Raw genomic sequence first — 72,089 nt, 5'->3', positions numbered from 1 at the left:
GCAAAGTGTCATAGAACGAATTTGTTTTTGTGTGCACGGTAAGATTATCAAATTGCCTAATTTTGAGTGTAATAAATAACTAGCAATTACTGGTGCTTCCGATATTTATGAGAAGGGAGTCTATTGTTCACCTAGAATGTCAAGCATATGGTCAAACGCCGATTACGCTCTAAAGAAAATTGGCTAATCCGATATTTCCAAACAAGTGATGATATTACTGAGATGGGAGTTAGTTGGGATAAAATTACTAAAGATTATATTTTTAAATAAATATTTTGTTTTGTTGTATTATTAATGATGAGATGAAATTGGTGACTCTTTTTTAACCCTAATATATATTTTTTATATATGACATGTTGAATTAAATTTAATTATGTTGAATGGTTGTATAAAAAACAAGTTAACTACTTTATATTGCCAAACAATCCCCAAAGTAAAATAGTTATTTCAGTAATGCTGTATTTGGTGTGTAGGAATGGAATGGAGTGCAAGTGAGAATGAAATGGAACAACCATTCTCATTTTATTGTTTGGTTGTAAATATGAAATGTGTAGGAATAGAATGATAATAACCATTTTAGTATTCGGTTGGACCAATTTCAATTTAGAATGGAATAAATTTCAAATTGAGTTCTCAAAAATATCCTTCTTGGTAACAAATAAATTAAAGTAACAAAAAAACATTCTTCTATAATTTTTTAAAAATAAATGGTGGCGGTGGTGGTGGTGAATGGTGGTGTAGGTGGAAAGCGGTAGTGTTGTAGGTGGTGGTGGCAATGATAGAAGGCAGCGGCAATGGTGGTGGTGGAAGGCGACAGTGGTGTTGGTGGAAGGCGGTGACAGTAATGTGGTGGTGGTGGTGGAATGAGATAGTGGTGTAGGTGGTGGTGGTGGAAGCCAATGGAGGTGACTGTGGGTGGTAGAAGATGGTGACGGTGGTGGTAATGGAAAGTGATGGCGGTGGTCGTCGTGGTGATGAAAAGTGGTGGAAGGCGATGGTGGCGGTGGTGGTAGTGGTAGTGGAAGATGGCGGTAGTAGTAGTGGAAGGCGGCGGCGGCGGTAGTGGTGGAAGGCGGTGGTAGTGGTGAAAGGCGGTAGCGGTGGTGAAAGATGGTGGCGGGGACAGTGGTGGTGGAAGGCGGTGGCGGGTGGCGGTGGTGAAAGTTGATGACGGTAGTGGTGGTAGAAGGTGGTGGTGGTTGAAGGCGGTAGCGGTGGTGGTGGAAGGCGGTGGCTGTAGCGGCAAAGGAAGGCGGTGGCGGTGGTGAAAGGCGGTGTCGGTGGTGGTGGTAGAAAGTGATGGGCAGTAATGAAAGTCAGTGGCGGTGGTAGTGGTACGTGGAAGGTGGTAGTAGTGGTGAAAGATGGAGGTGGTTGTGGTGGAAAGTAGTGGTTTTTGGACTTGGAACATGAGAGTTTTTTGGGAGTTGATTTTTTAAAAAAATTTACTTGGGAATAGAATGATCATTCCATATGTTTAGTTGTGGAATGGATTCATTTTTCATTCCAATAGAATGGTCATTCCACTTTAAATTGCATACCAAATAAAGGAATAGTTGGAATGAGCATTCCAACATAATAGAAGAGTTTCAACAAATCTTTGCCAAATAAATAAAAAAAATTCATCTGACATTAAAAGATCTTCAAAAATACAATTTTCAAACGCCAACAAATAAACCAAATGGAAGTGATAGCTTATACTTATTGTTTTTTTTTACTTAAAAGTATGAGCAAAAGATATATCAAACGACACCGGGTTACTTTCAGAGAAACTAAAAACACTTTTAAATTGAAATTCTCTTTTAGATGCACTGGTAATAAAATAAAAACAAAAAAAGGCTCTTTAGTCTTTCGGTGAAGTATAACTTTTAGCTGAAGCTAAAAATTGAAAACCTTTTATAAAAGAGATAACAAATATATATAAATAGTCTATTTATTGAAAAAATAAATTTTATAAGGTTATTTAATCATGGAAAAACTATTGGAAATGAAGCTCAATATAGGCCAACTTTGAACCAACACTAAAGGGGGAACCATTAATCATTTTTGACGGGTCTATAGTTGAACGCATTCCTCTCCAAGAATAAATAAACATGGTATAATTATTTTCTTGATTTCATTTCCGGATGATTAAAGATATTAGCTCCAAGTAAAGATATGAAATCGAAATGTTTGGGAAATGTGTGTCCCACGTTGGAAGGAGGATGAAAAAATATAGAGTTAATATACTCCTAGTTTGATACGGAGTATTTGGGTTTGGGCTTTTGAGTCACTCAAGTATTGTTTTTTTAGAGGGAAGGACCTAGGCAAGCACGGGTAACCCACCACCAACCCGGCCCCACCCCGCCCATTAGGGCTTGGGCTTGTTTCTTAGAGTGATTATTCTATTTTATTAAAGAGAATAATTGCGGGATGCTATTTATGTTAAGGATATTGTATTTTATATTAGAGTTAGTCCATAAACAAGTTCTTTATTATTATTTTATTTTATCATCCGGATCCGATATGACTCAAATCCCACTTGCAACACATAACCTTTAGTAAGTCTTAGCCATTGTAGTCCGTTCTGAATTTAAAAGTTTAGTCTAATCTAGTAAGGTCAATAGAGAGAGTCGTAGCGTTGGTTCACTGCTCCATTGGTGTGGAGTAACGGAAGACAAATGTTAAAAAAATTCGTTCAATATAGAAGCGTGACGATTTTTGTCTGAAGGAGATTGAATTTGAATTTTGTACTGGACTCGTACATAATCAAGTTCTTTATTATTGTTTTATTTTATTATATTTATAAAATAATGCTTAGTATATAAATTATATATTTAATATATACTAGCATTGAAACCATACTATTTATAAATGACTACTATTTAACACGGCAATTAAAAAAATGGAATAACATGAGTTTAGTAAAAGTCAATTTTACACCTAAGTCGGTTTTAGAGTTGGGTGGTTAAATATAATAATTCATTATATCATTTTCAGTAATAAATATATTTACACCTGTGCTCTAGGTCACATAAAATAATAGTGGGAGTGAAAGGGAATTAAAAAAGGCAAAATTAAATCATACATAAGGAAAATTTTAGCGAAAGCACGCTAGAAACCTAAGAGAGAGAGAGAGAGAAATGTTTTGACTTAATGCTAGCTTGAAATATAGTCATCCTTGTCGTACCAAACAAGTATTACTTTACACAAGCACAAACAAAAGTTTTCGGATACACAATGCTCCATTGAACTGGCTCTGACACACCAGATAAATAGAAAACTGGCAAATCAAATTTGGCTTCACATGATCACTTTATTTGTATAATTTTTCACTTCATAGAGTTCCATAAACAAATGCACAGCATAGAGAACACATGCATATATATATATATATATATATTAGCTCACATATTTTTGTATATATCAACTACTATTTGATATCTACTTGTGCCCTTTGGGTGGGGTGTTGGCAAACATCCATGACACACGATAGAGAGGGCCATGTATTTTGTTCCCTGCCACCTCATTGGCTGGCACTGCATCAGATATCTCTTTTAATTCTTCTTTTGTGAGCTTCACTTTCAGGGCACCAATATTTGCCTCTAGATTCTTGATCTTCGTTGTTCCTGTAAAATACACAAGGAGAGGACATTATATATATTTCCAGAAACAAGAAAACTCAATCCAACTCTTAGAATTGAGCTCTTAAAATTTTCAGTACTTTATCTATCAGCACCGTAGCCTTCCGTTACTATCATTAAGAAATTAAAACCTCCGACCTCGAAGATATGGTTATCCAATAAAAAGAGCTCCTTGTCGTATCATAACCGTTATAGTAAAAGATCATAAATGATCTCTTGCTACCCAGTATCAACATGTCTTGCTACTGGTGAGCAAGAAATTTAAACATGATAACTATGAGATACGATTATTTTTTAATCTTGTTTACGCTTAAATCATATCCAATGATACCGGAGAGAGTTTTTTTTTACTGAACGGTGAACAAGAGATCATTAGTTAGTGAAAGATAAATCCTTATATGACAACTCAGCTACACCACAAATCAAGAGCCTCTTGTAAGCACAGGGGCCCCAAGGGTTGAACCTAGGACATCTAAAAGCCTGATATGACAACTCAACTATATAAAATGGTTCTAGTTGAACAGTTATCAACTACAAAAAATATTCTTAGACAATCAGTATTTATTTATTTAATAATTTTTTTTGTCAACACAAATCATGAGCATCTTGAACAATTCTCAGCTACCTAAAGGAAAGTTTTTTTTTTTAGATAACCATGCTCTCTTGTATGCAAGATAACCAACAAAAAATATTCTTAGACAATCATTATTTATTTATTTATTTATTTTTGTCGCCACAAATCATGAGCATCTTGAACACAATTCTCAGCTACATAATGGAAAGTTTTTTTAGATAACCATGCTCTCTTGTATGTAAGATAACCAAGGGTGCAAACTATAGTCTACAATTCTATTCTTGTGATTGGGAGCACCAAAACCGAGCACTGAAAGTGAAATCAAAGGAAATTTAGTTCGAAGTTATTCTAATTCTAATCGTGAAGTGTCAATTCGGTGCTCCCAAACATAGCTTATAATTATTAGGATATATGGATGCACCCACCTCCCGACCAATCACTTTTGTAATTCTAACAAACTTTATACACAATATTCGAATGACAATGGAGCAATATGTTGACGGACACTAATTACTCACCAGGGATAGGTACTACATCATTCCCCTGATGAAGAACCCAAGCAAGTGCGACTTGAGAAACTGTGCATCCATGCTTCTTAGCCAGCCCTTCAATTCTTTCATAAATGATCTTGTTCCGCTTAAGGTTCTGTTCTTCGAACCTTGGATGATTTTTCTGATAAAAAGTAAGGAAATTTGATCATTCATTCATTCACCAAATCCCTTTCAAATTAGCGAATTACAAATTAGAATTGTAAAGTATCAAAAAAGATTTAATGGAATTAAAATAACATGCACACAAAAATAGAAAATCATGAGTATAGTTTCATACCAGAAGACTATTTTCATTGATAGTCTCCTTAATTCCCTTCCCGCCAAAAAATCCATGACCAAGAGGGCTGAATGGAACAATCCCAATTCCAAGTTCCCTACATGCATGTAACATAAATTTCAGTTTTTTATTTATTTTTGCAACAATTGTAAGTTAACATGATCGAAATTTTTCATAGGAATTAATTTTGTATGGAATATGAAAAAATTAACCTGCAAAGCGGAATTAATTCATCCTCAATATCACGAGTCCAAAGGGAATACTCCGTTTGTATGGCAGTGATGGGATGAACTTTATGTGCCCTCCTTATTGTGTCAGGGCTAGCTTCTGATAGTCCTATGTACTTTATTTTACCCTCTTGAACCAATTTCTTGAGTTCTTCCATCTGCGATTCAAAAAAAAAACGTTCATGACTTCAAAATGCTTAAATTATGGTAACATTATTAAAAGAACAAGAAAAAGGACATCAAGAATTTTATGTCTGTTGATGGACAATAAAAATAAAAAACCTAGCTATAAAACTCACAGTGTCCTCAATAGGAACCGACTGGTCTACTCGGTGTTGATAGTAGAGATCTATGTAGTCCACATCTAGGCGCTTCAGACTACCTTCACAACAAGAGCGGACATATTCCGGATTACCTTTTATGATAACATTATCAGCTTCAACCTTAACAACTCCAAATTTTGTGGCTATTTGGATCTTTTCTCGAGGTAATTGCTTTAGTGCCTGCAAGATTCAGATTAATATATGAAAGACCATTCATTCCCCAATACAAGATAAAAAAAAATAAAAAATAAAAAAAGCGTTTCATTTTTTTCATATATATATATATATAATGTTGTTGCCAAGAAAAAGTTTTAAGCTGTCAAGTTCAACCCAAACGGGCATAGATGAATTTTATTAAATTTAAGTATTTATAGGTTGTTATACATAATACAATACCTTTCCAATCAACTTTTCATTAGCATTGTCGACGCCATAAACATCGGATGAATCAAAGAATGTGATTCCCAAGTTAAATGCATCCTTGATCATGGAAATGCCATGCTCTTCAGGCAATGGAGCATTGAGCACTCCAGTAAGCCCCATACATCCAAGCCCCAATCTTGAGACCTGCAAATAGGAGAAAAAATTTAGGATCAATTGACAACTGAATATAATAATACCTAATATAATAGAAAAACTATACCCTATAAATAAATGAGCATCACACCCACACAGTGAAGCTTTCCAAAAACGTGAAAGAGAAAAACATAAAGGTGGTTTGGTCGAAACTGAGGACTCAATGAAAGTGTTTCTGCTAAATGAGCAAAATGGATCTTTTACTCTCATACAATCATTTTAAGAGTTTTTTTTTTTTTTTTAAAAAAAAAGAGCAAACAGTACACTTATGTTTGGTTCTTTATGTTTTCAGATACTGAAAATGAAAAAAATTGGTAAGTAGCATAGTGAATTGTTTTCAGAGAATTGAATAAAAATAACTTTACACCTCTAGATCAGTCCCTCTTGTGTCCCCTCCCCCTCTCCACCCAACACGACTGATGCTACCTACATCCATCACCATAAATCCCACCCAGTACCCTTAACCTCATCCACCACAAGAACTACCATTCCGCACCACCAATCCAGCCACCAGCATTATGGTTTGAAGCATCGCGAGAGATTATTACTCCTGGCCCAATCACTAGTTGACACACAAGCAAATGTGCAAACTTTATTCAACTTTTTACCAACTAGTGATTGGCACCATATAATAATTTCTCCTACTTACCTGTGTATATTGGCAGCAGAAACATTTCAATATTTCTGCCATTGTTTTGCAAAGTCAATGAAATCATGTACTCATTAATCTTGTAAATTTTGAAACTTAAAATATGTATTAAAAAAATCCTAATTTTCCGCTCTTATATTGACTCCCATGTGAGTAGACAAGTATCCGTTTTTTTTTTTTTGTTGATTTTTAATATAATAAAGCCAAAACAATTTAATGTTTTTTTTTTTCCTAAATTTGAAAAAATTAAAAACCCAAATTTGCCATTTAGAAGAGAAATCAAATTCTTTCATGGTTTGAGTTTTCTTTTTATCTTTTTCTCCATTTATATTTGGATTTGACTGATCTCTAATAGGTTTTTTTTTTTTTTTTTTTTTTTTGCTCCAAATCATCATTTCCGAGCTAGATAGAACCTAAACTTCGGAAACAGAGAAAAACCTCATACCCTCCTAGATTTTTCTTTCCTTTCCGTTTGATCAACCCATCAAAATGAAAATAATGATGGATTGATAAATACTAATATAAAATAATAGTAAGACTCCCAAATCAACTACTTTACCAAAACAATACTGACAGAGATCATACTTTAACATTATCATTTCAGAAATATAATAATTGGTGGATCCATACCGTGAACATATTTATAAAAATAAAATAATAATTAAAAAAAACAATTAACAAAACCCAAAAACACAAAATCACACAAAATGAAGTTGTTTTTTATTGAAATAAAAAAAAAAAGAATAAAAAAAGGGGGTATTTACCTCAAGTCCCTGACTACCCAATTTCACCCTTGGGATCTCAACCTTTTGCACTCCAGCCATTTTCCTGCTTCTACCGTATAGTCTGTATGCTTGAATTCGCCCTGGGTTAAATTTAAGTTAAAACAGATATACACACGTCTATATATGTAGAGAGATATAATGGGATCTAGGGCTGACGTCAGGGCTTACTTCATGACTCGATTACGTCATTAATGACTTTCTCTTATTCTGCCAGGTGGCAAGATTTGTCGAAGATTGGCTTTTTTTGGCATCCGAGGCTTGAGTTTTGCGCGCTGTGAGCTTTTGATTGGAATGGACCTATCTCTTTTTTATCTTAACAGAATTTCGAATGAGTTTTGAATTCTTATCTTAAACTGTACTTTATTTGGCCGGTCTTGATGTAACACAAAAAATTAATTTTTTATAATAATAAAAAAATGTGACTGCCACTTGTCTCCTTTTTGTTTATCATTTGACAACAAAAACGTGCTTTCTTTGTAAAATCAATAAACTATTGCTACTTCAGGTACCAATTGACAAAAAAAACTAGCTATATATATACACTCAGTATGTTCTATTACTCCATGATGAACAGGGAATACGCTCACTTTTTAATTATAGTGTTTGATTTAATTCAACAAATATTTTTATTTGTAATAATTTACTAAACTCTTATATTTTTTTATTACCATTAAATATAATTAAAATGAAAAGACAAAAGGTTACAATTATTATTAAAAGAGTTTTAACACAAAATATAAAAATATATTTATTAATTGATATAAAAAGAGTTTGTATAAAAAAAGTGTTTATAAAAGTCTAACACAAATTACCTATTTATTTATTTATTTTTTAAAAAAATATTTATTAATTGATATAAATATAATTTAATTCAAATTAAAATTACCTAATAAAATTCAACTCAAACTCAATCACCACTTTCAAATTACCTAATAAAATTCAGATTACCTATTTATCTATTTGTTTCTAAAAAAATATATAATATTATTAAACAAGTATCTATAAAACTCTAACACAAAATATTTAAAAATGTTACCTATTTCTGAAAAAATCTATCATATTATTAAAAGAGTCTCTATAAAACTCTAACACAAAATATAAGAAAATACCTAATAAAATTCAAATTATTTCTCATTTATTTATTTACTATTAACAAATACTATTAACTTCTCGTTTATTTATTTACTTTTTCTTTTGTTTTATTTGTATTTTTCACTTTCTAATTGATGTTTAGAAGTATAGTTGATTTGTTTTATTTTTATTTTCTCTTTTTAATTAATGTTTAGAAGTGGTTGATTTGGTAAGTTTACTTTGGATTGTGATTTTTTTTTTCATTTAAATATTTTTGGTTCATTTTTAATTTATTATTATTTTGAGTCATTATTGTTATTTTTTTTCTTTACTTTTTATTTTTCAAAAGTATCATTCTTCTTTTTTCTTTAGTTTTTATTTTTAGTTTACTCTTTTTAAGTTTACTTTGGATGGTTCAAAATCTGTTATTCTTAATTTGTTGTATTGAGAAGGTTGGATTGTTAATTTTTTTATTTACTTTTTCTTTTTAAAACATAGTTTCAAAACATTATATACAGTGAGGCACAAAGTTAAAGAAATTTCAATTTTCATAACTAAAAAAAAATTTATTAGAAGTTTTTTAATAAAAGGAAGCCTAATTAAACAAGAAAATATATTTATAAAATAAATAATTTAGTTTCTCTAATTAGACAAGGAAATATATAAAAAGTTTAATAATGAATTCATATTAAAAAGTTTAATAATTGAATTCCTATTAAAAAGTTTAATTAATAATTAATGTTTTTATCTCTTTAAAATTCTAACACAAATCACCTATTTATTAAGAGTTTTTTTAATAAAAGGAAACTGAATTAGGCAAGGAAATATATGAAGAAAAAAAAATAATTTAGTTTATCTAATTAGACAAGAAAATATAAAAGAAAGTTTAATAATGAATTCCTATTAAAAAGTTTAATAATTGAATTTAATAACATTTATTTCTATATGATTTTACTTAATTTAATCAAAAAAGTAATGTTATTTTCTATTGTTACAAGTTTAATCTCTCACTAAATAAAATATAGTTCATTAAAATCAATATATTTCTTTTCAATATTATTCAAATTTTGTGTGTCGGAACTTTTATTTTTTTTTAATTTGATGTACTTATAATTTATATGAAAATTTTAATCAATAATTATATTTGAAATCGAATTCTCTCCTAACCAAAGAAAGGAATCATACTATCCTAATTACATTTTATATGTGGGAATCAAAGTACACAAAGTCACAAATTTAATTATATTTGTGATTTTTTCAAAATATTTGTCTCATACTCCATTTTTCCAGCTATTCACGATTCAACATTTATTAAATAATGGGTTTAAATTATCACACTAATATCACTCAATTGTTAAACTTATACTGTGAGAAAAAATTGTCAAAAAAAAAGTAGTTAGAACTATTTTATGCACTTAGTTACTTAATAAGTTTTACTTTTTAACTTTTACTATTTTATATTGTTGACCTATTATGATTTACAATTATGACTAATGGTTTAAAATTATGAATATTAATATTTATCTAAAATTAGTATTTATATCATAATTAATAATTATTTAAGTAAAATTTTGTAATTCCTTAAATTTTAATATTTACTCTTAGAATATTATTTGTTCATGACTCACGAATATGTAAAAAAAACAATATATTTGATTTCATTAATATTTAAAATTGTAATTACTTAAACAAGTTGCTAATTAATTATTTAAAAAAAATTTATTTTGGTAATTCTCTATAATTTTTAATTAAAATTATTTTATAATTTTTGATTACGTGCATCACATGTGGCTTTTACTAGTGAGCGTGTGTGTGCTGGGATTAGGATGAGGAGGGTTTGAGGCTGGTCTGCTCAGTTGGCTGAGCTATTGAAACAAAAAATGCATGTGGGCTGGCAGGCCAAGCCAAGGGCTGAACCTGTGCCCAAGCTCAAGAAATCCTCCTATAGGGTTGGGTTAGGGCCGAACCGTGGGCTTAGTCTCTTCATGGACCTTAATGAGGGATTGATGATTGGATTCAGATTCTGTTATGGGGTCAAAACCACGTCGTTCCCCTCAATCGCGTTCCACCTTTTGAAATTGAATTCCGTTTCCGTTAACTCCCCTCAATGGTGGTGCTCCGCCCTTTGAATTTCGTTTCCGTTAACCCTTACGCTCTGTTTGTTTTATATATATATATATATATATATTTTCGGTGTCTGGTAGTCTCAAATTCAAAAAAAAAAATTTAAGCAAAATTTTTTTTATTTTTATTTTTTTATCAAAACTTAACTAAAATAACTCACCAATTAATTCTCTGAAATTTATTTTCCGAGCCTATCAATTTGACTCTCAGTCTCCTCAACAAAAACACATGGCATCGAAAACGTCAATCAAGTACATGAAAGAGTTACATAATGACCAAAAAAACAGTCTAGAGAGAGTTTAGAGAGAAAGAGAGTACGTAGAGAGATAAAGAAATGAGCCTTTTTAATAAAGAGAGAGTTTTTAGAAAGAGAGTTTATTTACATGATTTTAATTGAATTGTTACCTGCACATAAGAAAAGCAAGTTGATAATGATATGTATATATATATATATATATATATATACTTTTCCCAAAAATCGTAGTTGCTATATCTAAATGGGCCTATCATAGTGTAGAAAACAAAGAAAAATTATGTCCTTTCCTGGTTGAGTTTCATCTAAAATTTGAGTGAGATCCTCGTGGGATTTGTTTAAGGTTGGCTAATTTTGTTAAGTTGGGAGATGATATATGTTCATTACTTTTCTAAACAAAGCGTTTAAGGGATATAACAACACAATGATTAGTTTCAACATGCTTGAGGCTGCTAGGATCAACGGGGTCAAGAGGTCTGTCAGCTTCGACTTAATCTATGTTGGTACTTTGTTGCTCTTGGAATTTACATTTTTATTGAAATTTGAGTTCTCAAGTCTGAATTTTATCTGCATTAATTGCTTTAGTTCATGATCTTATTATTGTTGCATTTACAATAAGCACAATATATTTTTACTAAAGTAGTTAGGCTCCGAATTCATCAAAAAATATATTCCTTTTTCAGCTAGAATATATATATTTTATTTTTATTTTTTGGTGTTTGGCAACGGTCTAGGTCGAGGTTGAGGTCAAGTCCATCGGGTAGATGATAAGTTTTTTTGTTAGGTTTTAATATCTTCTTTCTTCATAAAAACCAAAAAAATAAAAATAAAAATTCCTCTAAACAAACGGAGCCTTAGTAACTTGCAGCTGGCTACACGCAGGTTGTTCTATGCCTCTAGTGCTTGCATTTACTATGAATTTAAGCAACTGGAAACTAATGTGAGCTTGAAGGAATCTGATGCATGGCCTAAGGAGGTTTGATACTCTTTTGAGTCAATGACAATATAATCTAATTGTATTTTGTTTTGTAATATATTATTAATATTAGATAAATTTCATTTTATGTTTAGCCTCAAGATGCATATGGCTTGGAGAAACTGGCAACAGAAAAGTTATGCAAGCATTACAACAAAGATTTTGGAATAGAATGTCGAATTGGGAGGTTCCATAACATTTATGGTCCCTTCGGGACATGGAAAGGTAAGCTTTCAGTGATCACTTATGGTGTTATGCATATGCTTGTCTTTATTTTATTTTTGTAGATTCTATTCTTTGTTACTTTACTCTATGTGGTATAGGTGGGAGAAAAAAGACACCTGTTGCTTTTTGAAGAAAAGCTCATACATTTATGGATAAGTTTGAGATGTGGGGAGATGGACTTCAAACTTGATCTTTCACTTTCATTGATGAGTGTGTTGAAGGTGTGCTGAGGTAAGCGCTTCAATTTCCACTTTTCATGTAGGTCAAGGCAACATTTTCGGTTTTTTTTCCTCGACAACTCAACACAACCAGTGGATAGTTGAACCTTCAATCTCTCACGTGGGAGAATGAGGAGATACCACTTGAGCAAAAGTTCTCGTGGTAGCTCAAGGCAACTTATTTTGTAATTTTTACAATTATCTTAAGGTACTTGGTTAGAAGTGCATTTTCATGGATTTATCTTCTCCAGATTTACCAAAAAGTGTTAGTATCCTAGCAAGTTACTTCTGAGATTGCAAGCTACAGACCATGGTGCACGATTTTCTTAGAACACTAAGGTTGTAGTCTAAAATGTTCTCTCATTTCCTTTTCTTTAACATTAAGAAGACAGAGAACAGAAAATGAATTGAAATATAATATTATGAAGTTTCAGTTATGTTCGAACCTCTCTCCAATCATGCAATTTATTTAAGAATATTTGAAGCACATTTTAACATTCCACCTTTAGGGGCTGTATCAATTTTCTCACTTTAAGCAACAATAATATTGAACTTTTAGGGAAGCCTCCGATGCATTTCCTTTTTTCAGAAAAATATGTTCGTGGTTATTATGTTTCTGAAGATGGAAGATAGGTGTCAAAGCCCATTCCATGAGTGTCAATCTCACCTTTCTTTCATTGAAATAAATCTGTTTGTGGGCGCAGGCAAAAGTCAATGTGTATGAGCAATTTTTCGTATGATGTACGCATGATAGCACACACATGGTTGTATACCTCATTTCCTTTCCTTAATTGCATTACCATTTTGGATTAAACCTAGATTGACAAAGCCAGCCAGATCTTCTAGTTGCAGTCAGTAAAGGTTTTTCTTTTATTATATATTTCTATTAGTGATATGTCTACTATATATATTTTGGAACAAATCTGCTCTTGGATAGTATAGTACCTTATGAAATCTATTTGTGGTCTAATGCATTGATAGATTGATTCACCTTGAGATAGTTTTTTTTACATCATTTTAAAGGTCATGTCATCTCATGGCAAGTGCTCTTTGCTCGTCTTTAATTGACTTGTTACCTGCATATAAGAAAAGCAAGTTCATATATATATATTGTTCGGCTCCTAAAAACCGGGGTCCTTTCCAAGTGCGGAAAGGAGGGTGAATGTCGGGCGTGCCAGGAACTGCTGTCGTTCCAAAGTGGATATCCGAACAACTATCCAATAGGAAATTACATGGATCAATCGATTGAATGAAGGACTGGAATTACCATCTTCAAAGGTTCTTTTTGCCTTGAAAAAGGATTTTCGGACTGAACTATGGCTAATGGAAAGGAAAGCTGTATTGAAAGTGCAGGACTTCAAAGTAAAGTGCTGAAAAGTAGGAATAATAAGTACAAGACTTGAATTAAACATATTGAAATTGCATTACATGAATGTAAAGATACATGAATGTAAAGGAATTGAAGTGCTGTTGGTTGTGTGTGTTAAACAGGGTTTGCAAACTAGCTCTAAGTGTTCTATTTATAGAGCCCCTCCATGCATGAAAACTGATGTGTGGCAGCCTTGGTAGCTTCCACTTGGCCAAATTCTAGACTGCCAAGTGCCCCACGTTCTTTTAGGAATTATAACTTCTTCTTCCCATCTCCTTCTTCCTCTATCGTAGACTCTTCTTTCTTCAAACACGATTTAGACCACTTTCTTCAACAACTGCTTCGGTTAGTAGTAGTTTCATTAAGAAATTCCACCACTCTCAACCGACGCTTTCTTGTTTGGCCAAGTGTCCCACGATCTCAAGTAGTCTTCCTCTTCTGCAAAGCCTTCCTTTTATGGCGTCGTGGTCTCTGACTTTTAGTAACCTCCTCATCGTGAATAATATTTCAAATATATATATATATATATATATATATCAAAAATATAGTTGCCCACGTCTCTTAAACTTTGATAACTTCCATGGTGAGACTTTCCTTCTAAACTTTAGAATTCATGGCGCCATAAACTCCTGAATTTAAGCACCTTCTTCCCTCAGCATCCACGACTTCAGCTATTCTTTCCTTTCATGGGTTATAACTGATATATATATATATAAATATATATACATAGATATATATATCCATAAATACAGACTATTCCCCACGTCCCTTTTCTTTTGTAAACCACGTTCCCATGATTTTGGCAACTTCTATCGTAAGAATTTCCTTTTAGGTTTAGAGTTCATGGGCCATGACCTCCTAGATTTTAGGACTGTTTCATCGTGGGATTATATCCAACCCACTTCCTTTCCTTTCATAGACCACGATTTCCTGGATTTTAGGCTGAACCCTCCATATGAACTTCATGGTGTCATGGTTTGTGGTGCACTTCCCTAATTCTAGCAACCTCTCCTCAACCTTGCCTCATTAGACTTCAAGCCAGGTCACGAGGTTGACCTGGCTTGGGCAGTTGCTGATGTCTCCTAAAAATAAGGAGAAAATATTGCCTCCACGTCCCCTTTACGTGACTTGGTCAACTTTAATTTAAATGGAAAATACCCATTTAATTGGTATCCTATAAGAATAGGAACTTCCAATAAATTCATCTTTAACAAAATTAATCCACCGTGGCAAGTTTAATAAAGCTCGCCATGTGTTGAGAACCAATTGGTTGAATCTGTCTTGAATACTTACATGAGGTTGCATATATGGTAGTCTTTCCATGAAATAATCCATTTTCCAAATAAGAATACGTGGACTCTTACTTTAAAGATGGTAAGTCCTAATAGGACTCACCTCTTTCCTCTCAAAATAGAAAAACCCCACATGGTAGGATAATACTAACCTACTTGTCTTTGACTGCTACGTAAAATAGCTTTAATACTCCAACAATAACTTATTAGAGTTGCGATCCAACGTGGTAAGTTCCATTGAAACTCGCCACATGCCGCCTTTCCAATGGGCCAAAAATAATGGAGTAAACATATGCCCCCCAAATTCCATGCCATGTGGAACAACTTGATGATAAGGCATGGGATTTGAATTCTGCCATCATGACCCTCTTAAAATTCCAATTTCCTCTTTCCATGCAGTTGACTTTCTTGCTTCCTTCAAAGTATATTTATATTGCCACTTGGTTGACAAGTGCCACACATTTCGAAAAGATCATATCCATTTATGACAAAAACTTCATTCCTTTTAAATTTTGAAATCTCTAAACAAATCCCTTTAAAAATCGCCCTTGGATTAAGACAACTCAAGTAATCATTAGTTGAAGAATTTCAATGCAACACGCTGCTAGTTCCCCTGTTTCCTCTATATCAATCATTATCCGCCGCCAACTTTCAAAAGACATTCTGTGTCCCAATATAAGTCCTACCCATTTATGGCTAAAAACCATCCAGTTTCCTAATCTTTATTACCTTTTTTTGAATTTTGAAAAATCCCAACTACCAACCCTCAGAAAACGTAACTCTCATTACTTCTATATATATATATTTGCATGTATATCGTTTATCCTCATCAGAAAACCTTTCGCTTTTTCCTCTTTCTCCTCCTCCAACTAAACCCTAAGAAGTAGCAAGACTCTAACTTTGTAGTAGTAACGAATCATGGCTCCTGTGAAAGCTAAACAACTGCCCAAACAAACCACTAGCTCCTCTCTTCCAGCTTCTTCAATTCGACCTAAAATCAAAACTCGAAGCCATAGTCACCAAGTCCAATTACTTATGCAGTCCCTGAATCCTGCTAGGCTACATTTTAACCCTCTTATTCCCCTTGAAGATTCCTCAATCGGGCTTAGACCGGCTTTTGCAGGTGTGGCTCCCTCCGAGTTGGCAGAGCTCTACCCTTCCGGTACGTCTCCTCTCCCATTTGATTCGGAATTCCCTCTTATTTTAAAGAAAGGGAAAAAAGTAAAGCCTACTTCAGTGTAAAGAATTGGCCACCATATCGTTCCTCTTGGTCGTCCTGGGCGAATCGTCTTTCTAAAGATGAAAAGATTTCATCACAGTGGAAAAAATAAGGAATCTTTGATATTATCCAAATCAGCAAGGCCTCCATTACACTTGACCCAAACCTTCTCTTTCCAGCCCTTTTTTCTGGTCTTCAACCACAAATGCCCTTTATTTGAGATGTGGAATGATGTCCCCAACCTTAAGGGATATTTGTTGCATTAATGGCCTCAAACCTCATGGAGATGATGTCAGTGCCACTCTCTATGTCGACCAATTCTCTTTTCCCTCCAAAAGCACTGGTAGCAAGAAATTTGTTTCATCCCACCTTCCTTTCATCAAACACTATAAAGGAAGCGGGCCAGTCGAAGAGGACAAGCACATAGCTTTCCTAATCTGTTGGCTTTCTGGCTACTTGTTATGTGTTTCATCCGGGCAAGTTACCAAGGACTTTGTTCAAGTTGCCATATCTTTGGCTAAGAATGGAGATTTAGCATTGACTCCCCTTGTACTCTCTTATCTATACAGAGGTCTGAATGACCTCCTTACCTCCAAATTTTCAAGGTTTCAAGGCCCTTTCTGGTTGTTCCAAATGTGGCTTAAGGTGTATTTCCAAGACAGAACTTCTCCTCTTGCCATGCAAACTAGAAAAACCCTTTTATGTTATCCCTTAGCTACAACAGCCCCTTCTCCTTTCAGCTTTGCTAAAAACTTTGAGTATTTTTACAACCAATGTGAAATGGGAGATGACAAATTCTTTGACCCTTTTACTTTCCTTGGTCACATGCCATCGTGGCTAGTCCCTTCTCCAGGGGTTTCAACCAAAAAGCATTCTGGAGAATGGAAAAATATCTGGGCGAGCTTTCTACTTGCTCGAGATCTTCATTACAGTACTGCCAACCCTACTCTCAGGAATAACTTTTGTGGCGTGGAATTCTACAATCCAGCTCAACTAGCTAAGCAAATAGGATTCACCCAACTCATTCCCTTACCGCCATACAAATCTCAGATTAGATACTTTGACCAAAGAGTGAGAATTACAGATGTTGCCAAATTTGCTGCAATTGATAAAACTTATGAAGTGGAAAGGTCAGTTTTCAACTTTCAAGGCCATATTAGCAAGCCTTAATCTTCTAATGAATTTACCGTATGGTGGACGACCTACATTTCTTCCACTCGGACAAAAAATCATAAGGCCGTTTGTGACAGTATTTTAGCCTCCTTCTCCCTCATGAGTGCTTGATCCATCAAATATGAGAGTCCAATGTGTATAATCAAGGTAGAGATTATCCACCTCATCACATATTTCTGAATCAATCTTGGTGGAAGGATATGGTCCGCTAGAAATTCTGCCACCGCCCTTCCTTTGACTGCCTTTTGTGGAATATACTTGAAGGAAAACTCCATTAAGGCCAATAACCACTTTCCAATAAGTCCCGTGATCAAAGGCCTTAAAAGCATATACTTAATCAAATCTGTTTGAGAAATGATATATACGGCCACTGGCAACATATAGGTTCTTAACTTCATAGCTGCATAGTATAAGGAAAGGCACAACTTTTCAATGGAAGTGTACCTACATTCCACTGGAGTGAGCACCTTACTTAGATAATAGATGGCTTGCTCCTTTCCCAACTCATTGTTTTGGGCTAGAAGAGTTCCAATGGATTCGTCAGCGGCCGATAAGTATAATCTTAAAGGCCGCTTCTTGATTGGAGACATCATCACTGGAGGGTTGGCCAGGTAGCTTTTCAGACCTTCAAAGGCTTGCTGGTGCTGTTCCGTCCACTTGAACTCCTCAGCACCTTTCAATTTCAACAATGGGGAGAAAGCATGAGTCTTTCTAGCATGGTTGGCAATGAATCTCCTCAAATATCCAACCTGGCCAAGAAACCTTTGTAGTTCTTTCTTAGTGGCCGGTGGCTTTGCTTCAATAATTGCCTTTGCTTTATTTTGGTCTACTTCAATACCTCGTTGGTGGACTAAAAAACCCAGGAAATTTCCAGCTGAAACCCTAAAGGCACACTTCAAAGGATTCATCTTCAACTTGTGCTGCCTCATTCTTTCAAAAGCCATCTTTAAATTATAGAGATGTTGAGCCTTAGCCGAGGATTTGATGACTACGTCATCAATGTATACTTCCAAGAAATGGCCAATCATGTCATGGAAAATGGCATTTACGGCCCTTTGATATGTTGCTCCAGCATTCTTCAATCCAAATGGCATGACAAACCATTCAAAGGTTCCAATGGATCCTGGACATTTGAAAGCCGTCTTGGCAATGTCTTCTTCCGCAATATAAATCTGGTTGTACTCGGAATGTCCATCCATGAAAAAAAGAATTTCATTCTTAGCAGCCGAATCTACTAATTGGTCAGCAATAGGCATGGGGTATTCATCTTTTGGAGTTGCAAGGTTAATATTCCGGAAATCCACACATACCCTTAGCTTGCCATTTTTCTTAACAACTAGAACTATGTTAGAAATCCAGTCTACATACTTAGCGGTTCTTATAAAACCAGCCTTGTGTAACCTTTCGATCTCTTCTTTGACGTTTAGAACCACTTCTTGGGACATCCTTCTTAGAGGCTGCTTGAAAGGCTTGAAACCTTCCTTGATTGGCAACTTATGCTCTACCAGCTCTCTGGAAAGACCTGGCATTTCCTCATATGTCCATGCTAAACAATCTTTTGTATTCTTCAAGTAAGGAAATCAATTCTTCTCTAAAGATTGGTTCCAAAAGCTTACTGATGTAGGTAAGCCGAGGGTCCTATTCTGTTCCAAGATTAACTTCCAAAAGTGGATCTTGTACTTCGGCCTTGAGATTGTCTAACTTCGTTGGCGCCGCCTTCAAGTCTGTTAGCTGGATAACATCCAACTTGTCTTCAGTATCTTCCATAATCTCCAAAACATTGGTTGAAAATGAAGTACCAGCAACATCAGTCCTTTCCAGCCGTAGTTCGGCTAGATATGCTTTCAACCTGGCAAGGCAGCAATTAACCGCCTGGCCAAGTATTCTATTTTCTTTAGGTTTCTTTTCCATAAAAACTTTTGTTTGAAATGTAGTGTTGAACACCGACCTTGGGTAGAATTGTTGACCTTGGTGTTTCTTAGAAAAACTCTCTTACATCTTCTTCCGTAAGAGTTCTTCTCATGGTGGCCTTTTTTGGACGGCCCTTGCTATCCTTTCTAATAAATCTGATTGGAACGAATTCTTCACTATACAACTTAGCATCTGCATGGTAAACCCTTGCCACAAATGGCCGGCTATCAGCTTCCACCACTTTTATCTCATCTCCATCCCAAAATATTAGCATTTGATGGAGTGAATATGGAAAGCAAAAATTTAGCTGAATCTATTTGCGGCCTAAGAGCAAATTATATGCCGCTGTAGACTCAATAATAAAGAAGGCTGTGATGGAAGTTCTATCTCCCACCGTTAGTTCCAACAGTAGGATTCCTTGTGTCTTCACTATTCCTCCCGTGAATCCACTAATGGATACATCAGTTGGAATGATATCTTCAGGTGATTTTCCAAGCATGCGCATAACATTGACTGGAACAACATTCAATACCGAACCATTGTCCACCAGAACTCTTGCCAAGGGCCTTCCTTCCACTAGCACCTTGATATACAAAGGTTTGAGCTGCTAAGTCATACCATACGGTGGCTTTTCCAACATAATTTTCTTTGGCCTCATAGGGCTGTTCTCTTCAAGCACAACCCCCTTTAATTTCTGGAGATGCTCAGCTTCATCTTCAAAGACCTCGTCTATATAAATACCATTATTTGGTTCTATAATAGTTGGCCTAGAACTAGGTTGTCCTAGGCTTTCCATGGGAGGACTTGTATCTACCACATCTCCTTCCATTGAATTGGGCTGATTTGGCTGTGGCTCAAAAAACAAGGGAAGAACCACTACCATATTACAAGTAAATTCACCTGGAACGCTCCCAAAATAGATTTTCTTGCTGCTGCTAGAACTGTTGAGAATTTCTAAATCTATTTTATCTTTTGTAGGAGGATTGTCTGTAGTCAAGGAATTCCAACCTCTGAAACAAGATCCAATAAATCATCAAGATCTCTAACCCCTCCTTTAGATAGAAGTTCAGACAAGTCTGATGGTTTAGCCATCTTCTTTGGAGAATTAGTCCAACCATGGTCTTTCTCCCATAATTTCCTTCTATCAGCCCACTTCCTTTGCTGCCTTCGCTTTTGTGTGCGAGTCATATAAGAGTCATCATGAATGGAAAACTTGGGATGATCAAGCCTTCTCCACCCCTCATCTTGCGAGGTAGGAGGTCTAACCATTCTTGGTTGGAAATACTCACTCCCCCTTCTAACCCATACCTCCGAGGCCATTTTTGGCCTAGAATGCTTGTCACATTCAGAACCTCTGTCTTGCCATCTACTACTTTCAAACTTTCTGCTAGGACGAGGCCCTACCTGATAGGAAATTTTATTCCTCTCCATACTCCTTGGAAGGAATTCTGGTTTCCTTGTTGCTGCCCTTCTTTCTGTATGGACCTAGCTTTCCTTCTCTGGAATGGTTACAGTAACTATGTTTTCCACCTTTTGGAAAGTCAGCCGATCGTGGACCTTCCTTTTTTGGCCTTGGTCATCATTGGACAGCTTCTCTTTTGGAACATCTTTGTGACAGCCTTCATTCTGAATTTTACACTTGGGGCAACAACCTTGCTGGATTAAGGCTAACTGAGCCTCACGGAGTTACTTTTCTAACTCGGCCACCATTTTCTTCAAGGATACTGCAGCTTTAGGACTTTTAAGTGTTCCACTAGCTCTTAAATCTGCCAAGTCCACCTTCTTCTTAGGATGTTCCGCAGCAAGGGAAGTAACGGTCGTGGAAACAACCTTGGGGAAAGGATTTTCATCAACACCCATGACTTCTATTTTTTCTGGAAACTTCAACCTGCCATCTTCAATTGCCTTTTGCATTATGTTACGAAAAATCACACAATTATTAGTGGAATGCCTCCATGAATTGTGAAATTTGTAATATTCTTTCTCGGCCATTTCTGAGGCCGATGGCATCTTATGGCCTGTTGTGAAAATCAGTTGCTTGTCAGCCATGAGCAAATAAAAAATTTGCTCGGCTTTAGAGATGTCAAAAGAATAACTCTTGGAAGGGTCTGCTCTTTTCCACTTGGAACCAGAAGCGGCCTGCAAGTTGGCCTTGGCTGACTTTGGTTTTGTCAAGGCCTCACAAGTATAGGCCTTCTTTATGTTGAGCTCGGTTACATTTACTTCAAACTCCCCTTCAGTTTCAGTGGTATACACCTCATAATTTGGATCACGATAGTAAGTGCCCTTGGAAGAGCTCTTCCGGTCTTGCTCCTCACGAAGGAGCTCTTCATATTTAGCCACTCTGCCGGCCAAGTCAAACAAGTCATGAAATTGTACACCTTCAAACTTCTTGCAAATTTTAAATTCTAGGCCGTTCACAGCCATCTTCATATATTCTTCTGGTGGCAAAGACAAATTACATTTAAACTTGGCTCGCCTGAATCTGGAAAGGTAGCTCATCACAGATTCTCCAGGTAGTTGGTGAAGTCTGGAAATGTCTGCCATGGACACTTTAAGCTCAGCTCTATAGAACTGAGTATGGAATAAATCCTCAAATTGCTGCCAACTTTGAATGGAGTTGGCTGGCAAGTTGGAATACCACCTGAAAGCATATCCAGTCAGTGTATTTGGAAACAAGCGTACTTTCAGCCATGGATTGGCTGTTGCTTCTCTACATTAGACAGTGAACTGACTAATATGTTCCAATGTAGACTGTTCGCCCTCTTCATTGAACGTTGCAAACTCTGGAATTCTGAAATTCCTTGGGAATTCAATTTCATCAATTAACTCTGGATAGGGCTTTCTGTAAGTTAGCTTTCCACCCCTTCGAGTTAGGGCAAATTCCTGTTGAAGGAATTCTGCAAATTGGCCTCTATCAAGCGCCACAGGCTGTGGAGGGTTATTGTCTGGCCAACCTTGAGGTTGATTGGCCTCCTGATGCCCCCCACCTGCCATAAGCAAGGGGTTGGCATCTGCATAGTTGTTTCTACCACGATTCCTTCCTCTTTGGTCAAGAGGTGGCTCCCTTGGAAAAGGTTGCCCCCCAACCGCCATAGGAATGACATGGGTGGCCTTGATGGAATAGGTGTGGCTGGCTGAATGTTCACAGGTGGAACATTCTGTTATGCTTGAGGAATGTGGTATGGCCATGGTTGGCCAGGCTGATCATGCCAAGTCTGTTGTGGAAATGCCACAGGTAGAGGATTCTGAACTTGCTAGATGGTTGGCATGGGCGCAGCTTGTGGAATAGTCATCTGTGCCACTGGAGCAGTCACAGGTGCAACTGGAATATAAGTCTGTGCCATTAGAAGGGACTATACCTGCTGCTGAGTTGGAGAGAACGGCCCTGCATGTTGCTGAGAGGAACTTCCTTTAACAAACGTGGCCGGCCTACTAGCTTGAAAGGCCAACTATTGAGACCCTTCAGGGTTGCTTGGCCGAGGGGGCAAAATTTGAGACAAACCTCCAAAGGACCTTTCCAACATAAACTCGAACCTTTGAGAGATTCGGTCTACCATTTCTTCTAACTTCCGCTCGTTAGCAAGAGCGACTTTTGCATGGTCTTGACTAGCCTTAGATTGATCTTGCACAACTCTGGCTAAGTCTTGGGCGACTCTAGCTTGGTCTTGAGCAAACCTACCTTGTTGCATTGCCATCATGCGGATGTTGTCCATGATGGGTCCATTTGCCATTGTTTGAGCAAATTTTTCCACCATATCATTTTCATCAGGTGCAAATCATGAACTTTCCACTGGAAGTTCACTGATTTACATCTCTTCTAGTTTGGCAGGGTCTTGGACAGACTTGCTTTGCCTTCTTCCACCGGCCATTGAACAATCTGTCTAGATGTCCCACCGGGCGTGCCAATATGTTCGGCTCCTAAAAACCGGATTCCTTTCCAAGTGCGGAAAGGAGGGTAAATGTCGGGCATGCCAGGAACTGCTGTTGTTCCAAAGTGGATATCCAAACAACTATCCAGTAGGAAATTACAAGGATCAGGCGATTGAATGAAAGACTGGAATTGCCACCTTCAAAGGTTCTTTTTGCCTTGAAAAAGGACTTTTGGCCTGAACTATGGCTAGTGGAAATGAAAGCTGTATTGAAAGTGCAGGACTTCAAAGTAAAGTGCTGAAAAGTAGGAATAATAAGTGCAAGACTTGAATTAAACATATTGAAATTGCATTACATGAATGTAAAGATACATGAATGTAAATGAATTGAAGTGTTGTTGGTTGTGTGTGTTGAACAGGGTTTGCAAACTAGCTCTAAATGTTCTATTTATAGAGCCCCTTCGTGCATGTAAACTGATGTGTGGTAGCCTTGGTAGCTTCCACTTGGCCAAATTCTAGACTGCCAAGTGCCCCACGTTCTTTTAGTGGTTATAACTTCTTCTTCCCATCTCCTTCTTCCTCTATCGTAGACTCTTCCTTCTTCAGACACGATTTAGACCACTTTCTTCAACAACTGCTTCGGTTAGTAGTAGTTTCCTTAAGAAATTCGACCACTCTCAACTGACGCTTTCTTGTTTGGCCAAGTGTCCCACGATCTCAAGTAATCTTCCTTTTCTGCAAAGCCTTCCTTTTATGGTGTCGTGGTCTCTGACTTTTAGTAACCTCCTCATCGTGAATAATATTTCAAATATATATATATATATATATATATATATATATATATATATATATCAAAAATATAGTTGCCCACGTCTCTTAAACTTTGATAACTTCCATTGTGAAACTTTCCTTCTGCACTGTAGAATTCATGGCGCCATAAACTCCTGAATTTCAGCACCTTCTTCCCTCAGCACCCACGGCTTCAGCGATTCTTTCCTTTCATGGGTTATATCTGATATATATAAATATATATACATAGATATATATCCATAAATATAGACTATTCCCCACGTCCCTTTTCTTTTGTAAACCACATTCCTATGATTTTGGCAACTTCCATCTTGAGAATTTCCTTCTAGGTTTAGAGTTCATGGGCCATGACCTCCAAGATTTTAGGACTGTTTCATCATGGGATTATATCCAACCCACTTCCTTTCCTTTCATAGACCACGATTTCCTGGATTTTAGGCTGAATCCTCCATATGAACTTCATGGCGTCGTAGTTTGTGGTGCACTGCCCTAATTCTAGCAACCTCTCCTCAACCTTGCCTTATTAGACTTCAAGGCATCATGGACTCATGATAATCACTCCATTGTGGGTTAAATATATATATATATACATATATATATAAATTGAATCCCCACGGCATGCTGGATTTTAGCAACAGAGGTTGACCTGGTTTGGGCAATTGCTGATGTCTCCTAAAAATAAGGAGAAAATATTGCCTCCACGTCCCCTTTACGTGACTTGGTCAACTTTAATTTAAATGGAAAATACCCATTTAATTGGTATCCTATAAGAATAGGAACTTCCAATAAATTCATCTTTAACAAAATTAATCCACCGTGGCAAGTTTAATGAGGCTCGCCATGTGTTGAGAACTAATTGGTTGAATCTGTCTTGAATAAGGAGAAAATATTGCCTCCATGTCCCCTTTACGTGACTTGGTCAACTTTAATTTAAATGGAAAATACCTATTTAATTGGTATCCTATAAGAATAGGAACTTCCAATAAATTCATCTTTAACAAAATTAATCCACCGTGGCAAGTTTAATGAGGCTCGCCATGTGTTGAGAACCAATTGGTTGAATCTGTCTTAAATAATTGCATGAGGTTGCATGTATGGTAGTCTTTCCATGAAATAATCCCTTTTCCAAATAAGAATATGTGGACCCTTACTTTAAAGATGGTAAGTCCTAATAGGACTCACCTCTTTCCTTTTAAACTAGAAAAACCCCACATGGTAGGATTATACTAACCCACTTGTCTTTGACTACTACGTAAAATAGCTTTAATACTCCAACAATAACTTATTAGAGTTGCGATCCAGCGTGGTAAGTTCCATTGAAACTCGCCATATGTCGCCTTTCCAATGGGCCAAAAATGATGGAGTAAACATATATATATATATATACTTTTCCCAAAAATCTTAGTTGTTATCTCTAAATGAGCCTAGCATAGTGTCGAAAACAAAGAAAAATTGTGTCCTTTTATGGTTGAGTTTCATCTAAAATATGAGTGATGATGTAGCTCATTCTCTTATAATATGTGTATATATATATATATATATATATATATATATATATATATAGTAATAATATAGAACTACATGTTATATATATTTGGGTGATGTGAGACTTGTGAGCACACATAACTCACAACAGAGTCTTGCCTCTCATAGGCCTACTTCTGTCCACTGAGCCTCACAATTCCACCACCTTGGGAGCCCAACGTCCTCGTCGGCACACTTCCGGCTAGGTCAAGCCCACCAACTACGGTATTCTGATGAGTTAATCTGTGACGGCCCAAGGTTTTTCAACACTGTGCGTCTGTGATGAACCGAAAGATGACTCGTTAACGGATCCGAATTGTGGAAGCAAAAGATAAACGACATCCCTAGGGACACACCATGTCTCTAGGACACCAAAGAGACTCTCAATGAGATCATAGAACCCAAAGAAAACAAATGTGGAAACAAGACTTCAAAAATGGACAAAAGGAACCCAAGGGTAAAATGGTCATTTCCATCCTAAAAGTGTGTACTACCAAGCACACCGTTGGAAACACAACGAAAAATTAATGAATTTAGACTTAAGAATCACTTGATTCGGAGTCCGGACGGCAAAGATATCAAATCTTGAAGTCGAAGGAAGAAAAGCCCTATCCCGGTTCGAGCCAAAAACTGACACCCCTCCACTAAAACTGGAATAACATGAGCTACCAAATGAATCTGAAACTCTAATTGGTACCATTGGAAAGCTTATTTTGATGTGGTCAATTTAGACTCAAGAATGGACCAATTTGGAGTTAAAACGAGGAAGATATGACAATTTGAAGTTGGAGGTGCAGTGCTGAACCAAGACACAAAAACACCCTGTGAACAGTACTTCGAGCGCTCGAACTTAGGACTTCGAGTGCTCGAATTTAGGACTTCGAGCGCTCGAACAGTACCTGCCCGAGGCCAAAAGTTTCTGCCCAAACTTCGAGCACTCGAACTCCCACTTAGAGCGCTCGAACTCCTGTAGCTGCACCTGAAATGCGACCTTGAAATGCTATTTTGAGGATTTTCTGGGACTTTTTTGGAAAAAAGTTGTGAAGTAATCCCCCTTCAAATCATGTTTTCTGGTTAACCATGTCAAGACCAACATTTATTTTTCAAGTGAAATACCAAAAATGCCCTTGAGGTCTCATTTAGCAAAAATATGTAAATGAATGCTACTCTAAGTGTTCATTTCTTCAAGAATGGTGTTGTGTGCCAAAGTGAACATGCATACATATGTAAAATGAGAAAATGCATGTGTTCCAATAGCTCATGGTCACATAACATGTCATATACAAAATACAACCTTTCAAACCTCGAATTCTCATCATTTCATAAGACAACTATGGGATTAAACTAGCATACATGTGATATAAATGTACATGGCACTTGACCTCATGTTCTGCTTATAAAATAGACATCTTCAAGTGTTCTTAGATATACATTACACATCAAGGAAGCCATTTTAGCTTCTACAATACCATACATCCATGGTATACAAAATTAACATCCAAAAAGGAAGGCATGCTAAACAAGTGCATGTCAATATACAAAAATGCTTTAAATAACTCAAAATCTTCTAAGGATGATGAGCATCCGAGAACATGGTCTCTTTACCTGAAAAATAACCCAAACCACTAGGGTGAGTAATCAAGTTACTCGTAGGAGAAGCATATGTGTATACCCTAAAGTTTCAATATCATTACAAGATTAATATAGACGAATACAAGGGAGCATTCCACTTAACGTTTATGTTCAAGGTGTTCTAAGGGATCATCTTAAGCTAACTTAAATGTTTCTTAGCAACACACTATCAAACTGGATGTACTTAGCAACATCAAACCGCATATAACAAAATTTACATGTTACAAATAGCATTGATTGTCAACTTGGAAATGAATGCGAAATGAAAAAAAAAGTAGAATCCTTGGACACCTAAGTTCGGAATTCTGCCGAGACCTCAACAGTTATTCCGGGCATTAACCCGCAAGGAAGACCACCCTAAGTGCGCACTATCTCGATTGGGGAGAACTCATACCTCCCGCACTAGAGCCAAACTCTAGCCATGTTACTAGTAACCATGTCCCAAGAGAATCCAAAGTATATATATCAAGTTCAAAACTTATATATAGATAACAAGGCATATAAACCACCTTCCATGCACAAGTACTTTGAAACCATACAAACCATGTCTTAGGGTTCCAAGTCTAGAATGACATGATAGATGACAAGTTCTTAACATGATATTAGGCACAAAACAATATCATTAACTTATCAATTTAAGCATGCCTCAACAATAAGCCATATATACTAAATGTTTGTATTTTAGTAAATAGCTTCTAAAACAACCATGATTATCAATAGTAATACACTAGAATGTAGGATTTCCATCACAATAGCATAGTAACTCAAATCATTAAGAATTCTATACAACTTCAATAATCCTACTCAAGATATATACACAACATACATGCTTGATCAATGAAATCCTAAGTCAATCATAAGGATTTCCTATAGTATGCAATACTACAATTCTGAAAGCATGTATACAATATATATTAAACCCCAAAGGATTTCAAAACACTTAGAACATAAACATACTACCACCCCTACCTCAATAGAGAATTGTATCTCTATAATCTAAGCAACCAAGCACTAAATGGAAAACAAGCTTAGGGTTAATGAAGAGGAGAATGAGAGGAAACTTTTACTAGTTAAGGTTCTTAGTCTAAGATGAATGGAAGGGCACCAAAATTGAAGAAGAAAGCTATTAACCAAGCTTTTCTCCAATGGTGGCTAGGTTAGAACTTTGAAGAACCAAGGAAAATGAAGAGGATAAGTGAAAAATGGTGAGTGGAAGGGCTAGAGATCCTCCACTCACTATGTGCTCTTACACTACCTCTCACACACACACAATGCAAGACTAGATCATGGCCTTACACTTGTCACTAATCCAATGCCTCTTCCAAGACTTAATCCTAAGCTTACACTTGTCAACAATCCAATGGTTACATGTGCACCAATCTAAGGCTAATACATGGATGAATCTCCACCCACCAAATGTCAAAAGATCATGGTGCCAAGTCTCTTCACCTAAATGCCAACAAATGGCTCCATGAGAGTGTGACACTTGTCACACTTTTCAAAAATTGCAAAATGGTCCTTTTTTAAAATATCTTTTAAAATAAATTACAAAAAGGTCCCTCAAACGAAAAATAATAATTTTGCATAATTACACTAAAATCCCAAAAGTTATGTATAATTACACTAAAGTAAGCATTCATGCCCTTTATGAAAAATAAAAGCAACTAGCATGCTTTTCAACAAAAGTGAAAATACCAATGTCATGAAAATCAAGTATCATGAATGCATGCAAAACCAGAATCAAATCCGAACACCTGAAGTGAGGTTAAGCGAGGAAAAATGATAAACGAGTAAAAGATGAAAAAAAAGAAAATCACCAAAAATGAAAAAGGAGGAAAAAGTCCGGGTCATTACAACCTACCCTCCTTAAAAGGATTTCGTCCCCGAAATCGAGCCGTACCTGAAAGAGAGAACAAATGGGGATACCGAGAGCGAACATCCTGCTTGAGCTCCCAGGTAGCCTCCTTAACACCATGATGTCTCCACAAAACTTTAACCAATGGGATGGTCTTGGTCCTCAAAACCTGCTCCCGTGAATCAAGAATCTAGACAGGACCCTCCTCGTAGGTCACATCCACATCAACAACAACATCAGTCCACCGTAAAACATGCGATGGATCCGGCTCATACTTCCTCAACATAGATACATGAAAGACGTCATGAACTCTATCCAAGTCTGGCGGTAATGCCAAATGATAAGCAACTTCACCAACGCGCTCCAAAATCTGAAATGGTCCTATGAACCTAGGAGACAACTTGCCCGTCTGTCGAAATCTCAAAAGTCCCTTCCGTGGAGAAATCTTGAGAAAGACGTGGTCCCCTACCTCAAAAGACAGGGATTTCCTCCACTTATCAGCATAACTCTTCTATCTGTTTTGAGCTGTAGCCAACCGCTGACGAATCAACTTGATATTCTCTGTAGTCTCAATGACAATGTCGGGACCCAAGGCGACTGTATCACCTACCTCGGTCCAACAAACTGGAGATCTGCAAGGTCTGCCATACAACGCCTCAAAAGGTGCTATGCCAATACTGGTCTGGTAACTGTTGTTGTAGGCAAACTCGACCAAGGGTAAGTAGTCCTCCTAACTACCCCCAAAATCCAAAATGCAAGCCCATAGCATATCCTCTAATATCTGAATGGTACGCTCTGACTGACCATCAGTCTGAGGATGGAATGCCGTGCTAAAGTGAAGCCCTGTGTCAAGAGCCTCTTGAAAACTCTGCCAAAAATGACACGTGAACCTGGGATCCCTATCCGAAACAATGGATACTGGAACCCCGTGAAGCCTAACAATCTGCCCCACATACAGTCCACTAAGTCTCTCTGCATCGTCCGTCATTGCGATAGGTAGAAAGTGAGCCGTCTTAGTCAATCTATCAACAATGACACAAACGGCATCATTCCCTGCCTTGGATCTCGGAAGTCCCGTCACGAAATCCATAGTGATGTGCTCCCACTTCCACTCTGCCACTGGTAGTGGTTGCAACAAACCTGCCGGTCTCTGATGTTCTGCCTTCACTTGCTGACAAGTAAGGCATTTAACCACGAACTGAGAAACATCCCGTTTCATACCCTTCCACCAAAACTGTCTCCGCAAATTGTGATAAATCTTCGTACCACCTGGATGAACTGCAAGTCGAGAATGGTGAAAATCCCGAAGAACATCGTCACGACAAGACAAAGGGACAAACATCTTCCCTCTGTACCTGAGACCACTTTCTGAATGCAAGGTCCAACCCTCTACATTCTCGCCGCCTGAAATCTGATCGTGGATGGACTTCATCTCCCCATCCTCCTGCTGTGCCTCAATAACTCTGCTAACAAGAGCCGGTTGAGCCACAAGGCTAAATAAATAGCAAATGAAACATCCTCATACAACGGCAAACTAAGATCTGCAAGCTCTTCTAGCATCTTCCATCTGTGAATGGAAATGCTAGCTAGAGTACCTCGTGACTTCCTACTCAATGCATCCGCCACCACATTGGCTTTCCCCGGATGATACTGTAACACAAAATCAGAGTCCTCCATGAACTCAACCCATCTGCACTGTCTCAAATTCAAATCCTTCTAAGAGAAGAAATATTTGAGACTTTTGTGATCGGAGAAAACTTCAAACTTCTCCCCATACAAATAATGTCTCCACCCCTTAAGGGCAAAGATAACTGCTGCCAACTCCAAATCATGTGTCGGATAGTTCAACTCGTGAGTCTTCAACTGTCGAGACCCATAAGCTACCACCCATTCAGTCTGCATCAGAACACAACCCAAACCTTCCCGTGAAGCATCACAATAGATCACATAACCCAAACCACGTTCAGGTATGATCAAAACTGGAGCTAATGTCAACCTGACCTTTAACTCCTGAAAAGCAAAATCACAAGCCTCATTCCATATGAACTTGACTCCCTTACGAGTAAGTCGAGTCATTGGTGCCGCTAGACGAGAGAAATCCTGAACAAATCTCCTGTAATAGCCGGCTAGGCCAAGAAAGCTCCGAATCTCAAACACTGTCTTCGGCCGCTCCCAATCCATTACAGACTCAATCTTTGACGGATCCACAGCAACACCGCCCCCTGACACGACGTGTCCAAGAAACTTCACCTCTGGTAGCCAAAATTCGCATTTCTCGAACTTGGCATACAATTGGTTATCCCTAAGGATCTGCAAAACTGCTCTCAAGTGATACTCATGCTCTTCCCTTGAAGCTGAGTACACGAGAATGTCATCAACGAACACCACCACAAACTTATCAAGATATTCACTGAATACACGGTTCATCAAGTCTATGAAAGCTGCTGGAGCATTGGTCAAACCAAATGGCATCACCAGAAACTCATAATGGCAATACCGTGTACGAAAAGCAGTCTTGGATATATCCTCATCCTTAACCCTTCACTGATAGTAGCCCGACCTCAAATCAATCTTCGAAAAGCATGTCGCTCCCTTCAACTGATCAAACAAGTCATCGATCCTAGGTAAAGGATACCTGTTCTTGATTGTAGCTTGATTCAACTTGCGATAATCGATGCAAAGTCTCAAAGACCCATCCTTCTTCTTCGCAAAAAGAACCGGTGCTCCCCATGGAGAAGCACTAGGACGAATAAAGCCCTTAGCCTTCAAATCATCCAACTGACCCTTTAGTTCATCAAGTTCTGCCGGTGCCATCCGGTACGGTGCCATAGAGATGGGTGCCGTGCCGGGAATGACATCAATTGCAAAAACCACTTCCCTTAAAGGAGGTAACTCTGTCAGTTCCTCTGAAAAGACATCAACAAACTCCTCAACAACTGCCGGAAGAACACGGCCTAAACTGCTATCCTCGTCAACTAGCAAACTAGCCAAGTAGGATCTGTGGCGACTCCAGTCACCAATGCTGAAAACCATTGCTGGGTGGGAATCGCTCCGATCTCCCACAAAATGGAAACAATCTCCCTTGGGAGTGTAAATAGACACCCTCCCACGGAAGCAATCGATCGTAGCCCGGAAGAATGACAACCAATCCATCCGAAGAATGACGTCAAAACCCGTCATGTCAAGAACAACAAAATCGAACTCCAAAGTCCGTCCAGCTATCTCAATAGCACAACCTTGACAAACACGATCCAAAGACACTGGACCCCCTACTGGTGTGTCAACACAGAGAAAACTATCCCGAAGTGTGACCTCCAGACCCAATGAATGTGCAAATGATGCAGAAATGAAAGAATATGATGCACCCGTATCAACAAGAACTCGTGCCCAAGAACTAAAAACTGGAAAGATACCTCGAACTGAAGAGGTGCCTGCAGAAGCATCCGCCTGTGGAAGAGCGTAGGCTCGTCCCTGAGTCCCTGAGCCCTGTTGTGAATTGCCCTGATAGTCTGACTGATGTGTAGAAGTAGTAGGTGTAGAACCTCTGGCTGGATAAGTGCCAACTGGCGCCACTGCCTGTGGTGCTTGAGGAACTCTGAAACCAGACTGAACCACTGCAGACTGTGCCGGTACCATCTGTGAATTTGTGCCACTACGTGACTTATTCAATAACTTTGGACAATCCTTCCTGAGATGACCTGGCTGCTTGCAATAGAAGCAAGCTCCCTGCCCTATCTTTGTAGAAACTGAAGTCTGACTGGCCTGTGCCCGAAGCTTTGGGCAACGAGGCTTGATGTGCCCCGGCTGCTGACAATGGTAACAAACCACTCCCTGGGTTGATCCCGAAGATACATGAACTGCGGGTGCAGAATGATTCTGCTGTGATGCCCCATGTGAGTGAGTACTGTTCCCGACCTTAGCCTTCTTCCACTGACTCCCGAAAGATGATGGATTATATCCATGAGGCTGCTTGCGTGAACTCTTGATCCGTAACTGATCCCGTTCCTCTGCTTCAGCTAGCATAGCCCTCTGAACCACCTCTCGGTAAGTCCTCAAATCAAGAATTGAGACCCGTGGCCTGATATCAAGATGTAGCCCATCCTGAAACTTCATTGCCCTGGCCTCGTCTGTTGCAACCATATCCTCGGCATAACGAGAGAGAGAAGTTATTATAAAATAACTTTTAATCACGTGCATCGCACGTGATTTTTAAATAATAATTTATTTAAAAATAAAATTTATTTTGATAATTCTCTAAAAATTATTATAAAATAACTTTTAATCACGTGCATCGCACGTGATTTTTACTAGTGTGTGTGTGTGTGTGTGTGTGTTATTGGGGGGGGGGGGGGTGTACTGAGTTGGCTGAGCTATTGAAACAAAAAATGCGGCTAAGCTATTGAAACAAAAAATGCATGTGGGCTGGCAGGCCGAGCCAAGGGCTGTGTGCCCAAGCTCTAGAAATCCTCCTATAAGGTTGGGTTAGGGCCGAATAGTGGGCTTAGTCTCTTTATGGACCATAATGAGGGATTGAGGATTGGATTCAGATTCTATTATGGGTCAAAAACCACGTCGTTCCCCTCAATGGTGTTCCTTACTTTGAATTTTGTTCCGTTAACTCTTACGCTCTGTTTGTTTGAGTGTAAACTATTTTTTTTTTTAAATATATATTTTTCGGTGTTTGGTAGTTCCAAATTCAAAGAAAATCTTTTACGAAGAAAAATAATTTATCAAAACTTAACTAAAATAACTTACCAATTAATTCTCCCAAATTGATTTTTTTAGCCTATTAATTTTACTCTCGATCTCCTCAACAAAAACATATGGCATTGAAAACATCAATCAAGTACCTTTAAGAGTTTTAAGAAATAGAAAGAGATAAGTCATTTTACATGTGCTATAATGACTAGAAATAAAACAATTGTTAAGAGAAGAACCAATAAACCCAATACCTATTGTGGGGCGAGAGGCATGAGGCCAATTTCTTCTTAAACAACAATCATATAATTTCCTATTTTTAATTTCTTCAATTTTGTTTTATTATTATTATTATTATTATTGGTCATCATTATTGGCTTAGTGAATAACCTATAGTATTACTTTCTAAAATCTTAAAACGTGATACATGAAGTGAAGGAAAAAAATAATAATAATAATAATAAAAAAAAAAAAAACAACCCTCACTTGTTACATTCGATGATAAAAAGACTTGTTTCGGTTTCTTTATCATTTTTTCAAAAATCAATTGATTATTTTTTTATATTTCTTGTTAAATAATTATTATTGTTGGTATAAAAATAATTAGACCAATTGATAGTAAGAGAAAAATTGAATAATTAATGAGTCAAATAAGAATTTTAATTTTAATTCAAAAATACATTTAGAAGCCCGACACCAAAAACATTTTCTGAAAAGTATTTTCAAAACCTTTGCCAAATTGAAAAATAAAAATAAAGAAAACATTCTACATGAAAAGTGTTACATATAAATTATTTTACCCTCTCTTTTTTTTTTTTCCCTAAATAAAGAAATTTTTTTATAAATAAAACAATAAAATACAATAGAGAAAGTGAGATAGGAATAGGAATCTCACTGAAATACACCCTTAGGAGTAAAGAAAAGTGTAGACATGCCCACAACAACCCAAAACCTCCTAACTATCCTAGCAAATCTTGAAGGTTAACCCTTGCAACATCTAAGACATCCCAAACAATACATTTCAATAAAATGGAGCCTTAAACAAACGGAGCCTTAATATTATATATACTTAATATTTTATATATATATATATATATATATATATATATTGCTTTTTTTAGGTTGAAATGTTGGGCAAGAATCCCACTTAAACTAGTATTCCTGAATCATTCCTTCTCCAACTAGAACAAGGACCCCATACGTACTCCTATATAAGAAGGCCTCCTGTCTTCTAATCCCTTCAAAACCCTCACTTCAAAACCCTAAATTTGTTCCCAAAATCTCATCGATCAACAGTCCGTCGTCAATTGCCACAATCGTCTCTCTCTCTTCTCCTTCAACTGGCATCATCGAGACTCTTGGAAGTTTCACCCAATCCATCCTTTCTATCTTCACAGACCACGCAAACCCTAATGTCAATTACTACTCCACCTGCTGCAGTCTTCACATCCCTTCAAACTCAGCTCTTTGAAGTTGTTGCTGAAGTTGAAGAAATTCTTGATGCTAAGCAGAATTTCTCTCGGTCCAAAGATTTTGCAATTCTTGTCGCCTTTGCCAACAAACTCAAAGAAGCTGAGAGGGTTCTTAACATCCTTGCCGTCCATGATTATTCTGATCATCGCTGCCCCAGCCCCACCAAACAATTAAAAACAACTCTATGAAGCCCTTAGGGTGTGTTTGGATAAATAGAGGAGAAAAGAAAAGAAATGATAGTATTAGTTAAGAGAGAAAAGAAAATAAATGATAGTAATAATTTCTATTCATGTTTGGATAGATAGGGGAGAAAAGAAAAGAAAGGATAATTATTCTTATTTGGATAAGATAGAGGAGAGAAAAGAAAAGAAAGGATAGTGACCAAATTACAGTCATACCTTTTCATAACCATTTCATACATTATTTATTTTCAAAATATTGTTTCTTTTTGATAATTCAATGCCATGGGTAAAAACAAAAATAAAAAATAAAAATAAAAAAGAAAAAGTATCACAAGGCTAAGATGAACCATTCAACATGGTTGAAGGTAACAACAGTATTTAAACTTTGTTATGAGCATATGAAAAATTTATTTTTGTTGTATCTGTTATACCTATCAGACTCAATCCCTTCCTATCCTAAAATTTTTAATAACTTTTAGCATTGTCATACATCCTTACATTTCACTAAGCATATTGGGACATAAATGGAATTACTTTTCTGTATGTTGATTTGTAGAGGGCATTTTTGGTATTAATAATTTATAACTTACTCCACTACCCTTTCTCTCCTTATCCTCTCTTTTCTCTCCACTTAACCCACCCAAACACATTCTCACAACCAAACACACATAGGCCTTGAACCAGTACAGACACCCCTGCACTCAGTCCAACCCAATGTAAACTAACATGAAGTCCCATCACTGAATGTGTTCTGACATATTTTATTAATGAATTTATGATTTTATAGTTTAAATGCTCATATCCATTTTTGGTGAATGCTTATATTTATTGACTCAGGAGTTATTTTTATTATTTTTTTTTTTCCCCTGGCAATCAGAAAAAAAGCCATACGGCATCTACATAGCACAAACAAACAAAACATCCCAACACCCAAAGGCAGAGGATAGACAACACACAAATCCACCACAAGAAATGGTCATAAAGATGCGACGACCCAAACTGAAGAAAATACCCAAAATCAACTGGCAATGCTTATGTGCAAGCTACAAATAGGGTTTTAAAACACCACTGAACTGGACATCGGGTCCATTGAACATACCCACCAATGATTGGGCTAAGCCATCGCCAAATAGGCCCATTGGGTTCTGCACACTCCAACAGCCATGAGGATCATCACGAAAACCTAAACTAAAATTCCAAACTATAGCTACCCACAAAGGGAGCTTAACAAACAGGACGTCAGATGACAAGACTAATGGGCTGCCCATAACAGTGACATCAAAGTGGGACTGAGGACAAACAAAGCCCACAGCCACAAATTCCATAGGCATCAGGAAAACTACCGGCTGTGCATTTCCTACGTGGTGTAATGGATACAAGATAAACCACCCCAAAGGTGAAGCCATAAATTTAACATGTGCACCACGCTTAAGCCACAAAACCATCATTACGTTTGACTTTTGATGCTCATTTTGACCGTCAACTATAAGACGGAGGATTCAAGGAGACTCCAAATTCACCGGCCATCGAGAATTAGGAAGAAGTGAATGTGCTGACCAAGCCCAGAAGGGTGAAGCCTTCACAACAGAGCAACCACGGCGACCTGGGCTAGTGACCAAAACGCCGTTGATAGTCCGAAGCTCCACCAGACCATGATTTTCATGGCCTGGAAAAAGATGAAAAATCATTCAAAGTACAAAACTAACTAGCATCTTATTAAAGTTTTAAGCAAATAAAATCCTTAAAGGCTATTTTAAGGTGAGGAATAAGGAAGGCTTTAAGGCCAAAAAAGAATTTCTTTGAAAAGATTTTCCTTTTCTAGGTAAAATATATTTATTTTTTTTATTTTTAGGTGATTGGCAAAAGTTTAAGTCAAGGTTGAGTTCCAATAGGCTGGTCGAAAAATGATGGATAAGTTATTTTTGCTAGGTTTTAAATTTTTTTTCTTTGTACTATAACCAAACACCAAATATATATATATATATATATATATATATATATATATATATATTACATATAAACATAATACAAATTTTCTTGTTTAATGTTCCTTTTTGATGTTAGTGCCCAATATGGATCAATTATTGTAATGGGTCTGTAATTGCAATATCTTCTCTTGTTCCTGTAGAATGGGAAGTACCAATGAGACCAATTATGGTGCATACACCTACGAGAACCTCGAAAGAGAACCTCACTGGCCATCTGAGAAGCTCCGAATTTCTATTAATGGGGCAGGAGGCTTTATAGCCTCGCACGTTGCTCGCCGTTTGAAGAGTGAGGGCCACTACATTATAGCTTCTGACTGGAAGAAGAATGAGCACATGACAGAAGACATGTTCTGTCATGAATTTCATCCAGTGGATCTCAGGGTGATGGATAATTGCCTCAAGGTCACTGAAGGAGTCGACCATGTCTTCAATCTTGCCGCGGATATGGGTGGGATGGGCTTCATTCAGTCCAACCACTCTGTTATTACGTATAACAACACAATGATTAGTTTCAACATGCTTGAGGCTGCTAGGATCAATGGGGTCAAGAGGTCTGTCGGCTTAGACTTAATCTATATTGGTACTTGTAGTTCTTGGAATGTACATTTTTATTGAAATTTGAGTTCTCAAGTCTGAATTTTATCTGCATTAATTGCTTTAGTTCATGCTCTTATTGTTGCATTTACAATAAGTACAATATGTTTTTACCAAGTATTTAGGCTTGGTTTGCTTCCATGTAAAATATCTTCCTCTGAAAATATATTCCTTTTTCAGCTAAAATATATAATTTTTATTTTTATTTTTATTTTTTGGTGTTTGGCAAAGTTCTAGGTTGAGGCAATGGACAAGTTTTTTTTGTTAGGTTTTGATATCTTTTTTCTTCGTAACTATTTTACGACAACCTAACACCAAAAATGAAAAAAGTATTTTTGAAAAAATATTTTACATCTAAACAAATGGAGCCTTGGTAATTGCAGATGGCTTGCATCTACCCTGAATTTAAGCAACTAGAAACTTATGTGAGCTTGAAGAAATCTGATGCATGGCCTGCGGAGGTTTGATACTCTTCTGAGTCAATAACAATATAATCTAATTGTATTTTGTTTTGTAATATATTATTAATATTAGATAAATTTCATTTTATGTTTATCCTCAAGATGCATATGGCTTGGAGAAACTGGCAACAGAAGAGTTATGCAAGCATTACACCAAAGATTTTGGAATAGAATGTCGGATTGGGAGATTCCATAAAATTTATGGTCCCTTCGGGACATGGAAAGGTAAGCTTTCAGTGATCACTTATGGTGTTATGCATATGCTCATCTTTATTTTCTTTTTGTAGATTCTATTCTTTGTTACTTTGCTCTATGTGGTATAGGTGGGAGAGAAAAGGCACCTGCTGCTTTTTGCAGAAAAGCCATTACATCTACGGATAAGTTTGAGACGTGGGGAGATGGACTTCAAACTCTATCTTTCACTTTCATTGATGAGTGTGTTGAAGGTGTGCTGAGGTAAGCACTTCAATTTCCTATTTTCTTGTAGGTGAAGGCAACATTTTCCATTTTCTTTCTTTGGTAAGTAAGAGCGCGCGCACACACACAACTCAACACAACCAGTGCAGAGTTGAACCTTCAATCTTTCCCCCATGGGAGGATGAGGAGATACCACTTGAGCTAAAGGCTTGTGGTAGCTCAAGGCAACCTATTTTGTAATTTTGAAATTTTCTCTAGGTACTTGGTTAGAAGTTCAAGTTCATGGATATATCTTCTCCAGATTTACCAAAAATAAATTTTAATACCCTAGCAATTTAGATTATGGATTGCAAGCTACAGACCATAGTGCACAGTTTTCTTAAATCACTAAGTTTATTATCTAAAATGTTCTCTTGTTTCCTTTTCCTTAACATTAAATGGAAACATAAAATAGAAATTGAATTGAAATATAATCTGGTAAAGTTTCTTTAGGTGAAGATTTCAGGAAAGGGACATGGTATCAATATCAGCTTCTTCTTTTAATACTTTTGTATTTCATTAATCTACTCCTTGAAGGAAATAAGATGAATCTTGCATTTAGAATTACTTTTAGATATTCCTGTTATGATCAAAACTATCTCCAATCATGCAATAATTTAGGAGTATTTGGAGTACATTTTGGACGTTCCAGTTTTAGGTACTGTATCAATTTAATTTCACTTTAAGCAGCAACAATATTGAACTTCTAGGGAAGCCTTGGTTATTATGTGGCTGAAGATGGAAGATAGGTGAACAAGCCTAATCCATAATTGTCAATCTCTCATTTCTTTCATTGTTGTAAATCTGTTCGTAGGAGTGTGTGCACACCAATGTGTATGAGCAATTTTTATTATGCTGTGCACGTTATAGGCATGCACATGGTTACATTCCTCATTTCCTTTCCTTAATTGCGTTAACATTTTCGATTCAACCTAGATTGACAAAATCAGACTTCCGGGAGCCAGCGAACATTGGAAGCAATCAATGAGATGGTTAGCATGAATGAGATGGCTGAGATTGTTCTTAGCTTTGAGAACAAGAACCTCCCTATCAACCAAATTCCTGGCCCAGAAGGTGTCTGTGGTCGTAACTCAGACAACACACTGATCAAAGAGAAAGTTGGTTGGGCTCCAACTATGAAACTGAAGGTACCTATAAAGCTTGAAATCTACATTTGGATGTAATTTCAGTTACTATTCTGAGTCAAATTTGTTTGTTGAAGAAGTTATGCAAATCTCCAGAGTTCATAGTTACGGAAAATTTAAATTTACTACTTCCTACTTTTGTAGGATGGGCCGAGAATTACTTACTTCTGGATCAAAGACCAGATTGAAAAGGAGAAAGCTGAGGGCATGGATTTGTCAGTTTATGGCTCTTCTAAGGTGGTGGGAACCCAAGCCCCTGTCCAACTCGGATCCCTTCGTGCTGCTGATGGCAAGGAATGAATTGGTTGGAAGCCAGTCAGTTCTTCTAGTTGCAGTCAAAGAAGGTTTTTCTATTATTATATATTTCTATTAGTGATATGTCTACTATATTTCGGAACAAATCTGCTCTTGGATAGTGTAGTACCTTATGAAATCTATATGTGGTTTAATGCATTGATAGATTGATGCACCTTGACTCGATAGTTTATTTACATGGTTTTAATTGAATTGTTACCTGCACATAAGAAAAGCAAGTTGCTAATGGTATATATATATATATATATATTTACTTTTTCCCAAAAATCGTAGTTGTTATCTCTAAATGGGGCCATCATAGTGTAGAAAACAAAGAAAAATTGTGTCCTTTCCTGGTTGAGTTTCATCTGAAATTTGACTGAGATCCTCGTGGGATTTGTTTGAGGTTGGCTGATTATGTTAAGTTGGAAGATGATATATGTTAATTACTTTTCTAAACAAAGCGTTACGTTAGTTTGCCGCGGATATGGGTGGGATGGGCTTCATTCAGACCAATCACTCTGTTATCATGTATAACAACACAATGAATAGTTTCAACATGCTTGAGGCTGCTAGGATCAACGGGGTCAAGAGGTCTGTCGGCTTAGACTTAATCTATATTGGTACTTTGTTGTTCTTGGAATTTACATTTTTGTTAAAATTTGAGTTCTCAAGTCTGAATTTTATCTGCATTAATTGCTTTATTTCATGATCTTATTATTGTTGCATTTACAATAAGTACAATATATTTTTACTAAAGTAGTTAGGCTCCAAATTCATCGAAAAATATATTCCTTTTTCAGCTAGAATATATATTTTTTATTTTTATTTTCCGGTGTTTGGCAACGGTCTAGGTCGAGGTTGAGGTGAAGTCCATTGGGTGGATGGATAAGTTTTTTTGTTTGGTTTTAATATCTCCTTTCTTCGTAAAAACCAAAACAAAAAAAAATTCCTCTAAACAAACGGAGCCTTAGTAACTCACAGCTGGCTACACGCAGGTTGTTCTATGCCTCTAGTGCTTGCATCTACTCTGAATTTAAGCAACTGGAAACTAATGTGAGCTTGAACGAAACTGATGCATGGCCTGCGGAGGTTTGATACTCTTTTGAGTCAATGACAATATAATCTAATTGTATTTTGTTTTGTAACATATTATTAATATTAGATTAATTTCATTTTATGTTTAGCCTCAAGATGCATATGGCTTGGAGAAACTGGCAACAGAAAAGTTATGCAAGCATTACATTAAAGATTTTGGAATAGAATGTCGGATTGGGAGGTTCCATAACATTTATGGTCCCTTCGGGACATGGAAAGGTAAGCTTTCAGTGATCACGTATGGTGTTATGCATATGCTTGTCTTTATTTTATTTTTATAGATTTTATTTTTTGTTACTTTGCTCTATGTGGTATAGGTGGGAGAGAAAAGGCACCTAATGCTTTTTGAAGAAAAGCTAATACATCTATGGATAAGTTTGAGATGTGGGGAGATGGACTTCAAACTTGATCTTTCACTTTCATTGATGAGTGTGTTGAAGGTGAGCTGAGGTAAGCGCTTCTGTGGCGACCCGAGTTTTTCAACCTTGTTCGTTAGTGATGAACCGAAAGTTAACCCGATAATGAGTCCGAAATGCAGAAGCAAAAGATAGAACCAAAGTCTATAAAGATATAGACTATTTCTAAGACACCAATGTGACCTTCCAAGAAGTCACGGAGTTCGAGGAGAACAAAAACGGAAACAAAGGTCGAAACGGACAAAAACCATGAACCAAGGGCTAAATGGTCAACTCACAACCAAAAAGAGAAACTTGACCCTAAACAAGTAAAAAAAAGGTGAAAACAACCTAACTTAATCATTTCATGACTTTTTAAGAGGTTCTAAGAACATTGGACGAGAATCCCACAAAACGTCATTTCCCGGTTTAAGCGAAAACCGACACCCTCTCACTAAAACTTAAATAACTCCCACTGTGATTGGAATCTGAGAATGGCATTGGTACCATTGGAAAGCTGACTCAAAATTCATGAATTTAAGCTCAAGAATCACCCCATTTGGGTTTGAAACAAAGGAGTTATGGTCATTTGAAGTTGGAAGAACAGTGCTGAAACTGGACTGAAGCTACTCTCGGGATCTAGCTATTTCGGTCGACCGAAATGGCACATCGGACGACCGAAATAGACAAAATTTCAGCTGAAAACAAGTCTTCAAGACTTGGTTGGTTTGATACACCAAAAGGAACTATCGGCCGACCGAAATGAGCCATCGGTCGACCGAAATGACCCTAAATGCTGACTTTGGCTACTGGAAAGTGAAGTTTCAAGGTTCAAACAAAACCCACAAGGCTTTAGTCGACCGAAATGACTCAAGAAAGTGCATAAACCTCCTATTATGCACCCATGGCTGAAAGTCCACTTGGAATATTCCATGGCATGATCAAATTACATTTTATGCTAAAGTGTGATGATGTAAACATGCACGCAAGTGTAATATAGCATTTTAACATGCCAAACCTCCAAGTTAGGAAAATTACATTTCATAAACAAATCTTAAACATGCTAACACTTGCATGTGAACAAGAATGCCTCTAAAGGAACTTCAAATCTCCAAACCATCAAAGGTAAATGCCAATCTCCACAACTTGTAACCTGCACCTGAAATATGCCCCAGTAACATAGGGGTGAGCAACTTAAAGCTACTTGTAGGAAATGAGCATGCATTGACCTACGTTTTATAATTTCATCACCTTAAGGCGAAACATGTTAAAGGGGCTCATGCCACCTAACGTCTATGTCAAGTGAGACTTAGGGAGCATCCTAAGGTACCATGCAATTGAAATGAACAACGACATACAAGTATACATGCTCAAGTACACTAAATCATGTTAAACAAGTTATGCATTGTCTAAGCGTGCATATACAAAGATACAATTAACATGGAAAACTCATAAATCAAGTATACAGGCGCAAGTATACTAAGTTAAATAAATTACGCATAAGACGAGCATATACGACACAAGTATACATAATGAAGTCCGATTGCACAAATCAAACATACAATGCGTAAGTATACTATCTAGGGTTTAGATACACAAATAAGGATACAAGTTCAAGTATACAGTTTCAAGTGTACTAAATGAGATCAAAATACATAGGCAAGCACCAATTCTCAAGTTACAAGTAATCCATGATTAACAACTTGAATTTGAATGCGAAATCAAAGTAGAAAGACTAGGACATATGGTCACTAGATCAAGCAAGTGTTTCCGGGTAATTATGACCCACAAGGCACTACCTAGTGCGCACATGCATAAGTTATTCCGGGCAATTACGACCTACAAGGTACTACCTAATGCGCACTTATGACTTAGAAGACTCTTATTTCCGTACTAGAGCTAGACCCTAGCCATTACGTGAAATATGTCCATACAAGCTTTCCAAAATCAATAAGTCCAAAACTTATACAAAAATCAATAAGTTAGACCAAACTTAAACCAAATAAGTTCACAACTTATACTTAATTTATATAATGCACGAAATCACCTTCCATACACAAGTCAATCATATATTCAATATTGGAAACAAGTTCTTATGAATATAAATTTAACAAAAAGGTACTCAATGCTTAAACATAATCAAGTGAATACTCAACAAGTCCAAATCCATGATCTCAACATAGAAGTAATTTCTAAAACATGATTAAATCCATGGATAAACAAGATAGAATTTAATTAAACCAAAATAATTAAACTCTCTAGATTTCACATCATTTCCAAATGGCCTCAATTTAATATATGTTAAAGGACAAATCATGGTCATTACATATATGCATTTAAAAGCTTAATTAGGCCAATGAAACCACAAAATAGATTTTAATTATTTCATTTAATTAAAGCCTCTAGAATTTCTAGCTTAACCAAATGCTCTCAAATTAAAGTATGTTAAAGAACATGCCAAGACTTAATTTAAAAGCATAACACAACTCAATTTCATACAAGGTATAGCCATGAACTTTGATCTTTCACAAAAGATAAATATTAATTAAAAAGTGTTATTCTTATTTAATTAATCCCAATTTAATATATGTTAACAAATATATTAAAACTAAACTTTCTAGCATGCCACAATTCAAATCAAAGTTATATATCATCATGAATTTTAAATCTTATACAAAGAAATAAAAATTAATAACTTTCTAGATTTGATACAATGTATACATATATGTTGTATAATCATGGCAAACACATAATACAACACACAAATAATCCTAAAACATTCCCTACCTCCATTTGAGATGAAATCTCAAATCTCCACCAAAATGAAAGTGCTCCGAATCCGACGAAACTTCTAGGTTTTGTAGGGGACAACACCGTGAACATAACCCCCATGGAAGCCCCATCAAAATCACAACTTGACTTCAAACTTAAACTCAAGAAATGGCCAAAACTGAATTCTAATAAGGGGGAATGGTAGAGCACGTCGAGGGGAACAATAAATGTTAAGGCCGAAGACTTTTCATCAAGGAAAAGTGGACCAAAAGAGGAGAGAGAAGATGGAAGCCATGGCTGCCATGGATTCCGGCCAGAAGAGAGGAGAAAGAGAAAACTCAGATATTTTCTTGTCTCACACCCTATTTATAGAAAAACCCTAAAAGTGCCCCGAACGGGTCCTCCCGGGTCCGGAAAAGTGGAATTTGAGCAGACACGCTCAAACGGCAAAACTCCGTGAACGAAAAAGATTCAAAATGAGAAAATATGAACAACGGAAGAAACGGCGTTGAAAACCGAGTTCCAAGCAGAAAGTTAGGCCCCAAACAAGCGTACACGACTCGACGAAAAGTGGAAATGAATCCCGTACGAGGATCTAGGCTCAAAATAAGACATTGAGCAATAACTTTCGTTAATTGCACAATGGCCCCTCCAAAAAGTAAAAATTGTGAAACTGTCCCAGAATGAAAATATCTTCCAAAAAGATATTTTCTTAGAAACCCCTGAAATAAATATCTTCAAAAGATATTTATGAAAAACACCCCAAGAAAATAAAAAGATTCCAAAGAACTGTGCATCCATGCCCCTATGGACACCGAGAGCAACCAGAGTACTTTACTACAAAAGTAAATATACATATTTCATGGAAACCACTGAGAATGAAGATACATGAAGTCAGAAACCAACTCTGAACACAAGAAGTGTGGTTATGCCAACAAAGTGACAAACGAGGAAAAGACAAAATAGGGAAAAGGGCGAAATAGTGAATAGTGTCGAAAAACGAAAAATGTGGAAACGACTCGGTCCTCAAAGGAAGTTGTCAATCCACAGAACAGAGTCTCAAAAATCACTCCAGAGCTCTCGAGACGACACTAAGCGACGAGGAACTGAAATCAAAATGAAAAAGATCAACGGAAAAAAAATATTCGTGAAAATCTGAGAAAGGAAAAGGAATGAAAATGACCGGGTCATTACAGCTTCAATTTCCACTTTACTTGTAGGTCAAGGCAACATTTTCCATTTTCTTTACTCGACAAGTCAACACAACCAGTGGATAGTTGAACCTTCAATCTCTCACGTGGGAGAATAAGGAGATCCCACTTAAGCAAAAGTCTCGGGGTAGCTCAAGGCAACTTATTTTGTAATTTTTAAAATTATGTCAAGGTACTTGGTTAGAAGTGCATTTTCATGGATTTATCTTATCCAGATATACCAAAAAGTGTTAGTATCCTAGCAAGTTACATCTGAGATTGCAAGCTACAGACCATGGTGCGCGATTTTCATAGAACACTAAAGGTTGTATAGTCTAAAATGTTCTCTGATTTCATTTTCCTTAACATTAAGAAGACAGAGAACAGAAAATGAATTGAAATATAATATGATGAAGTTTTAGTTATGTTTGAAACTCTCTCCAATCATGCAATTTATTTAAGAATATTTGAAGCACAATTTAACATTCCGCCTTTAGGGGCTGTATCAATTTTCTCACTTTAAGCAACAACAATATTGAACTTTTAGGGAAGCCTCCGATACATTTCCTTTTTTAGAAAAATATGTTTATGGTTATTATGTTTCTGAAGATGGAAGATAGGTGTCAAAGCCCATTCCATGAATGTCAATCTCACCTTTCTTTCATTGAAATAAATTTGTTTGTGGGTGCAGGCAAAAGCCAATGTGTATGAGCAATTTTTCATATGATGTGTGTATGATAGCACGCACATGGTTGTATACCTCATTTCCTTTCTTTAATTGCATTACCATTTTGGATTAAACCTAGATTGAGAAAGCCAGTCAGATCTTCTAGTTGCAGTCAGTAAAGGTTTTTCTTTTATTATATATTTCTATTAGTGATATGTCTACTATATATATTTTGGAACAAATCTGCTCTTAGATAGTATAGTACCTTATGAAATCTATTTGTGGTCTAATGCATTGATAGATTGATTCACCTTGAGATAGTTTTTTTTTTTTTACATCTTTTTAAAGGTCATGTCATCTCATGGCAAGTGCTCTTTGCTCGCCTTTAATTGAATTGTTACCTGCATATAAGAAAAGCAAGTTGATATATATATATACTTTTCCCAAAAATCTTAGTTGCTATCTCTAAATAAGCCAAGCATAGTGTAGAAACAAAGAAAAATTGTGTCCTTTCATGGTTGAGTTTCATCTGAAATTTGATTTGAGATCCTTGTGGGATTTGTTCAAGGTTGACTGATTTTGTTAAGTTGGAAGATGATATATGTTCATTACTTTTCGAAACAAAGCTTTTAGGGATAATAGTGAGTTATATTCAATAAACATTCCTACCATGTTTGGAGAGATGTGAACTGCAGTATGAAAGTAGTGCAAATTGAATTTGTTTTCTAATGTGTTCCTTGGTTGGTTATTACTTTAAATCGAGACCAATTTTCTCCCCTTGGTTAATAAAATTCGAATGGCAAGGAACACATGGACAGACATACGGAGAATCAAAATATATAGGAAGGTGCAGTTTTTTCCCTGGCAGTGTTTCCGTTATAGGCTTTCAATCTTCATCATTGAAGCTCAAGGGCAATATTGTAGAATCGAGTTATGTGCAGAGTTTGTGGGTTGAAAGAGGAGTCCATTGATCATCTTTTATGTCAGTGTCCAGTTTCTCAGAATGTGTGGAAGCTTTGTCCTTTGAGGATCGAGTTTAGCGAACATGTTCGATGTTGTGACACAGGAGACAATTAGCTTCATCTAGAATCTGGAAGGCCAGTATTCTCCAACAATGTGCTTGAGCTCTGCTTCTTTCATTTGTTGGAACCTATGGAAGTGCATTAATTATTGGGGTTTTAATGAGAGATATTCGGATCCACACTTAATTTTGAGCAAGGGTCTTTAGGATTATCGTGAATTAATTGAAGTGGTAAGACAAGAGGGGTTGTGTGCAATGACTATAAGAGCTGTAAATGCCAATCCTTGGCCCTTTTCTGCTCTACATCTTTATTACATGAGATTACAAGGTAAATTTTAGACATGTACAATCACCCGCAAACCATATATCATTTAAACTTAGGTATTATTGCGTTATGTGAGAGTCGAACACCCAGGACTTCCGAGTTTAAACTTGATTCCAATGTTTTTTTTAGTGTTGTGCATAAAGAGAGTGGAGATGGTCTTGTGCTATTAGATCATTCTGGTATACCTCTCAAAGTTGCTTCTGGGTATTTAAAGTTAAACAGTAGTGCTATTGTGGCTGAAGGTTTTGATGCTCAGGAAAGCTTTGAGGCTTCTGATTAAAACGGGTTATTCAAATGTCTTAGTTAAAGGGTACTACCGGTCGATCATAAATTTAAGGCTATTGAAGATGCAGTAATAGGGATCATTGAAGATGTGCATCTACTTTTGAAACAGTGTTTGGAGATTAGTCTATCTTGGGATCCATGTTGTTGTAATAGGGTTGCGCTTGTAGTGAGCCAAGTCACACAATTCTTCTCAATGGGTGCCGTTCTCACGCTCTCCGCACATTTCCACTTCGGCTCCCACTTTGTCTGATTTAAATTTTACTACTTTCGTATTCCCATTACGTTTGACGTAGGTACTGAGTAGGGAAGCTTTACAAGTGAAGCAAAGTGACAAAATTATAGAAGTGTAGCGACAATATTTGAATAATGGCAATGGTTTTCGAAAACTGGGGTGTTCGGGGCTTTGTCCCGACTAATCCACAGGACCCGTGCAAGGCCTCCTCGGTCATACTGACGATTAAAGCCGCTTGATACACGTCAAATTGATGTAGTGAATGCGCGGTTCAAGAAAATCCCTTGGGGTCAAGTTTAAATTTATAAAAACCACTACCAACACTACAACTAGAGTAGCAAGGGTGGGTAGGGATCGTCCCAAGAGATTGGAATCGTACTTGAATGTGGAATCGCAATTAGGGTTAGTAGATCGAGTGATCAAACAAATGGTTGGTTGGTTAATGAAACTAGAGAGCAACTAAATTAAACTAAACAATTGAATGTAACAAAGAACAAGTAAGAGAAAAAGAAATCTTGGGGTTTAGAGGTCACTACCAAGCAATGCATTTCTACACTTCTAACTAGTGACTAATGAGGGAAAAGTATGTTGCAATATTTGTGTGTGTGTCTTCGGTTGATTCAATTAGTAAGGGGTGACCAATTAAGCATACATTGTCTAATCAACATGTGAAAAGCACAACATATATAGCAATTAAGTATATATTGCTAAATAGCATGTGAAAAGCACAATATATCTAGCAAGTCATCAATCCTTTCATTAAGCTCACAAGCCAAACACACCACAAGATTAGAGACATATGCTACTTGCATTCAAAAGTATGGAACATCAAACAACTAGTATGGATTGTCCTCTCATCTAACAATTGTGTTATCACTACACTACAATTAAACTAATGACATGAAATTAAACTAACTAAACTAAGGGAGAGGTATAATCCATCAAGAAAAGAGCATGGACCATCTAGAAAATCATAAGAGCATTCTTTTAAGCACAATGTTTTGACAATCTCCAAATCTATAGTATTAATACACATAGACATCCATCAATTACACAAGAAAAAGAGGCAAACACATAAACATCTATTCTAGTATACATAGACATATAGATAGACTGAAATGATTGATTGGAAGCATTAAACCACATAAATTATTGAATAAACAAGATCTATATGTATAAAAGTGTCAAAACATTAATTACAACACTAATCCCTCAATAATACACAAGATTAAGATATAAAAAGCATGCTTGGGGCTAACTCTAGCCCCAAGAGGATGTCTAGCCACTCATGGTGATGATGCTCCAACCCTTAATGGCTAATTCCGTGGTTGAAATCTGCTCCTTGTTGATGAAGAGTCTCCAATGGTGTCTCTAGCCTCCTCCTTTTCTAAACTTTCTCTCCAAGAGATGATATGAAAATAATGTTGGCTCCATGTAAAAAGCAATCCTTATCCTTATATAGGTAGGTCAAAATGACACCCAAAATGAGCTAGGGTCGTGCGCACAATATTCCCTAATGATTGGATAAAGGACAACTTTCAATGAGATGGAATTTTAACTTTTTCGCACTGGAGGAAGTTCGATCGATCGAACCTTAGACTTGGATCGATCGAACTGGCTTAGATCTATCGAACTTAGGCTGGATCGATCCAACTGGCTGAGCTTTTTGGAAAAAGACAAATCCGAGATATTTTTGGGAGATATTTATGGGAAAAGGATAAAAGTGGTTAGTGGGTGGTATAGCTGTGGATAGGATCAATCATTTGAATAAGGACAAAAGTGTTCGATCGATCGAAGGATGGTGTTGGATCGATCAAACTTTTGGAACTTTATGCTTTTGGGTCAAGACTTGGATATATCTTGAAGTGCTGAGATCGATCATTATTCGATCGATCGAACCTTGAACTTGGATCGATCGAACTTTGCTGCTTGTTACCTTTGGCTCCATTTGCTTCCTTCTTTCTTTACTTTGATTCTTTCTTTGTTTAATCTCAGAATTGCTTCAATTAAGCTCTTATTTGGCTGAGTTAGCTTATTTTCGTGATAAGTGCTTGAAAAAGGAAATAATATGAAATCATTCTAAAACGGTACACTAAGATAGATAAAGGTACTATAATGCCTAAGCTTAAGGGGTTTAAATACGCACTTTTCAGCGCTCATCACACCCCCAAACTTAAATATTGTTAGTCCCTAGCAATGAACTAGAAAGTAAAGTAATGAAATAAACAACTATACAAGTATGAACTAGAAAACAATAAATGAATAACGCCACTTTCGTAGGGAACACGATTACACTTAGCACATGCAACAAGCCTTTTAAACCCCTAGGCTACCCCTAGTGGACGAGTGAAGTCTCGTGAGGGTTTCCAAAAATGGTACCCACAAACATTAAGCTCATTCTTTCAAAAGAGGCACCAATATTGCAAACAAGCATTGGGAGAAAACTACCTCAAGTATGCAATTTTTCAAACATTTCCAAACAATCTCTCAAAATTTCAACATCAAGCAAACAAATATGGTCCTCCACACATCAAAAAAATGATCATGCAAATTAAAACAACTCTAAAATCCTTTTGAGTGGGCCGGCATCAAATGTGTTGCTATTTAAGCCAACTAAAGAATTAATCACATCCTTACCCTTAAACTAGCACACAAATTTAATACCGATCATCAACACAAAAAGTGGACCTCTTATTAAAGCTTTATTATTCTAGGTGCGCTTATTCTTTTCACTCGATTTTTTTTTTTTTTTTTTTTTTGAGGATCAAAGACGGAAGTATAGTGCAATGTGTTAATCTACTAAGCTTTCTAACGATTCATAAGGTCGAGCGTTAGATCAATGACTCCCAAACCAGACGGCTTTATGGCATTAGGCATTCAAATACCCCTACGGACTTACAAGTTCAAATCAACTAGGCTACAAATCAAGACAACAACCATCTAATCATTTCTCACTTTTCACCATTTGGGAGAAGTCCTCACTTTTTTATTATTTTTTTCTTTTTTTTTTTTCTTTTTTTTTTTCCATTGAATTCAATTATTAACCTAGAGTTTAGACCATCCCGGCTACTTAGTGAAAATGGGTTGTTATCCACCTTTATTAAGAATGAAAGTTTTCAATGTACTACTAGCTCAATTGGGATATAACCAATTCAATAATTAACAAAGCATGTACCCCACAAATGAATGCTAGTGTGCGCTTATGCTAGTGTAGAAGACTAGAGTGAATCTCAAAACAATCACAAAATCAGGATGATGTGAACTACAAGTACAAGCATGATATCAATTTTTCAAAAAATTTACTCTTAAATGGCATCCCTAAGGCATACAAGGAGTATTAGACTCTCAAGTCAAGCAATTTTTAAATTTTAAGCAAAATAGTCCTCAAAAGATCAAAATTATAGCTAGATATGAACCAATCATAGAAATATCCCTCAAATACACAAATCATGCTCAAATTTTGAATTTAAAACTAACACTGTAAAGCACCAGTCCCCCCCAAACTTAAATGGCACAATGTCCTCAATGTGCAAAGAGAACAAAAGAAAGAGTATACCAGTGCAACTAAGTAAGAATGATCGGGACTGAAGTATCCGAAGTGGGTGGCATTGCCCCCCCAAACTTGGGATGAACTGTGGTCCTGAAAATTGGCACTTGGATAAACTTATAAGATAAAAAAATGGGCTAATCAGTGCACAGTAGATATGCAAGTGTAAATGGGATAAACAGATAGAGAAATGAGAAAGGTATAAGGGAGGTCCTGAAAATTGGGTAGCACTCTCTCACTGAAGTTACTGAGATGCACCTAATGGAATTAAAAGGACAGATGTATGAATAAAAACATACGATATCCATCATAGTTAAAAATAACAATAAAGTGCAATACATCCAGTGTCAAAGTCGATAGACCCAGCTGCAAAAATAATAGTATCACAAGTGTAGCAGACATATAACATAGATAGAGAACATAAAAAATTAAAGAGACTGGGAATCTCAGGCAGAGGGAGCTCCGCGGATCTCCCTGGCTAAGTCATCAATGGCAGTCAAGATCTCCGTACAGATGCGAGAAATGTCAGCTTGAATGGCAGCCATCACATTCAGAAGAAGGGTACTAATGTCAGCTCTAAGGGCAACCAACATATCCTCCAAACTCTGAAGGTGCCCCTCTAAGCGACATATCTAATCATGAGCCTCAGGTGTGGCTGAAGTAGAAGAATTGTCATTCTTAGTCATGGTCTGCAAAAAGGAAATCATGCAATGGGATCAAGTGCTAGAATAATGAATTAAAGGCACAATAGAAATATGTTTGTCAGATAGGATAGACAAAACATATATGACAAAAATCTATGCAAGTGATAGGATGTGAAGTATGCCAAGCAATATAAGAATGAAATGCATCCAATGTGGAATATCACAGGCATTGGGCATAGATATGATAGCATGAACATAAGATATGATGAATGAAGTATGTGTGTGAGATCTGTGAAGTTCGATCGATCATAAAAAGAAGTGAGATCGATCACAAAAGTTGGATCGATTGAAAGTAAGTGAGATTGATCTCACTACTTCGATCGATCGAAGACATGAGTTCGATCGATCTCTCAAGATCGATCGGAGATACTAGTTCGATCGATCAAACTGTGCGATGTTGAAAACTCAAAAGTCACAGATCTATGACCTTGGAAGCATGGGGCCCACATGAACGTGTTCGTGGGCCCAACAACACATCAAAGCAACAAATCCATCACAAATCGAGGCCCATACTCCAACAAATCTAAACAAATCTCAAAATATTTACAAAACATACACACGTATATACACATATATATACAATGCTTCGAAGGCTCAATCAATGGCGGATTCATCCATTTAAGCAACCTAAATCGAATATGTAAATCATTAAATCATCAAATCGAGGATCAAATCTCAAAGTGGATCTCGGTTCTTACCTTAAACGAGTAAGAGAAGTGGATGCGAAGAAGGAAAAATGGACTCTGAGATGAGAGAGAGACGTGAAGCTTGGAAACTCGCCGGAAAGCTTCGCTGGAGATGGTGAAATGGTTGGACAGTAACGGCGACGAAGAGAGGTTAAGGCTTTGAGGATGAGGGTGAGTTAGATTAGTCTTTGTAATCGATCTTGCAAACCCTCGGTTCTATTTTTGAAAACATTCCCGACAGAGTTCGATCGATCGAACTCAACTGTGATCGATCGAACTTTAATGAACTCTCTTCAAAGTGTTTTTGGATTTTTGATTTTTGATTTTTTTTTTTTTTTTTTTTTGAAAATTAAAAATTGGGATTAAAATTAAAATTAAAAATTGGAAAATAAAATTATATATATATATATATATATATTTTAATTAATTAAATTTAATTGAATAAACACTAATAATTAAAAATTAATTAAAAAAGAATATTTTTGAATTTTTGAAAAGTTTTTGAAAAATAAAATAAAATGAAATGAAATACAAATGCAAATATTTTTGGATTTTTGAAATTTTGAAAAGTCAAAACAAAGTCAAAATAATAAAATAAAGATTGAGAACGATCGAAACAAGAGTTCAATCGATCAGACAGAGAGCAAAAATATGCAGATTTTTGGCTCAGAAAATTGGCTAAGTGTTGGAACATGAGATTGATCGAACTTGGAAGTTGGATCGATCGAAAAACTTTCAGATCGATCTTGGAATGTTTCAAACGATCAGACAGAGAGCTGAAATATGCAGGTTGATACAAGCTCGAAATTTTTCTAAGTGTTGAGTCATGAGATCGATCGAACTTGGAAGTTGGATCGATCGAAAGTCTCTTGATCGATCTAAGAGTTAGTTCGAATGATGGGATAGAGAGGTGATTTGGATGCAGGTTTCTGCAAGTCGAAATTTTTTTTAAGTATTGGATGCAGAATGGAGTTCGATCGATCGAACTCAAGTTTGAGATCGATCGAACTATGCAAAATGGTCAATAATGACATGAAAGCTTATGCAATCCTCACCAAAGTTCCTTGAAATGCATATGAACCAAAAACAAATATCTAGACTTCGCAAGAAATGAAATGAAAGATAGAAATGGGAGAGGAATAGGTTTTGACACCGTACGAATGCTTTTACTAGTCTTTAACGTCTCTAGCCAGACGTTGGGCTCTTTTAGCCCGGATTAAAGATCTTGTTATGCGTCCCCTCCTTATTGGGGTGATGAATGGTTCTTTGAACTTTCCAAACAAATGGTTCTTTGAAGAACTTGTTGGTTTAAGCTCAAAAGGAGCTCTTGATTCCTTGTCAATGCAATCTTCTATGTGCTCATACACTGGGTCAACTAGATGTGCAGCTTCAAAATGTCTTTAAAAGACTTGACCCTCTATATAAGGTTTCAATCTTTGACCATTAACTTTAAAAATGTTGCCCTTCTTCAAGTTTTTTATTTCAACCGCCCCATGAGGTGCAACAGAGATGACTTCATAGGGGCCTTCCCATTTGGTTCTCAATTTCCCAGGAAAGAGTTTTAGTCTAGAGTTGAAAAGCCAAGCTTTTTGACCGGGTTCCAAAGACTTTTTCATAATATGCTTCTCATGAAAGGCTTTGGTTCGTTCTTTATAGATTTTGGCATTATCATAAGCATTGTGTCTCAACTCTTCTAACTCACTCAATTGGAGTAACCTATTCTCTCCGGCTTTATCAAGGTCAAAATTGAGCTTTTTAACTGCCCATAAGGCTTTATGCTCTAGCTCAACCGGAAGATGGCAAGGCTTTCCATAAATAAGTCTATAAGGAGATATGCCAATGAGAGTCTTGTATGCCGTCCGGTAAGCTCACAAAGCATCATTTAGCTTTCTTGACCAATCCTTCCAGGTGGTGTTAACCGTTTTCTTAAGAATATGCTTAATTTCCCGGTTAGACATTTCAAATTGCCTGCTTGTTTGAGGATGGTAAGGAGTGGCTACCTTATGAGTGATGGAGTACTTAAGAAATAAGTGCCTCAAGAATTGATTGCAAAAATGTTTTCCTCCATCACTTATTATAGCCCTTGGCATACCAAAACGAGCAAAGATATTGGATTTGATGAATTGAATGACCACGGAGTGGTCATTTGTTTTGGTAGCACATGCTTCCACCCACTTGGAAACATAATCAACGGCAAGAAGAATGTATTGAAAACCATAGGACATAAGAAATGAACCCATAAAATCAATGCCCCGTATATCAAAGATCTCAACAACAAGTATATTGGTCAAGGGCATCATATCTCTTCTAGACATTGTCCCCATCTTTTGACATCTCTCACATGATTTGCAAAAATTGTAGGCATCTCTATGAATAGTGGGCCAAAAGAGCCCACTTTGAAGAACCTTCAAGGTGGTCTTCTTTGCACTAAAATGCCCACTACATGCAAGAGTGTGACAAAACACTAGGACACTTGGAATTTCACTCTCTAGAATGCATCTTCTCACAATTTGATCCGAACAATATCGGTATAAGACAGGGTCTTCCCAATAGTAATTCCGGATGTTGGCAAAGAAACGATTCTTTTCGTTCTTCGACCAAGAAGTTGGTAGCTTGCCTACTGCCAAATAATTCACAATGTTGGCAAACCAAGGCATTTTTCCATTAGAAATTTGAAAGAGTTGCTTATCCGGAAAAGAGTCACAGATTGGTAGACTGGGGAAAGGCTCTATCGATAACCTAGAAAGATGATCGGCAACCACATTTTCGAAGCCTTTCTTGTCCTTGATTTCAAAATCGAATTCCTGAAGAAGTAAAATCCATCTAATTAGCCTAGGTTTCGTTTCCCTTTTTGTCAATAGATGCCTCAAGGCGGCATGATCAGAATAAACGATAACCTTGGACCCTAAGAAATAGGAACGAAATTTATCAAGAGCATATACTACGGCAAGTAATTCTTTCTCGGTAGTGAAGTAATTCAATTGAGCTCTCGAGAAAGTTTTACTTACATAGTATATGGCACAAGGAAACTTACCCACTATTTGTCCCAAAACTGCCCTCATGGCATAATCAGAAGCATCACACATGATTTCAAATGGCAATGACCAATTGGGAGGTTGCATGATAGGAGCAGATGATAATAATTCACACAATTTATGAAAAACGTCTAGGCATGCTTGGTCAAAGACGAAAGGAGTTTCCTTGGCAAGAAGATTGCACAAGGGTCGAGCAATTTTGCTAAAGTCTTTGATAAAACGGCGGTAAAAACCAGCATGACCTAGAAATGAGCGAACCTCTCTCACTGTTGAAGATGGAGGCAATTCAGAAATAAGCTCGACTTTCGCTTTATCTACCTCTATTCCTCTCCTTGAGATAACGTGACCCAAAACAATACCTTCTTGAACTATGAAATGGCTCTTTTCCCAACTAAGTACAAGGTTGGTTTCACGACATCTCTAAAGCACTAGATCTAAGTTTTTGAGGCATGCATCAAATGAGGACCCAAAAACAGAAAAATCATCCATGAAGACCTCTAGATACTCTTCCACCATATCCGAGAAAATTGACATTATACACCCTTGGAATGTATCGGGTGCATTGCACAAACCAAAAGGCATCCGTCTAAAAGCAAATGTGCCGAATGGACATGTAAAGGTGGTTTTCTCTTGGTCTAGTGGGTCGAGGGCTACTTGATTGTACCCCGAATAGCCATCAAAGAAGCAATAATATTGTTGCCCGACCAATCTCTCTAGAATTTGATCAATGAATGGCAAAGGGAAGTGATCCTTTTTAGTGGCGGCATTCAATTTGCAGTAATCAATGCATACACGCCATGAATTGGCGGTACGCTTAGAGATTTCCTCACCCTTTGCATTCTCAACCACCGTAATCCCTGATTTTTTGGGAACTACTTGAGTTGGACTCACCCATTTGCTATCGGAGATTGGGTAAATGATTCCAGCATCCAAGAGTTCGACAACTTCCTTCTTAACTACTTCCTTCATGTTTGGATTAAATCTCCTTTGGGCATCCCTAAAAGGTTTTACATCATCTTCCAAAAGTATGCGATGCATACAAATAGAGGGGTCAATTCCCTTAAGATCCGCCACACTCCAACCTATGGCTTCCTTATTTTCTTTAAGCACACTTAAGAGAGTATCTTCTTGGTCTTTTTCAAGATTTGAAGAAATGATAACCGGAAGAGTCTCTTTTAGTCCTAAGAATGCATACTTGAGATTGGAAGGTAGAGTTTTAAGCTCAAGAATTGGTGGAGAGACTAAAGATGAGACCGGTGGAGTGCTAGAGAGTGGAGGAAGAGGTTCTATTGGAGTTTTCTAAAATGGAAAGTCTAAGCTTGCAACAGATTCCATGAGATTGCTTACTTCATTCATTGAATTTTCATCATCAAATCCACAACTTCCATACATTTCAAGAAGGCAAAAGGCTAAAGGATCATCAGATAAAAGAGATGAAAGACTATCCTCAATTGGTTGTTTCATTACCATTGTTGGAATTGCTTCCTCAACAACCTTATCTAACACATCTACAAGGCAACACTCATCCTCATCCATGGGATGTCGACTTGCATGGAAAACATTAAGTTTGATCATCATATTGCTAAAAGAGAGGTCCATTGTCCCAGATCTACAATTAATTGTTGCATTTGCGGTGGCAAGGAATGGTCTTCCCAAGATGATTGGGATGTGGTTAGAGGGATTAGTAACCGGTTCGGTATCAAGAACTACGAAATCAACCGGAAAGTAGAATTTATCTACCTTGACAAGAATGTCCTCAACCATGCCCCTAGGTGTCTTGACAGATCTATCGGCCATTTGAAGCACCACCGAGGTTGGCTTCAATTCATTCAACCCTAATTGGACATATACGGAGTAAGGAATCAAATTGACACTAGCACCTAAGTCAAGAAGAGCTCTACGAATTTCATGAGTTCCAATTACACAAGAAATGGTCGGAGCACCGGGATCTTTGAACTTAAGTGGAGTGTTTTGTTAAAGAATGGAGCTCACTTGCTCCGTGAGGAACACTTTTTTAGGGCTTGGTCCCTTGCTCTTCCTCTTTTGTGTGCAAAGATCTTTCAAGAATTTTGCATAAGATGGAATTTGCTTAATGGCATCCAAAAGAGGAAGATTGATATTGACTTGCTTAAAAACTTCTATCATGTCGTGTGTTTTCCCTTCTTGCCTCCCATGAGGCGAAGTTTCTTTTAAAGCATAAGGGAATGGAGCTTTTGGCTCACAAGACTTTGTAATTTGAGAGGATGATGGAGAAGATTGAGAATTCCGATTAGGATCATTTTCATTCAAAGGAGTAGGAGTAGAATTGGAAATTGGATGGGTGACAACTTTAGGTTGCACCGATTCACCATCTTCCTTTGGTAGCTCAACCCTATTGTCCACTATCTTACCACTTCTCAAGGTGGTGATGGCTTGCGCTTGAGCTTAGGAAGAATACCCCAATGTAGGGTTTGCTTCCACACAAAATTGGGCCTTTAGATTCCTCTCGGGTTGACTAGGCAATTTCTCAATTTCTCTTGCATTCAATGCATTAGCTATGGTCCCAATTTGGGATTCAAGCTTTGATATAGATTGGGAGTGGGAATGCAACAAGTTGGTATCCTTTTCTAAGCTACCCAAAGCCATCAAAACCTTGTCTTCAAATGTGGAATTACTAGAAAGTGCTTGAGGATAATGAAAGCTGATAAGCGCCGAATATTGCATATTCAAGCGCCCTAAATTGCATTAGTTAAGTCCATCGTTTGATTATTTAAGTAGATTATCTTCATTTGTGTGTATATATATATATTTTCAGGTCCATTTTCAAAAAAAGGAGCAAAATCAAGGCTTTATGGAGTTTTGGCCATCAAAAGGCACAATGCTGAATTTCTGGCAGCAGTGGATCCTGAACTTTGCTTGCCTTTTTGACCTTGAAAACTTAAGAACTGGACTTCCATCATAACATGACATATTTAGAACTCTGAATCAGCTTTCCAAATCTTCAAGTGGTTTGTCATTCGGAGTTCGGACAAGAGAGTTATGATCTTCTTATCATAGGTGCTCAGAACTGCCTGGCAGCAATGAATTTCTGCCTTGCTCTTCAATTTCGACCAACCAAACTTGAGAATTGGATCTCCACCAAAACATAAAGTTTTTAGAACTCTGAATTTTCTTTCCAAATCTTCAAACGGTTCATCATTCGGAGTTCGGAACGCAAATTTATGGCCATTTTACCAAAGTAGGTCCGGGCGGAGCAAGGCAAGAATGGAGCATTCTGCTCCAATTTCGAGTGCTCGAGCCCTTATTTCGAGTGCTCGAAATTAGGGCAGAATTGCATCCGGAAATGGCCCATTTTCAGCCACTTGCATCTTGGGTTCCTCAATTCTAATTTCCCTCTTTAATGGTTGGTTGGAGATGTTGGTTGGTGGGGCTTTTTAGAGGCTTATCTCTAGAAGATAAGGGAGGGAGGCCACACATTTAGATTGAGCTTCATTTTGGGAAGATAGAGGGGAGAGAAGAGAGCAAGGAAGAGGGGGTTCTTGGAGCAAAAAGAAGGAGCACGAAAATGGAGTCTTTCTTCAAGCTTCCTCCTTCCACTAGTGCATCAATGGGTAACTAAACTCTATCTAGGGAGGTGATGAAGCCTCCCCTTGTTGTTCATGTTCTAGATTAGGTTCTATTTTGGGGATTTTAATGTATAGATTTTGGTCTTTTCATAGTTTAGAGCATATTACTTCTTGTAATGAACTCTATTATGTTTAAATGATTGATGTAAGTTATTTAGCTTGACTTGATCTTACATTAATCTTATTGCTTGTATTCTCATGGTGACAATGGGGGAGAAAACTATGAAATGTTTTCAAGGCATGTTGATAGAAAAATGGACAGTCCATTGCTTAGGAACTTCCTTTGATGGGTTATGCTAGTTTCCTACTTCATGTGCTTTGTCATTTGCTTGAATGCTTTATGGTCTTTAGCTTAAGATAATATATTTGACTCTACATCCTAGTTTAGGTAGTTCAATGTGTTAGCTTTTGAAGGATCATTCTTGTGCCAATTTAATGGATCAACAAATATATGGTAACTAAGTGTTGTCATATATTTCTTGACCATTGCATATATTGTCCATCCCCAATTTAGACTTAATCTAGCATGTACTTAGGGTGTAGTGTGAATTCATCTCCTTAGTCTTCTCTACCTAGATCTCTTTTTCTAAATTTCTTACAATTTTATTGTTAATGTATCTTTGAATTCCTAGTTTAGTGACAAACACACAAACCCTTTATAAACCCCTCATCACTCGAAAATGACTTTAGATACTTAGGTTGCCTTAAGACTAGCGCAGTCCCAGTGGTTCGACTTACCCGTCCAATAGCCCTATTTTACAATAATTCGTGCTATTGCGAAGAGGGTTGATTTATAATTGATTTCGACCATTGATCAATTTTTGGCGCCGTTGCCGGGGATTTGCAAACGGTTTAGCAACCAAAGTTTAGGGTTAAATTTAGTTTGATTGTGAATACTGTGTTTTGTGAATATTTCTTGTGTGTTTTAACCGTTTTTGTGTTGTAAGTAAGATCCTAGGGACTCGAAGCTCGCCATGGGAATGCTAGCAAATTGTGAGTCTAGAGGACCCCAGGTAAGTCTCGTGACTTTTAGTTTCACATTGTAAGATATCGTGCATGTGTTAAGTTTAGAAGTAGTTAATTTATTTGCAAGCCCTTGTCGAGGCTATTTCAATTGTGTATTTTCGATTCCAAGCATCGGTCCTTGTCGTGGCCATTTTAATTTTTGTTTTGATAATTGAGGAGAAAGGGAATATCATTGTATGTGGAGTTGATGATAAAGAATTGTTGTGTTGATTATGTTGTGTTTTGTTGATGTTTAACTCCTAGATGGAGAATAATTATCTCCCAACTCAATTCTACACACCACATGCGTTTTGTGCTTTTTGCTCTAGTAATACACATCATACAAGAGATTGTCTTCCAACGAGACAATTCTCAGATTTTTATCTAGAGCAACCAAATGCAAATTTCTCTGAACCGGGTAGTGATCTATACTTCAATGTTTATAACTCGGGTTCAGGAGATCATCAAAACTTCTTGTGGCTTGACATAGGAAATTCAGCCCCATAATCTCTTGGGCAACATTTTCACTCCAATTTTCAACCCAATGATCATTATTTCCAGCCCTCTTCTTCTCCTTTTCTACCGTCTCCATTGGATGAGTTAATAGCTGCCAACGAACAAATGATAGAGTCTATGCATACGCAAATGATGGAGTCCAACAAGCAAATGTTAGATGACATTGTTAGCATGCAATCCACCGCCTATTCTCATTCCCAATCTAGAGTTGATTTAGATGACCAAATAGCCCAAATTCAACAAATGGTTGATGTTCTAAATCAGGAAAAGGAAGAAGAATTTCCAATTGAACTTGTGGTCAATCCAAAAGAGAATTCTATGAATGATGAGTTTACTTCTAGTAATTTTCATCACGAGAATGATCAAGTGGTTACCGCATATGAAAATGAAGAAATAGTGGGTAAAGATCAAATTGTCGCCACACAAAAAATTGAAGAATTTGTAGTTCAAAATGAGGAAATTAATGATGATGAGATTGTATCCTATAAAAATCCAGCACAGCCCCTACATAATCCCTTGCTTGATGCACCTCCTTTAATGGAGGATCCTCTAAAAACATGCTTAGCTCATTTTAGTTATAAGGATTTTGATGTTGCCAATTCTGTTTGCGAGGTCAATTCTTTGCTTGATATTCCTCCTATTCATTCTCTTCTTTTGTCAACATCAAATGTATCTCTTTCTTGGGAGCTTGCATCTCATCCCATTCCCTCACTTGAGTTATCTCAAACTGTTGAGCCCGAACCACCGAAAAAGTGTGGGGAGGATGTTGAAAGTTTGAAAGACAATTCTCCGGGCATTCCCGTGTTAAATATGATTTTTCAAAAACCTTTGCTAGGTGTGCCCTCACTTAATCCATCTTCCCATAATCCAAATCAGCCCCATAATCCAAAATTCTTCATTGAGGATGAAGAGTGGATAGAGGTCTTTCCATTACCTCTTTCCAACTTTTGTCTTCAAGCTCTTTTTCTTCCGCTTCCAAAAGAACTTTCTTATTTAGGGAAGCTTGAATCTCTTGAGAGACATGGTATAGGGTGATGAGGACTAACCTGATCTCAGTGCGTCTAGCTATCGACGCTAAATTTAGCACTCATGGGAAGCAATTCTTTCAATTTCCGAGCTTCCCTCCTTTCAATTGCCTGAGCCTTGAAATTTTCTGGGAAATGGTTTTGAAAAGCCAAAAATTTGAATTTTTTTTTTGGAATGCTCTTCAGTTGTGTTCCACAATTTTAAACTGGCTTCTTAGACCTTCTCAACTCTTGTTTTCATTCTCGGAAGTTTCCGGCTTTATTAGGCAATTTTCTCGGACTTTCGACATGGCACTCACATGCATAACCTCTCATCTTCAATGCATTGTTGAAATGTTCTTAATCTCATTCATGCATTGAAGAGATGTTCCAAAGCTTGAAAATTTTCTCAAAATCATCCATGCATTGTGTGAGGTTTCAAAAGTTGGGAAATCTTCTTGAAATCATCCATGCACTCATTGAAAAAAAAAAAAAAAAAAATATTTGCACAATTTGAAAAATTTTCTAAATTTTCCATGCATTGCAATGAAGTGTAGAGTTTGATAATTTTCCCTCCTTGCATTAGAATGGATTGAAGTTCAAAAGTTTAAAAATTGTCCATGCATTAGAAAAAAGTTGAAAAGTTTTCAACATTTTCCATCCATGCATTACATTGGAATGAATTTGCAAAGTTTAAAAAAAAAAAAAAAAAAAAAAAAAAAAAATTCAGCAATTTAATTCATGCATTGTGTGATGTTGCAAAGGTTTAAAAATTTTCCTACATTCATCCATGCATTTGAATAGACCAAATTCCATCCATGCATTTGAGATGAAGTGCAAAGTTTAAAATTTTCCATGCATTGAATTAAAATGGAGTTGCAAAGTTTTAAAAAATTTTCCATGCATTTGAGATGATGTGCAATTTCAATTTTTTTTTTTTTCTCCTAAATTCATCCAAGCATTGGAGAAAAATTGGTCAGTCTGAAAAATTTTCAAAATTTTCCATGCATTGCATTGAAGCTTAGAGCTTGGCAATTTTTCCATCCATGCTAAGTTTAAAAATTTTCCATCCATGCATTTGTCCATGCATGGGAATGGCATGCAAATTGCATCCAAGCATTGTTTGGGAATCATGTTGCCAAGTTTCAATTTCTTCCCAGGGAATTCATCCAAAAATTCAACTTCAATGTTGCTAGGTTGCCTAAGATTGTTCCAAAACTTCCTCACCATCATTCCGAGGCTACTGCTTGTATTTCGAGCACTCTAATTCCATTTTAGAGTGCTCCAATTATGAACCAATCTCATCCCAAGCTCACTGCCCAATTTTGGAGCACTCTAAATCCCATTCAGATTGCTCCAAATTACCACACCAACTTGCCGAGGACACTGCCTTCATTTCGAGCACTCTAACTTCCATTTAGAGTGCTCTAAAATTTCATGTGCCATTTCGAATTTCCTCATCCAAATTTGGGCACTTCTCTGTTTGTTTCTCGAGCACTAGAACCATGTATGTCGAGTGCTCGAGCCTCCACTCCAAAAATTCAGCATGCTCGAAACTTCAAGTGCTCACTTCTGCTTGTTTTTGGAGCACTCGAAGCCACATTGCTAGTGCTCAAAATACCAACCCACTCACCAACCATGCACACCATGCACCAACAGACCACCATCAACCAAACTTCACTAACTCACACAAACCAACCTCGGCATCCCCAATACACCACCCTCCTTAAATCCCACTTCTCAAAACAAACCAACCTCACCTCACAAACCATCATGCCACCACCATACCCCCCCTCACCCACCATCCAACCATGCATGCCAACCTTCCTAAACCACCTCACACAACACCAACCCCTCGGCATCTCACCAACCAAAGCTCCCACATCCAAACCAACTCCCATCTCTCAGCATATCTCTCTTCAACCTTAACCAACCTCCAACCCAACCACCATCTTGCTCGACACCACAAACCAACCTCTCCCTCACTCTCTCGGCAACTTCAAACCCCACCAACACAACCATCTCTCTCTCAAAAAAAATAACCAACCTTCCTCAACATGCATGCCCCCACAAACTAACACAACCAAACCCAACCCTCTCCACCAACTCACTGCCAAGTGCTCGAGCACTCTCAAGCAACCCCACCTTCAAGCCCACAAACCCACCATGCCGAGTGCCAACCCAATCCTCATAGCAACCAACTCCGCGACCTCCATGCAAGCTTCACCACCCCACCCAACTTTCTTGGCTTCCCTCTCATCCCACCATGCAAACCCACGATCTCCATGCATGCAGCAAGCTCCTCAAACCATGCAAACCCATACCCTGCATGCACCTTCAACCACCTCCAAACCTCTCTCTCTCTCGGCAACTTCATGCTCCATCAACCTACCAATCATAAACCACTTCACTATGCAACCTTAACCAAACCCAACACCATTTCTCTGTAAAATTTTCGAGCACTCGAAGCCAAGCTTCGAGTGCTCGCAGCTGCTCCATTTCCACACCACCCAATCTCGGCTACTACCCATTCATGATCCTAAACCCAACTTCCTTCCATGCAACCTAAGCAACCCAACCAACCCTACAACCATCCCAACACCATCACACACACCCCCCATCCACTCTTCTCTTTTCGGCATCCATCCTCAACCCATCTCCTCATTTTGTTGTGCTCATTTTGTGTTCATCTCTCTAAATGCACGGCTTTTGGCATTATTTTGTTTTCCATTTTAAACTTCTGCCTAATGTGTGACAATTTGTGTTTTTGTATAGATTTCTCTCTTTCAATAACATTCATGTTTGTATTTTTTTTTTCTGTTCTGATTTTTCTTAAAAGCCTATGCTTTTACCTGTGTACATTAGTTGTGTTTGGATAGGTCTTCATATCCAAGTTTGGGGGACGCGTTTGCGCATTTACATCGATGGATATTTTTGCATTCGTCACTCTACTTGGTAATATTGTTCTTTTACCTTCTTTGCTCTTATTTTGTTTCACTTGTCTTCACACATTGAGGACAATGTGACATTCAAGTTTGGGGGTGCATTAGGACATTTTTGGTTTTGGATTTTTGCTAAGCAATGATAGTATAACTTGACACTAGTTGGAGATGAAGCATATGTTTAATACCTTGTATATAGAAGCAATTGACATTTTTGAAAATAAAGAAAAACTTGAGTTAAAATGATCATGTGGATTCAAATCAGCCTATATAAATGTCTCAATTAGATTCTCGCTGGATTTGACACTCTTTTAAGCTTCACAATGCACAGATGCACATTGGAAACTTAACTGTGAGGCATGCAACTTAATCGACCTTGACCTTGGCCTAGTTAATTTGATTTGATGAACCTAATAGATGAATATCTTTGGCATGATTTAAGTTGTCTTAAAAAAAAAAAAAAAAAAAAAAAAAAAAAAAAAAAAAAAGGAAAGAAAATAATGACCAGTTGACGTTTGTAGCCTTTCCAACTCGAGCTATTAAGCCCTAGGAGTGTCTCTACACTTAGCACCCTAAAGCCGTCTGGTTTGGGAGTTGTTGGCCTAACGCTTGCTACAGGGGTTGGCTAGAAAGCTTAAAGGACTTAAACATTGCACGGTCATTCAAAAAAAAAACTTGTAATAAGCATGGTTTGTTGGAGTTCGTAGCCTTTCCAACTTGAGCTATTAAGCCCTTTGGAGTGTCTCTACACTTAACAACCTAAAGCCATCTGGTTTGGGAGCTGTTGGCCTAACGCTTGCTACATAGGTTGGTTAGAAATTTAAGGGACTTTAGCATTGCACAACCATTCTATGTTTCGCTTATGAGTTACAATAAATTGTCAACAAGCAACAAAAGTTGTCTTGTAAGTAAAATCATGCCTTAGGGACCTCATTTAAAGGGGAATTCAATGATTTGAAAACTTGTGCTTGGAAATTGGAAAAGAAAGTAAAAGCCGCATGTTGAGAATGCAATCCACTTTCACTGAAGTTAGAGTTGATTTCCATTTAAGAGATGATAATTGAGTTATTTATATGGACTATGATGTTGATACATGCATGTTGAAATGTGTTTAGTATCAATGCTTCATATATGCATGGTAGTCTTCCCAATGACCCCATCTCTAGCTCTTTTTCTGTTTCAAGTTATTTTTAAGCTATGTATATATCTCATTTTACCATGGATGATATTTTTGTAGTAGCATGCCCATGGTTGTCTTTTCATTAAGTTTTTCATTGTAGTTTTGCTAAGGGACTAGCAAAATGTAAGTTTGGGGGTGTGATAAGCGCCGAATATTGCATATTCAAGCGCCCTAAATTGCATTAGTTAAGTCCATCATTTGATTATTTAAGTAGATTATCTTCATTTGTGTGTATGTATATATTTTCAGATCTATTTGCAAAAAAAGGAGCAGAATCAAGGCTTTGTGGAGTTTTGGCCATCAAAAGGCACAAGGCTGAATTTCTGGTAGCAGTGGATCCTGAACTTTGCTCGCCATTTTGACCTTGAAGACTTGAGAACTGGACTTCCATCATAACATGACATATTTAGAGCTCTAAATCAGCTTTCCAAATCTTCAAGTGGTTTGTCATTCGGAGTTCGGAGCAGAGAGTTATGATCTTCTTATCATAGGTGCTCAGAACTGCCCGGCAGCAATGAATTTCTGCCTTGCTCTTCAATTTCGACCAACCAGACTTGAGAATTGGATCTCCACCAAAACATAAAATTTTTAGAGCTCTGAATTAGCTTTCCAAATCTTCAAACGGTTCATCATTCGGAGTTTGAAACACAAATTTATGGCCATTTTATCAAAGTAGGTCTGGGCGGAGCAAGGCAAGAATGGAGCATTCTGCTCCAATTTCGAGTGCTCGAGCCCTTATTTCGAGTGCTCAAAATTAGGGCAAAATTGCATCCGTAAATGGCCCATTTTCAGCCACTTGCATCTTGGGTTCCTCAATTCTAATTTCCCTCTTTAATGGTTGGTTGGAGATGTTGGTTGGTGGGGGTTTTTAGAGGCTTATCTCTAGAAGATAAGGGAGGGAGGCCACACATTTAGATTGAGCTTCATTTTGGGAAGATAAAGGGGAGAGAAGAGAGCAAGGAAGAGGGGGTTCTTGGAGCAAAAAGAAGGAGCACGAAAATGGAGTCTTTCTTCAAGCTTCCTCCTTCCTCTAGTGCATCAATGGGTAACTAAACTCTATCTAGGGAGGTGATGAAGCCTCCCCTTGTTGTTCATGTTCTAGATTAGGTTCTATTTTGGGGATTTTAATGTATAGATTTTGGTCTTTTCATAGTTTAGAGCATATTACTTCTTGTAATGAACTTTATTATGTTTAAATGATTGATGTAAGTTATTTAGCTTGACTTGATGATTCTTACATTAATCTTATTGCTTGTATTCTCATGGTGACAATGGGGAGAAAACTATGAAATGTTTTCAAGGCATGTTGATAGAAAAATGGATAGTCCATTGCTTAGGAACTTCCTTTGATGGGTTATGCTAGTTTCCTACTTCATGTGCTTTGTCATTTGCTTGAATGCTTGATGGTCTTTAGCTTAAGATAATATATTTAACTCTACATCCTAGTTTAGGTAGTTCAATGTGTTAGCTTTTGAAGGATCATTCTTGTGCCAATTTAATGGATCTCTTAACAAATATATGGTAACTAAGTGTTGTCATATATTTCTTGACCATTGCATATATTGTCCATCCCCAATTTAGACTTAATCTAGCATGTACTTAGGGTGTAGTGTGAATTCATCTCCTTAGTCTTTTCTACCTAGATCTCTCTTTCTAAATTTCTTACAATTTTATTGTTAATGTATCTTTGAATTCCTAGTTTAGTGACAAACACACAAACCCTTTATAAATCCCTCATCACTCTAAAATGACTTTAGATACTTAGGTTGCCTTAAGACTAGCGCAGTCCCAGTGGTTCGACTTACCCGTCCAATAGCCCTATTTTACAATGGTTCGTGCTATTGCGAAGAGGGTTGATTTATAATTGATTTCGACCGTCGATCAAAAGCCAACTTGGGAATCATACATTTGAGGATATGAGAAGTCATTCATTCTTTGATGATGGAAAAAAGAATAAATGAACCCTTGAGAACCTCCATTTCTTTTATGAAGTGGAATGTATTTTCTTTGAAGATTTTTAGCTTGATAAGGGCTTTCATTCCACAATGGAATATATGCCTTTGAATAAGGGTGAGTAAATGTGGCATTAACTTGTTCAAAGTGTTCATTAACAACATGTCTATGGGGACAATTGAAAGTAGAATGCAAAACACTTGAACATGTCATGCAAGGCTCACAAAGATGAGTTGTATGATGAAAAGGAGTTGCATTGGTAGCCGATTTTTGATTCAACAAAAATTGATCAAGTTTTTGATAAAGAGTTTTAACCTCGACTACAATTTCCCTTGAATTATCAATTTGACACACTGTTACACTTTCCTCCTTTTTAGTAAAACCATGGTTAAGCCGAGAAGTGTAATATTTGTGCAAAGAATTTTCACTCATTTTTTCAAAGAGGTGCCAAATGTCATCTTCATGTTTTCTAAAATATGAACCCCCACATGAGGTATCAACTATTTCCTTTTGCATATCGGATATGCTTTCATAGAAGTATTGGACAATTTACCATTTTGGAATACCATGGTATGGACACTTTCTTAGCAAGTCATTCAATCTCTCCCAAGCCTCATGCAACAACTCTCCTTCCCTTTGAGAAAATTCTTTAATTGAAGCACACATTACATTGGTCAAACTTATGGGGTAAAACTTTTTTAAAAACTCATTTTGCATTTGTGCCCAAGATGTTATTGAATTCACCCCTAAAGTATTGAACCAATGCTTTGCTTTATTTTTAAGTGTGAAAGGGAAGAGGAGTAATTTAAGAACTTCCTCCAGGACATCTATATACCTCACGGTGGAACATAGTTCAAGAAATTCATTAAGATGCCTATATGGTTCCTCTTCATCCAAGCCATAAAAGAGTGGACACATTTGAATAGTCTCGGGCTTGATTTCATATTGATTAGCCTCAAAATTGGGCAACACAATGCAAGTGGGTGCATGGTATGCATGAATATTATAATGATCATGAAGGACCATCGGAGGAATTGGAGCTTGAACTCCGAAGTCATGTTGATTAAAAGGTAGGGTATGCATGAAACGTGGGTCAAGTAGCCAAGATTACCCTCTAGATTTTCCATGTGAATGTCTAGAATGAATGGTATGACAAGGTCTACACAACACTACAAATGACACACAGATCACCACAAAACAAGCAAGCACTCCTACTTCGCAATAAATCAACAATCAACAAACTTTCTCCACATACAATGTTCCCATACTCCCATGCTTTGATAGCAATGCAAAAAAAAGTAAATTACCTCCACACAGGCTCACGATTTATCTAAAAATTTAAAAATAAGTCTCCACGCGGGCCGACGATCTAACTAATGGATTGAGTAAGAAAGTCTCACAAAGGTCCTTTAGCACTTCAACTCCAAATTTAAAGCTTAGCTTAGCAATTTTTTTTTTTTTTTTTTTAGCACTTTCCCTTGCTTGCTTAACTCCTTTACTTGATGGCTCCTTTGCTTGCCTCCTAGCTCAATACTCCTTGTCAAAGATGAACAAACACAATAAGTAATCTAAAGGAAAAACAAAGTAAAGACACGATCAAAAGAGTACTAATTTCTAATTGATTCCACAAATACAACGTTGCCTAATCCCCGGCAACAGCGCCAAAATTTGACGATTAAAGCCGCTTGATACACGCCAAATTGATATAGTGAATGTGCGGTTCAAGAAAAGCCCTTGGGATCAAGTTTAAATTTATAAAAACCACTACCAACACTACTACTAGAGTAGCAAGGGTGAGTAGGGATCGTCCTAAGAGATTGGAGTCGTACTTGAATATGGAATCACAATTAGGGTTAGTAGGTTGAGTGATCAAACAAATGGTTGGTTGGTTAATTAAACTAGAGAGCAACTAAATTAAACTAAGCAATTGAATGTAACAAAGAACAAGTAAGAGAAAGATAAATCTTGGGGTTTAGAGGTCACCACCAAGTAATGCTTTTCTACACTTCTAACTAGTGACTAATGAAGAAAAAGTATGTTGCAATATTTGTGTGTGTGTGTTCAGTTGATTCAATTAGTAAGGGGTGACCAATTAAGCATACATTATCTAATCAACATGTGAAAAGCACAACATATCTAGCAATTAAGTATATATTATCTAAATAGCATGTGAAAAGCACAACATATCTAGCAAGTCATTAATCCTTTCATTAAGCTCACAAGCCAAACACACCACAAGATTAGAGACATATGCTACTTGCATTCAAAAGTATGAAACATTAAACAACTAGTATGGATTATCCTCTCATCTAACAATTGTGCTATCACTACACTACAATTAAACTAATGACATGAAATTAAACTAACTAAGCTAAGAGAGAGGTATAATCCATCAAGAAATGAGCATGGACCATCTAGAAAATCACAAGAACATTCTTTTAAGCACAATGTTTTGACAATCTCCAAATCTATAGTATTAATACACATATACATGCATCAATTACACAAGAAAAAGAGGCAAACACATGAACATCTATTCTAGCATACATAGACATATGGATAGAATGAAATGATTGATTGGAAGATTTAAACCACATAAATTATTGAATAAACAAGATCTATATGTCTAAAATTGTCAAAACATTAATTACAACACTAATCCCTCAATAATATACAAGATTAAGATATAGAAAGCATACTTGGGACTAACTCTAGCCCCAAGAGGATGTCTAGCAACTCATGGTGATGATGCTCCAACCCTCAAGGGCTAATTCCATGGTTGAAATCTGCTCCTTGTTGATGAAGAGTCTCCAATGGTGTCTCTAGCCTCCTCCTCTTCTAAACTTCCTCTCCAAGAGATGATATGAAAATAATGTTGGCTCCATGTAAAAAGCAATCCTTATCCTTATATAGGTAGGTCAAAATGACACCCAAAATGAGCTGGGGTCGTGCACACAATATTCCCTAATGATTGGATAAAGGACAACTTTCAATGAGATTGAATTTTAACTTTTTCGCACTGGAGGAAGTTCGATCGATCGAACCTTAGACTTGGAACGATCGAACTGGCTGAGATCTATCGAACTTAGGCTGGATCGATCCAACTGGCTGAGCTTTTTGTAAAAAGAAAAATCCGAGATATTTTTGGGAGATATTTATGGGAAAAGGACAAAAGTAGTTAGTGGGTGGTACAGCTGTGGATAGGATCAATCATTTGAATAAGGACAAAAGTGTTCGATCGATCAAAGGATGGTGTTGGATCGATCGAACTTTTGGAACTTTATGCTTTTGGGTCAAGGCTTGGATCTATCTTGAAGTGCTGAGATCGATCATTGTTCGATCGATCGAACCTTGAACTTGGATCGATCGAACTTTGCTGCTAGTCACCTTTGGCTTCATTTGCTTCCTTCTTTCTCTACTTTGCTCCTTTCTTTGTTTAATCCCAGAATTGCTTCAATTAAGCTCTTATTTGGCTGAGTTAGCTTATTTTCGGGATAAGTGCCTGAAAAAGGAAATAATACGAAATC

At 37.0% G+C, this 72,089-nt stretch overlaps 1 protein-coding gene and 3 pseudogenes across 1 annotated transcript; 2 read left to right on the top strand and 2 right to left on the bottom strand.

Annotated features, from left to right (window-relative positions):
• Positions 1 to 3,125: 3,125 nt before the first annotated feature.
• LOC132295204 (perakine reductase-like) lies at positions 3,126 to 7,694 on the bottom strand. Its single transcript, XM_059793367.1, has 7 exons — positions 7,565 to 7,694; positions 5,972 to 6,142; positions 5,552 to 5,755; positions 5,238 to 5,410; positions 5,026 to 5,122; positions 4,716 to 4,869; positions 3,126 to 3,608 (listed from the first exon to the last, which is right to left on the bottom strand). The coding sequence occupies exons 1-7, from the start codon at positions 7,622 to 7,624 to the stop codon at positions 3,424 to 3,426; spliced, it is 1,044 nt and encodes a 347-aa protein (XP_059649350.1). The 5' UTR covers positions 7,625 to 7,694; the 3' UTR covers positions 3,126 to 3,423.
• A 29,897-nt stretch (positions 7,695 to 37,591) lies between these two features.
• On the top strand, positions 37,592 to 40,505 carry LOC132287418 (GDP-mannose 3,5-epimerase 2-like; annotated as a pseudogene).
• Positions 40,506 to 40,598: 93 nt separating this feature from the next.
• On the top strand, positions 40,599 to 42,206 carry LOC132296357 (GDP-mannose 3,5-epimerase 1-like; annotated as a pseudogene).
• Positions 42,207 to 72,087: 29,881 nt separating this feature from the next.
• Positions 72,088 to 72,089, bottom strand: part of LOC132295203 (ammonium transporter 2 member 4-like) — a 9,192-nt pseudogene continuing 9,190 nt past the window's right edge.

Source organism: Cornus florida, unplaced genomic scaffold (genome assembly GCF_030987335.1).
Source record: "Cornus florida cultivar Cherokee Brave unplaced genomic scaffold, ASM3098733v1 CherokeeBrave_3.0.0_Hap2_Chr02, whole genome shotgun sequence".
Taxonomy (NCBI): domain Eukaryota; kingdom Viridiplantae; phylum Streptophyta; class Magnoliopsida; order Cornales; family Cornaceae; genus Cornus; species Cornus florida.
The sequence above is the reverse complement of the archived record's forward strand: the minus strand, read 5'-3'. Positions and strand labels throughout refer to the sequence as shown.

Bases quoted from the DNA above. Each gene is read 5' to 3' on its own strand.
- LOC132295204 (XM_059793367.1), bottom strand. From the start codon at position 7,624: ATGGCTGGAGTGCAAAAGGTTGAGATCCCAAGGGTGAAATTGGGTAGT. The intron at 6,143-7,564 runs GTAAATACCCCC...TCCTATTTGCAG, and splicing joins TGGGTAGTCAGGGACTTGAG to GTCTCAAGATTGGGGCTTGG. The intron at 4,870-5,025 runs GTATGAAACTAT...ACTTTTTATCAG, and splicing joins TCAATGAAAATAGTCTTCTG to AAAAATCATCCAAGGTTCGA.